Below are 60,948 nucleotides of genomic sequence, written 5' to 3'. Positions count from 1 at the left end.
CTAGAGAGAAGTGCATCACTCCACCAAATGACAATCTCCCACTTTTTAACATATCTGAGGTCACAGAATCCATAGGCCACCTTAAGATCTCAAAGGCTAAAGATGTTTTTGATTGTGACTGTGCATTTGTGAAGAAGTATAAATATATCCTCTCCACTCCAATAACACATCTGGTTAACCTGTCTTTTAATCATAGTTTTTTTGCTATGGCCTGGAAAACAGCAGCAATAACTCCTGTTTACAAGGCTGGTGATGTAACTGATGTTACCAACTACAGACCTATCAGTATACTCCCTGTCATTTCTAAAGTGAGTGAAAGGATAATGTGTGACCAGTTGATGGACCATTTAAATCAGGCCATTCTCCACTGCACCCTATGCAATTTGGTTTTAGAAAGAACCACTCAACTGAGACAGCAAACTGTTACTTTATTGAGCAAATTAAATCCAGCCTTGATAATGGGGGTGTTGTTGGTGCTGTTTTCCTTGATTTCAGAAAAGCTTTTGACACCGTAAATCATAATGTTCTGTTGTCAAAGTTATCTAAGTTTAATTTTTCCACTAAAGCTCTGACATGGATAGAGTCTTATTTAGATTCAAGGAAGCAGTGCACCAGAATTAATGATGTATGCTCTTCCTTTGCCAACAGTTCCATTGGAGTCCCACAGGGATCAATTTTAGGACCAATTTTATTTAGTTTATATATTAATGTCAATATCCAAATGTATGCGGACGATACAGTAATCTATACACATGCCAAAAATATAGAACAAGCTGCTTTAAAACTTACTGCAGTCCTAAATAAAGTGTCAGATTGGCTAACTAGTAGCTGCCTGACTCTCAATGTAAGTAAAACTGTTGCTATGTATGTCTCTAAAAAGGGAAATGCACAGCAACAACCTGACATCTTGGTCAAAGGAGAGGTGATCAAAATTGTTGACCACTTTAAATATCTGGGCATAATCATTGATTCCAATTTAAATTTCAGAAAGCATATTAAGAAGATATCTAGAAATGTTAGAGCGAGTTTGATTACTTTTAGACATATTAGACATCAATTACCCTTACATGCTGCTAAACTGTTTATGCACTCAATGATTTTCTGCCATTTGTCTTACTGTGCTACAAGCTGGTCCCAGGCAGGTGTGACCACTCTGAAACCCTTGTACTCTCTATACAAACAGGCTGTGAAAGTGCTTGATAAAAAAACAAGAAATTATCACCACTGTACTATTATAAAAAAAACATAGCCTGTTAACATTTGACAGTTTTATTTGGTTCTCTGACATGTGCCTGAAGTACAAATTGACCCATGATCTTGCATCACCACCACTTAAGCAATGTGTGTCATTCTGTAGAGACAATGTTAGGGCATCTAGGGCTGCAATGAGAGGAGACTGTTACACTACATTCAAAAAGACCACTTTTGGCCAATTAGCATTTTCATATCAAGCAATTAGAAAATGGAACTCAATCCCACTCCATATCAGAGACTCTAAGTTTTAAAAGTTTAAAAAGTCTTTGAAGACATGGCTGAAGGACAATCAAGCTTGTGATCATTGATCTTTGTTTTTCACTTAGTTTTTCTTCTATTTGTAATGTTTATCTTGTTGTCTTTTCATGTCTGTGTTTGTTTATGTTTTTACTCTGCTTGAACATCCTGCCCAGGGACTACAGGTGCAAATTAGCTATTTAGCTAGCCCTGGTATAGAAGCTATTCTATGCATGGTCCCTGTCAAACAAAACTAATAAACTAAACTAAACTAATGCCCATGGAGGCTAATGCCCATGAATGCTAATACCCATGAATGCTAATGCCCATGGATGCGAGCATGTCTTACTAGCATGTCTGAAGGAGTTGGGGTGAAGGTTTACTTACCGTACACTATCTGAGTTGATATGTTGCATGGTGTTGTTATGGTAACATGGACAGCTGCTTAGGCTGTTGACATGGGTGAGCTCAGATGGCTATTACACAGATATCACTGATAAGATTATTTATTAAATTCCTTAAATTCACACACGTTATACATTATAGACCTCTAATCTGATTAGAAGACCATTGTAAGTCAATTTAAACCCCTGATGCTAAGGACGCAGCCTGGGTGAACCCAGACAAACTTGTCAGAAAATCTGAATTTGCTTTGTAGAATATTTGCAAAACAGCAGGATCCATTGCTAGACCCTAGACAGCTGCCTAAAGCTAACATGACTGGACTCATGGATGGCTTTTACACTCACACTGATATCCGATGGGGATAGAGGCTAGTTTATTTACAAGGTATATTAAATTCATTCAATTCAACTGAAATACATTTACACATTACGGGGTTCTTGCCTGACTTGTAACTGTAGGTAAATAATAATAACAACATGTTCGGCCTTTGAACTCTAGTGCTGGAGATGAGCTTTGTTTTGATGGCCTTTTTAGCGGCTGGACAGTAGACAATAGCGTGACCATTTGTTGTCTTACATTATGCAATTGTCCTCTCCAATCACAATGTTTAATGCTATTAATGGTGTGTAAAAAGCTCATGTTGACACACACACACACACACACACACAAGAGTCTGGCCGGGGGTCACCCCAGTGGGCAGTAGGAGAGAAGCTAAAGTAATGTATAGCATTTGTGAATGTCAACTCTGCTGGTCACACGTGAAGGCTCAGACAGCATAACTGTTTTAATTCGTCTCTCTGCAGACGCCTTTCTTACAGGCCTCACAGTGAGAAGACTCGTGCGGTCCCTCAGACCAGTCGAGAGGTCGAAACCGCTTGCGGTTGCCTGTTTTTTCCTTGTAACACCTGATGCGGATCTTCTCCACCAGCTTCTCCAGCATCACCCCGATGTTTTCTGAGTCGAACTGGGGCTCCTCCATCTCGGTTTCCTCGCACGTTTTGCATTCCTGTCGGAAGCGACGCGCTTTGACTGTCCCACTCTTTGCCCCCCTCTGATAGTGGAACTCAAACACAACCAGCACTCTGCTGGAGCCCCACGTTCTGTTGCAGGCCGAGCATCTGAACCTGGAAGTACAGAGAGAGGAACTCACAAGACAGGCAGCCTTTAGGATGAGCCTGAGGAACTCACAAGACAGGCAGCCTTTAGGATGAGCCTGAGGATGATTCTGTCACAGAATACAGGCAGCCTTTAGGATGAGCCTGAGGAACTCACAAGACAGGCAGCCTTTAGGATGAGCCTGAGGATGATTCTGTCACAGAATACAATAGCAAGGACCATGCCATACACTATTTATTTTTTATAACATTCCCTGTGTAGCTTTTGTAAAGATTGATAGTTTTTTTGAAAAAATGCCCGGGCTCATTTCTCTCATGATGTTCTTGAACCCTACAGGCAAAAAAGGCTGATTTTGTGATGGACTTTTATTTAGATATGAAATTTTACAGATATAATTAGCCTCACTCTGATTGGCTGACATCTTTAGGAATCTTCCAGGTACCAGGTGTATCACTAGACTGCTGATTGCTATGGCTTTATCTTATTGATTCAGATTGCTATGGCTTCATCCTATTGATTCAGATCGCTATGGCCTGTCCAATGTTAACAGGGTTCTGATGTAGAAACTGTGCTTCACTAATTGGCCCATGTTCTGTGATAACTTCCCCTAGTCACATGTCTTATTTCTTATACCAACATATCTTATTTCAAAGCCAACAAGAAAAACTGGTTTCTTTTGGCATGACACCTTTAATCATGATTTACATTCAAATGTCTTACCCTACTGCACCTTTAAAATACAGCACATTAAACAAAAGTTACATAACATTCATAATATCCCTGCTGAAAAAACAGCTAGAAACCAGCTTATGCTGGTAGCTGGTTTTAGCTGGTCTTTGCTGGTTTTCTTCCAGCTCTTGCTGGTCTTTGCTTTGGTTGGGCCACCAGCTGGATATGCTGGCGTGACCATCTGAGGAAGCTGGTCATGCTGGTGTGACCAGCCTGTCTTGTGGGATACAGCTGGTGCAAGATTGTCAAGCTGGTCATGCTGGTTTGCTAGAATGACCAACATAAGCTGGCATGGCCAGTTAAACCAGCACTATAGACCAGCAACACCAGCTAAAATGACCAGCTTGAGGTGGTACGACAAGCAAAACCAGCTGAATTACCATCATAAGCTGGGAAAACCAGCTGAAGGTATGTTTTTTGCAAGAGTTTTGCTGGTCTAGCAGGTCAACCATCATAGGGTGGTCAAACAAGCTGGTTAACAAGCTGGTCAACCAACAAAACCACCTTTAGCTGGTCAGGCTGGTTTTTTCAACAGGGATGTGATATTGGCATAATACTACTACTACTACTACTACCACTGATAACAACAACAATAAAAATAATAACAATATGTCTTACTTTGCAAAAGCTCCCCGGATGTATTGAAACCATTCTCCAGCTGGTTTGTGTGGCACTATGGAGTCATCAAACATGATTGTCCAGTTGTGCCCATGCAGCTTCACAGCCTTCTGCTCAAACATCCTTTCCCACTTCTGAAGGGACATCGTTCCTTTTCAACAGAGTGGTAGGTTATAAAATCTTTTACAAATAACCTAGTATAATATAATATCTGTCACTGAGCAAAGAGTATGTGGTCACACCACTGGGGAGCTGCATCTGAAATGAAACTGAAGGAAATGAAACCTGTTAGACTGATGTGTTTACTTTCTATTTCCTGCTCTGGGGTTTGTTTCTTGAAAAGACACAACAGTCTATACCACCATTTTTTACAGCTTATCAGCACACTTGTCTTTGCAGCACTTCACTTTTTAAAATGTGACCATCTGCCACTGACAGATAAGATATGAGCAAATTCACCAACCACTTAAGACTGAATCATTATTTTGTGCCTGAAATCACTTTCATCTTTTTTTTGGCTGGTGCTAATTTCCATCCCTGCTTTGGCAGGCAAATTCAAGCACTCCCAGAACCTTACAATGGGGGCAGTGGCTGTCCCATGCAGATCAGGAGAACCTGGACACCAGGGGCGCAGGAGACATCATTTAAAGTGAGGGGGACCAAATTGTGAGAAAAAAAAAACAAGATAGTGAAATCAGGCTTCTAGATATCGTACCGCCACTGCTGACCCACTGTTGACCATCATCATATTTTAAATTTGCCAAAATGTTAGAGAAAAAACTATGCAGTTTTGGCAATTCCTTAGCTGTTTTCTCGCTTTTTGCTTCTTTTCGCAGGCTCTGTCATGACGAATGTCTGAGAAACTCCATCGCTACCTTGTTCTAGCCGGGGCCTGGCTTGTATGTGTTTTAAAAGCAATTTGTTACACTCGTTAAACTTCCTGAAACTAAGGCCGCCAGCCCGCAAGGGTGGTTTTTCCACTCACGCGCTAGGGGTAAGTGAGATGGCCACTATTCAACCCGAAAAAGTCATATAACCATTCCAATGACTCCGAAGCTGTTAAGTTAAAGTTAATTAAGCTACAAAACCTGCATAGTTCCCCTTTAAGATAATAACATTGATTGGTTTTAAAGTACTTTTTGATCAAAATTTTTTTTTCTTTTAAATGGCTTTACAAGTTACCTGAACACATGGTAAAGAGCACATTTCAATTAATAGATAATTACAATAATTTGCAACGTACTTTACCCGTATAATCAACTATTACTATCTCAAAAATATCTAAATACTTTGCATTGATTAATATATAAATATGTAAAATGTCTGTCAAATATTAAAACAAACATAATATGGCTACATTACTTCAGACAAAAAATCTAACTATCTCTTTCATTTAGACTAAATAATTTCCCCATTTAAAAAAAGGCTATAGCCATGCTGTCATGATATATAAGTAAAGTAAAGTATACTTTATTGTCCCCAAGGGGAAATTTGTCTTGGGCTTCACGATCACTGCATCACACATACACAGCTCATACATAGGCAATTAAAAAACAACAGTTACACATACAGCTCCACACCACCACAGTTACAAAAAAAAAAAAAAACTCAGTCAGAGCTGCACACTGGATAACATATAGGTAGCCAGCTACCTATCATTGGGCATCTTTATGGCAGTTGGGATAAAGGAGTTTTTGTATTTATTTAATCTGCAGTTTAGTACTCTAAAGCGTCTACCTGAGGGTAGGAGGGCAAACTCCTCGTACAGGATGTGTGTGGGGTCTTCTACAATTTTCAGTGCCTCCCTGAGGACTGACTTTTCATAGAGTGCCTGCATGTAGCCCTGGTCTGGATGACCTACAATCTTCAGGGCAGTTTTGACCAGACGCCCCAACTTGGACTTTAACTGAACTGTCAGATTGCCATACCAGGTCTGCATGCCATACAGTATCACGCTCTCTAAGATCATCTGTGACAGGCACAAGTAAGATAGCTAAATGTCCAGCTTGTTTAGGACCCCCTATCTGTATCTGATATCTGTAAATAATAAAATCAGATGATGAAGGCTATAGTAGCTAAGATAAAGTTGGGTAGCTCAAGAACTTACATCAATGTGTTGTGTCTTAACTCCCACCACTTTTATGACACTATAAATGCTGTTCTGTTGACCTTTAGTTTTGTTGCTACTGTGCTTGAAGGACAGGCCAATTATGAATTCTGGTGGTAGGTTTAGAACAAACTCAGCACATTTTAATCATATCGCAATAATATCGATAACCATGATCATTTTGGTCATGATATCAACATTTCAAATTGTCCTTTTCCCTGGGCCTGCAAGTTGTTAAACCTCCACCAATATCCCCCCCCCACCCCCCCGCCGCTAGGCCTTACTTTTGCAGCATTTTACAGATAACAGATAGATAGATTGTGAGGAGGATCTTCCCCCTCCTCACTGCCACGCTGTGAACTCTTGATAGAGTAGCGTTTTGCGAGGTTTCTCGCAGCAGGTACCCTTGTTACGTTGCGCAAGCAAAGCGCAACGCGGATTTCGGATTCACATTCATATTTACGCACACTCGCATACACTCACACACATACACGTACGAAACACACCAGGACTTTGATGGACAATGTAATGCTTGTGGACAATGTTTGTATGTTTGCTGGGAACTTGGGCAACATGCCAGGACTGGGGAAAAGTTTGTGGACTTGTAGGGGGGAAGCAGGGGAATGTTTGTCCGGGCGGCGCCATTGCAACAGCCTCGCATTTTTGACGTTTTCACGCACAGAGCTCCGCGACAGTAAAACACACTACTTTATAATTTCTCCCTTCTGCCACAAAGTAATTTACATACCATCTTTGACACGTAGTGAGGGCCCCACTGCCATGTCTCATTTTCCACACATTTTCCACCGTTAATTTCCCCATAGCCGCGAACACAAGCATACCCAACTTACCTGTCTGCCGCTTCAAGCTCAACTGCCCATGCGAAGCGCACTCGCTGGGAGTGGAGGGGTTTTCTCTCCAGCCTCGGAGCTGTGGGAGCGTGCATTGTGAACATTGGGGGGGGGGGGGATGGCGTGCATTTAGCCATGATATGAATGTTTATTCCCTTGTTGTTATGTTGTTATGAATGTATATTGGTGGTGGATAATCGCGATTATGTATATTTTGATTTAGAGGGATTTATTGTTTGTGTAAATACTTTTGTGTGATATACTTACCTGTACGGGGGAAATGGGGTGAGCCACTTGGCTCTGATTGATGTCAATTTGGAAGGGAGGGGTTTCCTTGTTAAAAAGGGAGCCTCATTTCTGTTTGGGAGAGCAATGGGGTAAGAGCTAAATGCTGATGTGCTGTAAGTACAAGGATCTGCTGACTTGTGTTTTTTTTTACTGGCTAAAAGATATAGTTGTTTTTGCTTGTGCCAAACAGGAAGCTACACGCTAATAGCTAACAGCCCAGTATTTTTTTGGACATTGACTTAATTTGCATCTTTGGTTATTTTTGGATTATTTTGGGATTACATTTGGCATTTCACCCCGTGTGGGTATTTATGGAACTGCACCTTTTGTAAGAATAAACCACAGCCTATGTTTGCACATCTTGCCTCGTGAGCCTCCTTCCACCTCCAAGTGTCCAGCCTTGCCTCACCCGAACCCAGGGTACCGCTAGCCCTTTCACATTTGGTGTCAGAAGTGTTGGGTGTTACGCCTTTTTAGAGAGGCTGGACAAGAGAGGCGGAAGACGTCGGGCAGACTGCCGAGGCGGAGGGAGCCGCAGGGTGAGCCGTGTCAGTGCCTGGCTGAGGATGGAGGGCCAGAGACTGACCCGTGACCTGGCTGGCGTGGAGGAGCTGTCCCCGGATGAGGGTGCAGAGGCCCTGACCACCGTGGGTGCAGCGTCTCAGCCAGAGGCATCGGAGATCGGGCTCCTGCGTCAACTGCTGGAGAGGGCTCTGCAGTCACAGGAGAAAGAGGCCTTCAAGCAGGAGAGGCGTTGGCAGAGTGTCCAGCTGCAGCTGAACCAGCTGAGGGAGGATGTGGAAGTGGACCGCAGACCATCACCAACGCCACGCCAAGACCCACAACCGGTAGTTCCAGCACCAGCTCCACTGGCCCCAACACCGACAGTTCCAGCAGTTCCAGGCCCTACCCCTGCACCAGCGCCCGCTCACCCGGGAGCACCAGCAGCACCAATGACGTGGACCAGAAGTGCCATTCCCAAGCTCGAGGACAGCGATGACATCGAGCAGTTCCTCACAACCTTCGAGCGCCTGGCCACGGCATATCGCTGGCCAAGGGAGGACTGGGCCGTGTTTCTGGTGCCCTACCTCTCCGGGAAAGCTCGTTGTGCCTATGTGGCAATGGACATGGACCAAGCGACGGACTACAATCGGGTGAAGGAGGCCATACTTCTGAAGTACGAGATCAGCGAGGTCTACCGGAGGCGCTTCCGGGAGCCTGATGTATGACCAGAAGAGACCCCCCGCGAGCTATACAACCGCCTCAAAGACCTGTTCCAAAAGTGGATTAGACCGTCTGGGAAGACGGTTGAAGAAGTGTCTGAGGTGCTCATCTTGGAACAGCTCCTTCGCACCCTGGCACCAGACATCCGCATCTGGGTGAAGGAGCGAAACCCCCAGGATGGCCAGGGAGCAGCAGACTTGGTGGAGAACTACATGGCGGCTCGTCGGGGAGTGAAGAACTTCCGTCAGGAAGCCTACACACGTCCAGCGCCGCGGGGTAAGTCTGAGGGGTTTGGTTATGGGGGTGGTCCAAAGACAGCTGTGCCCAGAACGATGCCTTTCCCTAGCTATGCCCCAGCCCAAAGCCCAAGCCCCAGCCCAAAGCCCCAGCCTCAGTTCAAGTCCAAATCTGACTCTGCACAAAGATCTGATGGCCCCATAGTGTGTTATTACTGTAAACAAGAAGGTCACATTAAGTATGACTGTCCCAATAGGAAGCCCAAATGGGTCAGTGACGTTTTAGATTTTCAAAACATCAAAAAAATAAAAATATAACAGCAAGTCAATTTCAAAATTTTTTGAATACTATAAGATGTTAACTTTTTGATTTAGTATGTGCCCACTGAAAAAAATGTAATTGTTTGTCTTTTTATTGCAATTAATTGTATTTACACCATAAAAATGTCATTCGGTAAAACAGATTGTTTGCCATATATATTAAAATCAGCATTAATGACCCAATCACAAATAATCCATAATGCAGATGTTGATTGATACTGAATTCATGGCTAGCCAAAAATATCCATATTATTAAAGCACTTATATAATATTTTGTCTTCTAAGGATAAAGCGCGCAATCCGTCAACATTTTTTTAACATTATTCCTATAAAAAGTAAAAAATGGAGCCAAATTATGTAAAACTTCATATTATATAACCATTCATACAGTAATTGTGTTATGTATTTGAATTATCACATTATGTTATACATTTTGTATTTAATTTTGAATAATTCCACTGTTTTACCATATGACGTATGACTTTGATTCAGTTTCCTACTTAATTTTTGAACCTGTGCACTGATGTAGGCTAATTCTGCATCTAGAGGGGTTCAAGAATGAGGAATGTGACTGTTTATTTTTATATCATAACTTGCATTATCATTTGTTTGCAAAGTTGTAAATTGTAAAATCTCCCTAACAATTGTCATTTGTTGCTCACATTTCCTAATCAGAGACTTGAATCAGTTATGGGATACTGCTTAGCAATGCAAAAGATACAAAGGCTTCTTAAGTGAACCTTTTATTGAGGAAAAAATACTGAATACCAGTTTTTGTCAACATACAGAAGAACAATATTATCAACACATAGCCTATTATCTTGCAAAAGATCAGAATAGAAGAACAATAATGTTGTTATCTTCCAGAACAAGCACATCTCATGGCATTTCATTTCTGATATTAAAATGTTAAAATATTTCAGGATTGCATACTGTATCACAATGCATTTGAGAATTTATAAAACTGATTCTGTGGCTTTTAATTTTAAAAAGATCCATTGCTACACCTGACAATTTGGACCAGGACTGCTTTTCTTTAGAACATTTGAATCCATCTTGAACACTAAACCACTGAGGGATTCCCCACACCCACAGTCTCAACCCAAAGACAAAACAACTGAAGGATGGGTTAGTGCTGTTTGTTTTTCAAACAGAAAGGAATTTGTCCCAGTCCTCATCTGACAATTTTGAGCTTCGACTTGTTGATGGCTCTGGTTCAGAGATGATTGCTTTGATATCTGATTGAAAGTAAAAGAGAACATCTGGGATTTGGGGCCATACAAAGTTATTCTTTGTCCCAATCTGCTGCATGCAGGACACCTCGACTTCTTCACCAACAACCTTCTGGACCTGCCCCACGAAAGGCTTTTTGTCATAGGACAGGATCACCATCTTCCCAGCAATCTCTTGCTCTTTTGTTGTGAGTGTGGATGCAGCTTTTCCAGAATTAAAATCAAGGATGGAGGGTGAGTCACATCCACAGGGAGATCCCAACCGGCGGCAAAAACAGGACACCTCCCTGTGAACAATTTTTCCAGGGGTGTCTGCGGTGATCTGGTGAATCCCCAAGGTGCCTTTAACAACTGGTAAGGCATCAGGCACTGCCTCATCCACTCGAGTGATGTCATCTTCTGATACCCACTGGAACTTCACATTTGAGTTGGATTTTTCCAGAAAGGAAAATAGTTCTTGTGGGTGCTGGATTTCTCCTCCTTGCAGTACAAATGCATCTGCACTTCTTTTAATGGACCCACCAACACCATCTGGTGCTCCCTTTCCATGGGACTTCTCTGAGAAGTTCCATGTGATTTCCTGAATGCCACGAAGGAAGGGCAAGGTGCACATGAGGTAGAAGTTTTTTCTGTTCCTATATTGGGTCAGTGGGCCATCACTCATGAAGTGTACAGTAGTAATTGTTTTGTTGGATAAGAGGTCATCCAACACCGGCTTCAGATGTGCCCATACTGCCCGTTCATCATGCCTGAGGGAGTCGGAAATGGTGGCATAAGCTTGGGACATTCCAGATGTGTAGACCATGCATGTGTGTATAGTTGCTTGTTTTCGACTACCCCCATAATGAAAAGACTGAACCTCAACATTCAACTTGCAGGCATAATTCTCCGAAAAGTCCATGTGGACTACAGCCTCATGGTCTTGGAGGCTGTTTTTGAGGGCTCTACACTGTTCCACTTGATATATCCATATGTATTGGTGCTTTGCCAGTGCATCGAGTTTTTCATTAAAGCTTTTCAGGAGATCCTCCCATTTTCCTGTCAAAGCTCTCTTCACAAATAATGAATAATGTATGTAGATGTAGCAGTAACATTATAATAGTAGAAATAATAATATAGGGCAATTCCACGGAAAATGGACTTTTTGTCACATCCATAACGCCAGTGACATGCCTTGGCATTTGTATGATGTGAATGAAAGCATTCATTTGTTGTGCATTTTTTCTCATTTACATTCTTCAGCCAAAAATAGCAAAAGCTCAAATTTCATGTAATCATTCACATCATACCATACCATCACATTTTACTGGCGTTATGGATGTTACCAAAAATGTAATTTTCCATGGAATTGCCCTATAGATATATGCAGTGTATTAACAGAATATAATAAAACAGAATAAATATGGATATTCAATATGACAAATATATAACAGATATGTACATAACATACAGCTATGTGCAGTGTGGAAACAGTGTCATTGTAGTGCAGAAACAACATTATAAGAGTAGTAAGAATAAGTCTATGTGCAGGATGAATAGTATAAAGATCAGTGGAATAACTATGTATAAATGTAATTACAGTAGGCCTATGTACATTTGTAAATAAATAGAAAACTATGGGTGAGAGGGATAAATTAATTTTATTTAATCATAAAAGTAAATTGCATTCAATTAAATTGCAATTAAAAAACGCAAAAAGTACAACCAAAGCTGAGCTTGATCAACTAGAACGTCTAAAGAACCAGAACTTGAGTGTAGTTTTTTGCTGGGTCCCAGGCCATGTTGGTCTGAGGGGAAATGAGAAAGCGGACAGTGCTGCTAAGCAAGCCCTCAATGAAGAAGTCACAGAATGTCAAATCCCTGCCCCAGACCTTAAACCTATACTGAACTCTTACATCACAGATAAGTGGCAATCTGAATGGGATTAATGTACCAACAAGCAAGGAATGTGAATTTTGGCACGTTTTCATGATCCACTGGGTCGTTATGGGCCACACAAAATACGGTGTTGCTAAAATTACTCCTATTGTGGCTATTAGAGACATGCGTTCATGAGTATCCAGCTACATTCAATGAGTTAAGTAAAATACATTCACACACACACAAAAAACATCACTAATGTTGTGGACATTCCTTTATTCTGAGATACATTAATAGGCTCTCAAAACAATCCCAAACAGACATAAGGTCTTTATAGAGCAAATCCATATCAGATTATTTGTGAAATAAACCAGTAAAACAGAATTAGGGGATGGAATATATAACATTCACACTCATAGCTCATATTTCTAAAATAAATCAGTGAAAAAGTATCCTGACAAACAAGCAGCATTTTAATGCCTTAGTCATATTTCATAATTTCCAATTTTTCTCTAGGTTACCTGATAGCCCAGTTTGAGAGGTGCAAGACGCGTAACATTATTTATTTTTGCAGCCAATCACTGCTGTTGTTTTATTTTATTGATTTGATTTTAGTCATAGAAGCTAAATTCAAAGGCAGGCCACAGGTAAAAGCCAACGAACCGCATTCACCCCGCAAGGCAATAGTTGAATAGAGCTTTTGAGGTATTGCCACTGCTCCAACACTGAAAGGCACTGTTAGAATGCTTGGATCAAGCCAGGTTCAGCATAACGTATGTCACTGTCTGCTCACATTGGTGACCGGACCAGGGCAAGCACACTTTCGCAGTTCCCGCCGGAAATGCAGTCTAGTTAGTCATTACTGCCCATCACCTTAGCTCCCTGATAGCAAAGGTTCATGGGTAATTCCTCAGGACAGTCAACATATTTCGTTACCAATACAGTCTTCACCACAGCAATATAATATCAGTATTTTAATTAGGACATCTTCACAAATTGATCACAAAATTGATCAAATTGATCATAAAAATCATAAAGATCAAAAAAAAAATGTTAAAAACTGAACTGGACATTCTTCATGATGGGGGCCGTGCCCATGGCTGTGCCAGCTGGTAGCATGCATGCAGATAGCATTAAATGTAGCTACTAGGGAACATAGGACCCGGGGGAACATAGGGATGACCCTGGGATGGAGGGGGCACCAAAATGTAGCCAAAAAATAGGAGTAGCTTCACTTCAAACTGCTTTTCACCCTCCCTAGACTAGCTTTACTTCAAACTGCTTTTCACCCTCCCTAGAGAACGTTTACGATGTCAAAATGCATCAACAGCATGTTACATGCAAAGATGATCTTCGGGTCCTCTCAACCTCCACTATGCAGCACATCTACTTAAACGTAATGCTACTCCACTTAATTGGGAACGTATATGCTACTCCACTTAATTGGGAACGCATCTTGAGCGTAATGCTACTCCACTTCATTGGGGACGCATCTTGAGCGTAATGCTACTCCACTTCATTGGGAACGCATCTTGAGCGTAATGCTACTCCACTTAATTGGGAATGCATATGCTACTGCACTTCATTGGGAACGCATCTTGAGCGCGCATGAATGGGAGATAGTGGCAGGTTCCAGCTGGTTTGTCATTGTTGATGAAGTTATCTCAAAAAAATCCCACGGATGCTACATTTTTTTCTACCTCGTCTCTTGGCCGTGGAGAGATTTATTTCATCTACATACTGCCCAGCTGCCGTTCCAGTTGGTCACCATCACACGCATCCCCCTAAACCTCACTCCCATCCGGGTCACGGCACCAATGTAACCACCTGGTGTTTGACTAACCACATGGCTCAGCCCTGCGCCTGCCTGGACTTGAACCCTCAATGGCACCACCGCATGCTCACAAGAGGGCTAATGCCCAAGGAGGCTAATGCCTATGAATGCTAATGCCCATGGATGCTAATGCTGTTAGGTCTGGGTTAGCCCATGATAGAAGAACCTTTCAACAATTGCGTAACAAAGTTGTAAAAGAACTTAGAAAATCAAAAGCAATTTTTTTATCAACATTATGAAGGACTCCAAAGGAAATAGCAGGCAAACTTGGAAAAACATTAATATGATCCTTAAAAAGGATCATAATAGGAACAGAGATAAGGGGCTTGAGCTACAAGTACAGGGCACATTAACACAAGATAAAGTCAAAATCTGTTCTGAGTTTAATACTTATTTCATTAATTCTGTGCAAGATTTAGCAAAAGGATTTGGACCTAGAGAGAAGTGCATCACTCCACCAAATGACAATCTCCCACTTTTTAACATATCTGAGGTCACAGAATCCATAGGCCACCTTAAGATCTCAAAGGCTAAAGATGTTTTTGATTGTGACTGTGCATTTGTGAAGAAGTATAAATATATCCTCTCCACTCCAATAACACATCTGGTTAACCTGTCTTTTAATCATAGTTTTTTTGCTATGGCCTGGAAAACAGCAGCAATAACTCCTGTTTACAAGGCTGGTGATGTAACTGATGTTACCAACTACAGACCTATCAGTATACTCCCTGTCATTTCTAAAGTGAGTGAAAGGATAATGTGTGACCAGTTGATGGACCATTTAAATCAGGCCATTCTCCACTGCACCCTATGCAATTTGGTTTTAGAAAGAACCACTCAACTGAGACAGCAAACTGTTACTTTATTGAGCAAATTAAATCCAGCCTTGATAATGGGGGTGTTGTTGGTGCTGTTTTCCTTGATTTCAGAAAAGCTTTTGACACCGTAAATCATAATGTTCTGTTGTCAAAGTTATCTAAGTTTAATTTTTCCACTAAAGCTCTGACATGGATAGAGTCTTATTTAGATTCAAGGAAGCAGTGCACCAGAATTAATGATGTATGCTCTTCCTTTGCCAACAGTTCCATTGGAGTCCCACAGGGATCAATTTTAGGACCAATTTTATTTAGTTTATATATTAATGTCAATATCCAAATGTATGCGGACGATACAGTAATCTATACACATGCCAAAAATATAGAACAAGCTGCTTTAAAACTTACTGCAGTCCTAAATAAAGTGTCAGATTGGCTAACTAGTAGCTGCCTGACTCTCAATGTAAGTAAAACTGTTGCTATGTATGTCTCTAAAAAGGGAAATGCACAGCAACAACCTGACATCTTGGTCAAAGGAGAGGTGATCAAAATTGTTGACCACTTTAAATATCTGGGCATAATCATTGATTCCAATTTAAATTTCAGAAAGCATATTAAGAAGATATCTAGAAATGTTAGAGCGAGTTTGATTACTTTTAGACATATTAGACATCAATTACCCTTACATGCTGCTAAACTGTTTATGCACTCAATGATTTTCTGCCATTTGTCTTACTGTGCTACAAGCTGGTCCCAGGCAGGTGTGACCACTCTGAAACCCTTGTACTCTCTATACAAACAGGCTGTGAAAGTGCTTGATAAAAAAACAAGAAATTATCACCACTGTACTATTATAAAAAAAACATAGCCTGTTAACATTTGACAGTTTTATTTGGTTCTCTGACATGTGCCTGAAGTACAAATTGACCCATGATCTTGCATCACCACCACTTAAGCAATGTGTGTCATTCTGTAGAGACAATGTTAGGGCATCTAGGGCTGCAATGAGAGGAGACTGTTACACTACATTCAAAAAGACCACTTTTGGCCAATTAGCATTTTCATATCAAGCAATTAGAAAATGGAACTCAATCCCACTCCATATCAGAGACTCTAAGTTTTAAAAGTTTAAAAAGTCTTTGAAGACATGGCTGAAGGACAATCAAGCTTGTGATCATTGATCTTTGTTTTTCACTTAGTTTTTCTTCTATTTGTAATGTTTATCTTGTTGTCTTTTCATGTCTGTGTTTGTTTATGTTTTTACTCTGCTTGAACATCCTGCCCAGGGACTACAGGTGCAAATTAGCTATTTAGCTAGCCCTGGTATAGAAGCTATTCTATGCATGGTCCCTGTCAAACAAAACTAATAAACTAAACTAAACTAATGCCCATGGAGGCTAATGCCCATGAATGCTAATACCCATGAATGCTAATGCCCATGGATGCGAGCATGTCTTACTAGCATGTCTGAAGGAGTTGGGGTGAAGGTTTACTTACCGTACACTATCTGAGTTGATATGTTGCATGGTGTTGTTATGGTAACATGGACAGCTGCTTAGGCTGTTGACATGGGTGAGCTCAGATGGCTATTACACAGATATCACTGATAAGATTATTTATTAAATTCCTTAAATTCACACACGTTATACATTATAGACCTCTAATCTGATTAGAAGACCATTGTAAGTCAATTTAAACCCCTGATGCTAAGGACGCAGCCTGGGTGAACCCAGACAAACTTGTCAGAAAATCTGAATTTGCTTTGTAGAATATTTGCAAAACAGCAGGATCCATTGCTAGACCCTAGACAGCTGCCTAAAGCTAACATGACTGGACTCATGGATGGCTTTTACACTCACACTGATATCCGATGGGGATAGAGGCTAGTTTATTTACAAGGTATATTAAATTCATTCAATTCAACTGAAATACATTTACACATTACGGGGTTCTTGCCTGACTTGTAACTGTAGGTAAATAATAATAACAACATGTTCGGCCTTTGAACTCTAGTGCTGGAGATGAGCTTTGTTTTGATGGCCTTTTTAGCGGCTGGACAGTAGACAATAGCGTGACCATTTGTTGTCTTACATTATGCAATTGTCCTCTCCAATCACAATGTTTAATGCTATTAATGGTGTGTAAAAAGCTCATGTTGACACACACACACACACACACACACAAGAGTCTGGCCGGGGGTCACCCCAGTGGGCAGTAGGAGAGAAGCTAAAGTAATGTATAGCATTTGTGAATGTCAACTCTGCTGGTCACACGTGAAGGCTCAGACAGCATAACTGTTTTAATTCGTCTCTCTGCAGACGCCTTTCTTACAGGCCTCACAGTGAGAAGACTCGTGCGGTCCCTCAGACCAGTCGAGAGGTCGAAACCGCTTGCGGTTGCCTGTTTTTTCCTTGTAACACCTGATGCGGATCTTCTCCACCAGCTTCTCCAGCATCACCCCGATGTTTTCTGAGTCGAACTGGGGCTCCTCCATCTCGGTTTCCTCGCACGTTTTGCATTCCTGTCGGAAGCGACGCGCTTTGACTGTCCCACTCTTTGCCCCCCTCTGATAGTGGAACTCAAACACAACCAGCACTCTGCTGGAGCCCCACGTTCTGTTGCAGGCCGAGCATCTGAACCTGGAAGTACAGAGAGAGGAACTCACAAGACAGGCAGCCTTTAGGATGAGCCTGAGGAACTCACAAGACAGGCAGCCTTTAGGATGAGCCTGAGGATGATTCTGTCACAGAATACAGGCAGCCTTTAGGATGAGCCTGAGGAACTCACAAGACAGGCAGCCTTTAGGATGAGCCTGAGGATGATTCTGTCACAGAATACAATAGCAAGGACCATGCCATACACTATTCATTTTTTATAACATTCCCTGTGTAGCTTTTGTAAAGATTGATAGTTTTTTTGAAAAAATGCCCGGGCTCATTTCTCTCATGATGTTCTTGAACCCTACAGGCAAAAAAGGCTGATTTTGTGATGGACTTTTATTTAGATATGAAATTTTACAGATATAATTAGCCTCACTCTGATTGGCTGACATCTTTAGGAATCTTCCAGGTACCAGGTGTATCACTAGACTGCTGATTGCTATGGCTTTATCTTATTGATTCAGATTGCTATGGCTTCATCCTATTGATTCAGATCGCTATGGCCTGTCCAATGTTAACAGGGTTCTGATGTAGAAACTGTGCTTCACTAATTGGCCCATGTTCTGTGATAAGTTCCCCTAGTCACATGTCTTATTTCTTATACCAACATATCTTATTTCAAAGCCAACAAGAAAAACTGGTTTCTTTTGGCATGACACCTTTAATCATGATTTACATTCAAATGTCTTACCCTACTGCACCTTTAAAATACAGCACATTAAACAAAAGTTACATAACATTCATAATATCCCTGCTGAAAAAACAGCTAGAAACCAGCTTATGCTGGTAGCTGGTTTTAGCTGGTCTTTGCTGGTTTTCTTCCAGCTCTTGCTGGTCTTTGCTTTGGTTGGGCCACCAGCTGGATATGCTGGCGTGACCATCTGAGGAAGCTGGTCATGCTGGTGTGACCAGCCTGTCTTGTGGGATACAGCTGGTGCAAGATTGTCAAGCTGGTCATGCTGGTTTGCTAGAATGACCAACATAAGCTGGCATGGCCAGTTAAACCAGCACTATAGACCAGCAACACCAGCTAAAATGACCAGCTTGAGGTGGTACGACAAGCAAAACCAGCTGAATTACCATCATAAGCTGGGAAAACCAGCTGAAGGTATGTTTTTTGCAAGAGTTTTGCTGGTCTAGCAGGTCAACCATCATAGGGTGGTCAAACAAGCTGGTTAACAAGCTGGTCAACCAACAAAACCACCTTTAGCTGGTCAGGCTGGTTTTTTCAACAGGGATGTGATATTGGCATAATACTACTACTACTACTACTACCACTGATAACAACAACAATAAAAATAATAACAATATGTCTTACTTTGCAAAAGCTCCCCGGATGTATTGAAACCATTCTCCAGCTGGTTTGTGTGGCACTATGGAGTCATCAAACATGATTGTCCAGTTGTGCCCATGCAGCTTCACAGCCTTCTGCTCAAACATCCTTTCCCACTTCTGAAGGGACATCGTTCCTTTTCAACAGAGTGGTAGGTTATAAAATCTTTTACAAAGAACCTAGTATAATATAATATCTGTCACTGAGCAAAGAGTATGTGGTCACACCACTGGGGAGCTGCATCTGAAATGAAACTGAAGGAAATGAAACCTGTTAGACTGATGTGTTTACTTTCTATTTCCTGCTCTGGGGTTTGTTTCTTGAAAAGACACAACAGTCTATACCACCATTTTTTACAGCTTATCAGCACACTTGTCTTTGCAGCACTTCACTTTTTAAAATGTGACCATCTGCCACTGACAGATAAGATATGAGCAAATTCACCAACCACTTAAGACTGAATCATTATTTTGTGCCTGAAATCACTTTCATCTTTTTTTTGGCTGGTGCTAATTTCCATCCCTGCTTTGGCAGGCAAATTCAAGCACTCCCAGAACCTTACAATGGGGGCAGTGGCTGTCCCATGCAGATCAGGAGAACCTGGACACCAGGGGCGCAGGAGACATCATTTAAAGTGAGGGGGACCAAATTGTGAGAAAAAAAAAACAAGATAGTGAAATCAGGCTTCTAGATATCGTACCGCCACTGCTGACCCACTGTTGACCATCATCATATTTTAAATTTGCCAAAATGTTAGAGAAAAAACTATGCAGTTTTGGCAATTCCTTAGCTGTTTTCTCGCTTTTTGCTTCTTTTCGCAGGCTCTGTCATGACGAATGTCTGAGAAACTCCATCGCTACCTTGTTCTAGCCGGGGCCTGGCTTGTATGTGTTTTAAAAGCAATTTGTTACACTCGTTAAACTTCCTGAAACTAAGGCCGCCAGCCCGCAAGGGTGGTTTTTCCACTCACGCGCTAGGGGTAAGTGAGATGGCCACTATTCAACCCGAAAAAGTCATATAACCATTCCAATGACTCCGAAGCTGTTAAGTTAAAGTTAATTAAGCTACAAAACCTGCATAGTTCCCCTTTAAGATAATAACATTGATTGGTTTTAAAGTACTTTTTGATCAAATTTTTTTTTTCTTTTAAATGGCTTTACAAGTTACCTGAACACATGGTAAAGAGCACATTTCAATTAATAGATAATTACAATAATTTGCAACGTACTTTACCCGTATAATCAACTATTACTATCTCAAAAATATCTAAATACTTTGCATTGATTAATATATAAATATGTAAAATGTCTGTCAAATATTAAAACAAACATAATATGGCTACATTACTTCAGACAAAAAATCTAACTATCTCTTTCATTTAGACTAAATAATTTCCCCATTTAAAAAAAGGCTATAGCCATGCTGTCATGATATATAAGTAAAGTAAAGTATACTTTATTGTCCCCAAGGGGAAATTTGTCTTGGGCTTCACGATCACTGCATCACACATACACAGCTCATACATAGGCAATTAAAAAACAACAGTTACACATACAGCTCCACACCACCACAGTTACAAAAAAAAAAAAAAAACTCAGTCAGAGCTGCACACTGGATAACATATAGGTAGCCAGCTACCTATCATTGGGCATCTTTATGGCAGTTGGGATAAAGGAGTTTTTGTATTTATTTAATCTGCAGTTTAGTACTCTAAAGCGTCTACCTGAGGGTAGGAGGGCAAACTCCTCGTACAGGATGTGTGTGGGGTCTTCTACAATTTTCAGTGCCTCCCTGAGGACTGACTTTTCATAGAGTGCCTGCATGTAGCCCTGGTCTGGATGACCTACAATCTTCAGGGCAGTTTTGACCAGACGCCCCAACTTGGACTTTAACTGAACTGTCAGATTGCCATACCAGGTCTGCATGCCATACAGTATCACGCTCTCTAAGATCATCTGTGACAGGCACAAGTAAGATAGCTAAATGTCCAGCTTGTTTAGGACCCCCTATCTGTATCTGATATCTGTAAATAATAAAATCAGATGATGAAGGCTATAGTAGCTAAGATAAAGTTGGGTAGCTCAAGAACTTACATCAATGTGTTGTGTCTTAACTCCCACCACTTTTATGACACTATAAATGCTGTTCTGTTGACCTTTAGTTTTGTTGCTACTGTGCTTGAAGGACAGGCCAATTATGAATTCTGGTGGTAGGTTTAGAACAAACTCAGCACATTTTAATCATATCGCAATAATATCGATAACCATGATCATTTTGGTCATGATATCAACATTTCAAATTGTCCTTTTCCCTGGGCCTGCAAGTTGTTAAACCTCCACCAATATCCCCCCCCCACCCCCCCGCCGCTAGGCCTTACTTTTGCAGCATTTTACAGATAACAGATAGATAGATTGTGAGGAGGATCTTCCCCCTCCTCACTGCCACGCTGTGAACTCTTGATAGAGTAGCGTTTTGCGAGGTTTCTCGCAGCAGGTACCCTTGTTACGTTGCGCAAGCAAAGCGCAACGCGGATTTCGGATTCACATTCATATTTACGCACACTCGCATACACTCACACACATACACGTACGAAACACACCAGGACTTTGATGGACAATGTAATGCTTGTGGACAATGTTTGTATGTTTGCTGGGAACTTGGGCAACATGCCAGGACTGGGGAAAAGTTTGTGGACTTGTAGGGGGGAAGCAGGGGAATGTTTGTCCGGGCGGCGCCATTGCAACAGCCTCGCATTTTTGACGTTTTCACGCACAGAGCTCCGCGACAGTAAAACACACTACTTTATAATTTCTCCCTTCTGCCACAAAGTAATTTACATACCATCTTTGACACGTAGTGAGGGCCCCACTGCCATGTCTCATTTTCCACACATTTTCCACCGTTAATTTCCCCATAGCCGCGAACACAAGCATACCCAACTTACCTGTCTGCCGCTTCAAGCTCAACTGCCCATGCGAAGCGCACTCGCTGGGAGTGGAGGGGTTTTCTCTCCAGCCTCGGAGCTGTGGGAGCGTGCATTGTGAACATTGGGGGGGGGGATGGCGTGCATTTAGCCATGATATGAATGTTTATTCCCTTGTTGTTATGTTGTTATGAATGTATATTGGTGGTGGATAATCGCGATTATGTATATTTTGATTTAGAGGGATTTATTGTTTGTGTAAATACTTTTGTGTGATATACTTACCTGTACGGGGGAAATGGGGTGAGCCACTTGGCTCTGATTGATGTCAATTTGGAAGGGAGGGGTTTCCTTGTTAAAAAGGGAGCCTCATTTCTGTTTGGGAGAGCAATGGGGTAAGAGCTAAATGCTGATGTGCTGTAAGTACAAGGATCTGCTGACTTGTGTTTTTTTTTACTGGCTAAAAGATATAGTTGTTTTTGCTTGTGCCAAACCGGAAGCTACACGCTAATAGCTAACAGCCCAGTATTTTTTTGGACATTGACTTAATTTGCATCTTTGGTTATTTTTGGATTATTTTGGGATTACATTTGGCATTTCACCCCGTGTGGGTATTTATGGAACTGCACCTTTTGTAAGAATAAACCACAGCCTATGTTTGCACATCTTGCCTCGTGAGCCTCCTTCCACCTCCAAGTGTCCAGCCTTGCCTCACCCGAACCCAGGGTACCGCTAGCCCTTTCACATTTGGTGTCAGAAGTGTTGGGTGTTACGCCTTTTTAGAGAGGCTGGACAAGAGAGGCGGAAGACGTCGGGCAGACTGCCGAGGCGGAGGGAGCCGCAGGGTGAGCCGTGTCAGTGCCTGGCTGAGGATGGAGGGCCAGAGACTGACCCGTGACCTGGCTGGCGTGGAGGAGCTGTCCCCGGATGAGGGTGCAGAGGCCCTGACCACCGTGGGTGCAGCGTCTCAGCCAGAGGCATCGGAGATCGGGCTCCTGCGTCAACTGCTGGAGAGGGCTCTGCAGTCACAGGAGAAAGAGGCCTTCAAGCAGGAGAGGCGTTGGCAGAGTGTCCAGCTGCAGCTGAACCAGCTGAGGGAGGATGTGGAAGTGGACCGCAGACCATCACCAACGCCACGCCAAGACCCACAACCGGTAGTTCCAGCACCAGCTCCACTGGCCCCAACACCGACAGTTCCAGCAGTTCCAGGCCCTACCCCTGCACCAGCGCCCGCTCACCCGGGAGCACCAGCAGCACCAATGACGTGGACCAGAAGTGCCATTCCCAAGCTCGAGGACATCGATGACATCGAGCAGTTCCTCACAACCTTCGAGCGCCTGGCCACGGCATATCGCTGGCCAAGGGAGGACTGGGCCGTGTTTCTGGTGCCCTACCTCTCCGGGAAAGCTCGTTGTGCCTATGTGGCAATGGACATGGACCAAGCGACGGACTACAATCGGGTGAAGGAGGCCATACTTCTGAAGTACGAGATCAGCGAGGTCTACCGGAGGCGCTTCCGGGAGCCTGATGTATGACCAGAAGAGACCCCCCGCGAGCTATACAACCGCCTCAAAGACCTGTTCCAAAAGTGGATTAGACCGTCTGGGAAGACGGTTGAAGAAGTGTCTGAGGTGCTCATCTTGGAACAGCTCCTTCGCACCCTGGCACCAGACATCCGCATCTGGGTGAAGGAGCGAAACCCCCAGGATGGCCAGGGAGCAGCAGACTTGGTGGAGAACTACATGGCGGCTCGTCGGGGAGTGAAGAACTTCCGTCAGGAAGCCTACACACGTCCAGCGCCGCGGGGTAAGTCTGAGGGGTTTGGTTATGGGGGTGGTCCAAAGACAGCTGTGCCCAGAACGATGCCTTTCCCTAGCTATGCCCCAGCCCAAAGCCCAAGCCCCAGCCCAAAGCCCCAGCCTCAGTTCAAGTCCAAATCTGACTCTGCACAAAGATCTGATGGCCCCATAGTGTGTTATTACTGTAAACAAGAAGGTCACATTAAGTATGACTGTCCCAATAGGAAGCCCAAATGGGTCAGTGACGTTTTAGATTTTCAAAACATCAAAAAAATAAAAATATAACAGCAAGTCAATTTCAAAATTTTTTGAATACTATAAGATGTTAACTTTTTGATTTAGTATGTGCCCACTGAAAAAAATGTAATTGTTTGTCTTTTTATTGCAATTAATTGTATTTACACCATAAAAATGTCATTCGGTAAAACAGATTGTTTGCCATATATATTAAAATCAGCATTAATGACCCAATCACAAATAATCCATAATGCAGATGTTGATTGATACTGAATTCATGGCTAGCCAAAAATATCCATATTATTAAAGCACTTATATAATATTTTGTCTTCTAAGGATAAAGCGCGCAATCCGTCAACATTTTTTTAACATTATTCCTATAAAAAGTAAAAAATGGAGCCAAATTATGTAAAACTTCATATTATATAACCATTCATACAGTAATTGTGTTATGTATTTGAATTATCACATTATGTTATACATTTTGTATTTAATTTTGAATAATTCCACTGTTTTACCATATGACGTATGACTTTGATTCAGTTTCCTACTTAATTTTTGAACCTGTGCACTGATGTAGGCTAATTCTGCATCTAGAGGGGTTCAAGAATGAGGAATGTGACTGTTTATTTTTATATCATAACTTGCATTATCATTTGTTTGCAAAGTTGTAAATTGTAAAATCTCCCTAACAATTGTCATTTGTTGCTCACATTTCCTAATCAGAGACTTGAATCAGTTATGGGATACTGCTTAGCAATGCAAAAGATACAAAGGCTTCTTAAGTGAACCTTTTATTGAGGAAAAAATACTGAATACCAGTTTTTGTCAACATACAGAAGAACAATATTATCAACACATAGCCTATTATCTTGCAAAAGATCAGAATAGAAGAACAATAATGTTGTTATCTTCCAGAACAAGCACATCTCATGGCATTTCATTTCTGATATTAAAATGTTAAAATATTTCAGGATTGCATACTGTATCACAATGCATTTGAGAATTTATAAAACTGATTCTGTGGCTTTTAATTTTAAAAAGATCCATTGCTACACCTGACAATTTGGACCAGGACTGCTTTTCTTTAGAACATTTGAATCCATCTTGAACACTAAACCACTGAGGGATTCCCCACACCCACAGTCTCAACCCAAAGACAAAACCACTGAAGGATGGGTTAGTGCTGTTTGTTTTTCAAACAGAAAGGAATTTGTCCCAGTCCTCATCTGACAATTTTGAGCTTCGACTTGTTGATGGCTCTGGTTCAGAGATGATTGCTTTGATATCTGATTGAAAGTAAAAGAGAACATCTGGGATTTGGGGCCATACAAAGTTATTCTTTGTCCCAATCTGCTGCATGCAGGACACCTCGACTTCTTCACCAACAACCTTCTGGACCTGCCCCACGAAAGGCTTTTTGTCATAGGACAGGATCACCATCTTCCCAGCAATCTCTTGCTCTTTTGTTGTGAGTGTGGATGCAGCTTTTCCAGAATTAAAATCAAGGATGGAGGGTGAGTCACATCCACAGGGAGATCCCAACTGGCGGCAAAAACAGGACACCTCCCTGTGAACAATTTTTCCAGGGGTGTCTGCGGTGATCTGGTGAATCCCCAAGGTGCCTTTAACAACTGGTAAGGCATCAGGCACTGCCTCATCCACTCGAGTGATGTCATCTTCTGATACCCACTGGAACTTCACATTTGAGTTGGATTTTTCCAGAAAGGAAAATAGTTCTTGTGGGTGCTGGATTTCTCCTCCTTGCAGTACAAATGCATCTGCACTTCTTTTAATGGACCCACCAACACCATCTGGTGCTCCCTTTCCATGGGACTTCTCTGAGAAGTTCCATGTGATTTCCTGAATGCCACGAAGGAAGGGCAAGGTGCACATGAGGTAGAAGTTTTTTCTGTTCCTATATTGGGTCAGTGGGCCATCACTCATGAAGTGTACAGTAGTAATTGTTTTGTTGGATAAGAGGTCATCCAACACCGGCTTCAGATGTGCCCATACTGCCCGTTCATCATGCCTGAGGGAGTCGGAAATGGTGGCATAAGCTTGGGACATTCCAGATGTGTAGACCATGCATGTGTGTATAGTTGCTTGTTTTCGACTACCCCCATAATGAAAAGACTGAACCTCAACATTCAACTTGCAGGCATAATTCTCCGAAAAGTCCATGTGGACTACAGCCTCATGGTCTTGGAGGCTGTTTTTGAGGGCTCTACACTGTTCCACTTGATATATCCATATGTATTGGTACTTTGCCAGTGCATCGAGTTTTTCATTAAAGCTTTTCAGGAGATCCTCCCATTTTCCTGTCAAAGCTCTCTTCACAAAATGGGAAAAGGTCTTTCCCTCTGAGCAGACCCTCTCCCTCTGCCACTGGTGCCATGTAACCAGTCCAGTATTTTGTGGGATGGCTAATTCTATCTCAGAATAGCAACACTTTGCACACTGCCTGAACATGCATTTTTTTTTTTAACATCACACACAATTTGGACGAGTGCATCGGAAATGCTTTTACTCCCTATAAATCCACTCTGATGAATTCTGTCCAGAAGAAGCTTCACATTCTCATGATCGAAGCAAGCACATGTGTTGCGGTCACTAGCTTTAGGCTCCGTGACATAAAATGGGAGAAGACGGACAAACTGCCTGTAGGATATAGTGTGTTCACTTCCTAAGTTTGACTTGTACTCTTTGTACAGCTCTTTGAGAGACTTGGTAAGAACACGACGCTGTTTCCTGACCTTATTCTGAGTGACGGTGTCCTTTTTACCTGGTAGGAGACGACTGTTTTCATCACGGGTGAGAAATTCCACAACACTTTGTCTTGTTGCTGCAGCTTTTCTGACACTCTTTAACTTGTTAATTTTACTTGTTGCTTTGGATTTTGGATTCCTCAGTCTTTGTAATGTTTTGCGGAATCTATCCGCCCTTCTTTTTTCTCTCAGAAGGCCTTTTTTCAGTCGTTCCATTTCCTCCTTCAGTTTCCGAATGCGATGGTCACTTCGGCGGCTGGAAGCTTGTTTCTTTGTTGCCTCTAAAACCTTATCAGGTGTTGAGGATGAGATTGGCCGTGGTGCAGGAGATGAGGAGCGCAGGGATGGCCCTGGTGCAGGAGGTGAGGAGCGCAGGGATGGCCCTGGTGCAGGAGGTGAGGAGCGCAGGGATGGCCCTTGTGCAGGAGGTGAAGAGCGCAGGGATGGCCCTGGTGCAGGAGATGAGGAGCGCAGGGATGGCCCTGGTGCAGGAGGTGAGGAGCGCAGGGATGGCCCTGGTGCAGGAGGTGAGGAGCGCAGATGTGGCTCAGGAAGGTCAGGCTGTGCAGGCTCCACCAGAGAGTCCTCAGATACTGGTGTGAGGTTCATCACAGCTTCCATTTGTCTTTGTCTTTCCCTACGTAGTCTCTGATTCAACCTCCATTGTTCTCTCCTTTTTGCTGCTGCAGATGCTGTCAATGCTTTGATGGACAGATAGTCATATTGCCCAGTTTGCTTCCGCTGATGATACCTGCAATACATTTGTTTATTTATTAATTGTACGTATTTATGCATGCATGTATAATATGCCCATACACTGTCACAGTTATACCTTTGCTTTCTCTTTTCTAGTCTCGCCTGTCTTGCAGCAGGATCTGCCTTTATCTTTGCACAGAAACGTGCACCCCTCTCTTTGTTGGAAAGAGGCATCTGTTAAAAAAAAATTGTATGTGTTACAACTAGCAATGCTGAGTTGGATCATTTTGAATAAACTGCAAGCAGCAGGGGTTGTGCAGCACAGTTAGTGCCCTCTGGTAGTTACATATAACCATACTTGTAAGCGTCCTCAGAAGGGGGTCCCTCATCTATTTACCAAGTTTCGAATTAATTTGTCAATGCATCACTAAGATACGAGCTATGTTATCAAATTATAGCGCCCCCCATAGGTCAAGTCAACCAATTTATTGTATCCCCTTCAGGATGACTTCTAAAGTCCAAGTATCAAGTTTGAAGTTGATGCATGGAAGCGTTGCTGAGATATAAGCTTACTTCCTGTTTACTTCCTGTTTGCAGGGAACACTTCCTGTTTTGTTGATTGTCTGCATTGGGTGAATACTTTGGAATTTGGAATTTGGAAGTACGAAATGTGGTTTAAATACATGAAAGAGTTGTTGAGATATAAGCAATCTAAGTTGTTAAGATATAAGCAAAGGTCAAAGGTCACCATTGATTGCGCACCCCTCCCCCCTCAGGATGGGGTCCCAAGTCTACTGGCCAACTTTGGAGTTGATGCGTCAAAGCAATGCAGAGATATGACGGCCAATGCTTGATTTCTAATTCAGTTAAATGCATTGTCATTCGGGAAAACGGCATGCCATTTCGTTTTGCCGAGTGACAGATTTATTGTTTTTTCATTGCTGACAGGCAGTAGATGGCCACCTATTATCAACATTGACTTTGACCTTGACTAAATAGTTTAATTTAGAAGAGTGATGTAGGATACATGCATTTAAACAAGATTCCACAATTATTTTGCAAAAATATGAAATTAATAGCTCCCGGAAGTAAAAATGTAGGCGTCACGTCACTGACCCAAATACTCCAGTCATAGCTGCATCCCGAGACCAGATGAGGGTGGTGCAGGCTTCATGGGAAAAGTTCAGACAATGCCGGTGACTGTAAATGGTAAACATGCTATGGCCCTCTTAGATTCTGGCAGCACGCAAACACTAGTACAGCACCACCTAGTGGAGAAACGGGATTACATAGGGGGGAGGTGCCTACGGGTTTTGTGCGTTAATGGGGATGAACATGAATATCCTGTTGCTGAGATCTACTTGGAAGTGCAGGGGCTGACCTATCAAGTTACTGTGGGTGTTGTTGAAGGACTTAGTCACCCAGTAGTTATTGGCCAGGACATTGTTGTGCTTCCTGATCTGCTGCTCACCACAAAGCCAGTGAATCTTGTTATGACTCGGGCCCGGCGTAAAAGGCAGGCCCAAGAAACCGATCAAGACGAGGACAGGAATGCTGAACACATGGACGAGTTAGCCTGTGCCGATGCTGAAATCAGCCCTCCAGTTCGAGTGAGGACCAGAAGGACTCGACGACAGCGTAGGCAGGCCAGACAGTATGGAGAAGAATGTGACTGACTGCTTTTCAGATATTGATGTGGGTGAGGTCCCGGAGAATTTTGAGCAGATGCAGAGAGAGGATGACTCACTGAAGATAGCATTTGAGCGAGTTGCAAAGGACAGTGACAGTACAGATGTTGTTACCAACTTTTCTGGGGAATACTATGTGGTAAGAGAGGGTCTGGTGTAGGGGTGAACGATTTTGGAAAAAAATCTAATTGCGATTTTTCTCACAAATATTGCGATTGCGATGCGATATGCGATTATTTTTAAGCTCTTTATCTTCTGTCTTATTTAACAAAGACAAGCAATATATTATTCTATAGTATGACTAACACAAAATTAGATAAGTTAAACATAAGCTGTTCTTTCCTGGAGCCCAGGCCTATGTTATGATGGCATTAGGTCATTGAATAAGATTGATGAATGAAATATTTTTTATTTAACTACTTTAATCACATTAGTAGACCTATATTTGTTGAACTTCCAGCCTTGTAAACATTTAATGATTCTGATTCGTTTCTATTTCATGTAAATATGACCTTTCGTTAGTTAACAAATAGGTCTACATGTAGTGGCACTGACACGGCTTCTCCTTGTCCTGTGCTCTCCATACACACACAGACCCGCTCCTCTCTTCTGTAGGCTACTTGCACGTGAATCGGAACAAACTACTGTAGATTGTTGTAGCGCAAATAAATGCGGCCGAATGACCGTTCGGCTCGGTGTTAACTAAAGGATAGCATCATCAAGACCGCAGCGCAATACGCATGCATGCAAATTAACTAGTTTGTTCATATCACAACAAAGCCAATCGCGGAGACAAAACTCTTTAAACAGGCAAAGTTAGCAGCAGTTAGCAGCATGTATGTAGCCTAGATCCTTAGCTGGTATAACATTATGCATCAATTCATTTACCTGTGAGATGAAATGTTTGTGCCGCCAACCCCCTTGGATATCGCAAATGCCCCCACTGTCACTGTACTCCAGTAAACAAAGTCCCCAGTGCACAGGTGAATGGCTGCTGTGCAGCCTAAACAGTCGTGGAGTTTTAATCGTCAGCTGGACAAGTGAACGAAGTTACCAGCCAGAGTAGCAGCACAGGGGAATTATGAACTAGAACCAGGGACATGGTAGGTTCGAGCAAAAGGTAATGAAGAGGTTTATTTTTAACCAAAGTAGCTCTACTGATCAGACCTTTCTTGACACTGTTAGCTGGTCCTCTTGTTTAAGTTTTTTGCTTCTTCAGTGGTCGGTGAGAAGAGTCGGTGGCACGTCGGCAAGCGCAAGTATAAATGCGTTTTGGTGACGTCACATATTACAAATCGCAGCCTTTGCGGTTTGAAAATCGTGTTTCATCATATCGCGATATTATCGCAAATGCAATAAATCGTTCAGGCCTAGTCTGGTGTATCACCAACCAGCAGAGGGCAGGCCAGAGCAGTTGGTGGTGCCTACAAAGCTCAGGGGGAGGGTGTTAGAAATGGGGCATGACATCCCGTGGTCTGGACACCTTAGCCTGACAAAGACCTACGATAGGATAGCGGCAAGGTTTTATTGGCCAGATTATCTACACCGATGTCCAGAAGTTCTGCAAGAGTTGCCCAACCTGTCAGATAACCTCTAACCACAAGACAACCCCATACCCCCTACAGCCCCTGCCTGTTATTGAGACCCCCTTCAGCCGCATAGCTATGGACCTTGTAGGCCCCCTAGAGAGGACCCAGAGTGGCCATAAATACATCTTAGTCATTTGTGACTACGCGACACGCTACCCAGAGGCTTTCCCTCTCTGCAAAATAGCTGCCCGTCCCATTGCCCAGGCCCTACTTCAGCTGTTTTCTAGAGTAGGTATCCCCCAGGAAGTGCTGACTGACCAGGGCACAGCCTTCCTGTCCCGTACCATGAGGCAGGTGTACCGCCTGCTTGGCATCAAGGGCATCAGGACCACCCCATACCACCCTCAGACAGATGGCCTTGTCGAGCGCTACAACCAGACTCTCAAGGCCATGCTGAGAAAGTTTGTAGCAGTGAATGGCAAGGATTGGGACCGTTGGTTGCCGTACCTTCTCTTTGCCTACAGGGAGGTGCCCTGGGCGAGGCCTCCACCGGCTTCTCACCGTTTGAGCTGCTTTATGGCAGGCAGGTGAGGGGGCCACTGGATGTCTTGAGAGAGACCTGGGAGGGACCAGCGACACCACAGACCCGCAGCGTCTTGGCCCACGTCCTTCAAATGAGGGACAAGATAGAGGAGATGGCGGAGGTGGTGCGGGAGAACATGGAGCAGGCCCAAACGCAGCAGAAGGCCTGGTACGACAAGGCTGCCCGGCAACGACAACTCAGGCCGGGCCAGAAAGTTCTGCTGCTTCTGCCCACCTCTGAGCAGAAGCTCCTGGCCAAGTGGCAGGGGCCGTATGAGGTGGTACGGCAGATGGGTCCAGCTACCTATGAGGTCAACCTCCCTGGGAAAAGAAAGCCAACCCAGGTGTTTCATGTCAACCTCCTAAAGGAATGGCATGACCGGGACATCAGTCTGCAGCTCCGGGTGCAGGCAGTGGCGGAAGAGGAAGAGACGCCGGAGCAATTCTTCCCAACTGGCTGTCGGCAACTGTTGACCTGTCCCACCTGTCCACTCGCCAGCAGGAGGAGCTGGCACGAGTCATCCCAGCTGACCTTTTTCAGGAGAGGCCAGGTTACACCACACTGGTAGAGCACCCCATTCCTCTGAAGGACACAACCCCGTTGCGTCAGAGGATGTACCGGGTCCCCGAACGCCTGCTGCCACACCTCAAGGCTGAGGTGGAGGAGATGTTGGCTATGGGGGTGATCGAGCGCTCAACCAGTGAGTGGAGTAACCCAATAGTGTTGGTGCCTAAGAAAGATGGCACTATGCGGTTTTGCATAGACTTTCGTGTCAATGCCCAGTCCAGGTTTGACGCTTACCCCATGCCACGACTGGAGGACTTAATCGAGCGACTGGGGAAAGCGACCTTCATCACCACCTTAGACCTGTGCAAGGGATACTGGCAGGTTCCCTTGACCCAGGAAGCCAGGCCTTGCACGGCCTTTCGCACACCCCAGGGACTCTTCCAGTTCCTGGTCATGCCCTTTGGACTGCAGGGGGCACCGGCCACGTTTCAACAGCTGATGGACAGTGTATTGGCCGGCACTGACCAGTACGCAGCGGCTTATCTGGACGATATCGTGGTCTTCAGCAACTCCTGGGAAGAACATTTGCGTCACCTTGGTGATGTGCTCCGGCGCATCCAGGAGGCGGGGCTAACCATCCACCCGCGCAAGTGCACCGTGGCCCGGGAGGAGGTGCAATACCTGGGCCACGTGATCGGCCGGGGGGTCATCCGGCCGCAGACAGACAAGGTCCAGGCGATACTGGACTGCCCCAGGCCCCGGACCCGGAAAGACATCCGGTCTTTTCTGGGCTTGGTGGGCTGGTATCGTCGGTTCGTGCCAAACTTTTCCCGGCGAGCGGCTCCTTTGTCTGACTTGACCCGGAAGTCAGGCACCAACGGGATTCCATGGGGGCCGGAACAGGAGAGGGCGTTTCAGGACCTGAAGGCGGCGCTGTATCACGATCCAGTACTCCAGAGCCCAGATTTTACACAGCCCTTCATGCTGCAGACGGACGCGTCTGGAGTGGGTCTGGGGGCGGTGCTTCTCCAGGGGGAGGGGGAGCACAAGAAACCTGTGGCCTACATCAGCCGCAAGCTGTTTCCCCGGGAGACACGGTATGCGGTCACAGAACTTGAGTGCCTGGCGGTCAAGTGGGCGCTTGATTCCCTGAAATATTATTTGCTGGGTAGAGACTTCGTCCTAGAGACGGATCACCGTGCCTTGCAGTGGCTGGGGCGCATGAAAGATTCCAATGCCCGCATCACGCGTTGGTTCCTGGCACTGCAGCCATATCGTTTCACGGTGCGGTACCGGGCGGGCAAGGAGAACGCCGTGGCCGACTTTTTGTCTCGCCACCCAGTTGTCGAGACTCCAGAAGGGGTGGGAAATGTGAGGAGGTGATCTTCCCCCTCCTCACTGCCACGCTGTGAACTCTTGATAGAGTAGCGTTTTGCGAGGTTTCTCGCAGCAGGTACCCTTGTTACGTTGCGCAAGCAAAGCGCAACGCGGATTTCGGATTCACATTCATATTTACGCACACTCGCATACACTCACACACATACACGTATGAAACACACCAGGACTTTGATGGACAATGTAATGCTTGTGGACAATGTTTGTATGTTTGCTGGGAACTTGGGCAACATGCCAGGACTGGGGAAAAGTTTGTGGACTTGTAGGGGGGAAGCGGGGGAATGTTTGTCCGGGCGTTTTTGACGTTTTCATGCACAGAGCTCCGCGACAGTAAAACACACTAATTTATCATTTCTCCCTTCTGCCACAAAGTAATTTACATACCATCTTTGACACGTAGTGAGGGCCCCACTGCCATGTCTCATTTTCCACACATTTTCCACCGTTAATTTCCCCATAGCCGCGAACACAAACATACCCAACTTACCTGTCTGCCGCTTCAAGCTCAACTGCCCATGCGTAGTGCACTCGCTGGGAGTGGAGGAGTTTTCTCTCCAGCCTCGGAGCTGTGGGAGCGTGCATTGTGAACATTGGGGGGGGGATGGTGTGCATTTAGCCATGATATGAATGTTTATTCCCTTGTTGTTATGTTGTTATGAATGTATATTGGTGGTGGATAATCGCGATTATGTATATTTTGATTTAGAGGGATTTATTGTACTTTTGTGTGATATACTTACCTGTACTGGGGAAATGGGGTGAGCCACTTATATTATATTATAAAATATTTCTCTGTGTATTTGTACTTTTACTTAAGTACTGAGATTCAGTACTTCCTCCACCACTGCATAGGGGGGGGGGGGGTTATGTATATGTGCTAATGTGCTAATATAGCACGCAAACAGTGAGGCATAAAGACAGTGGTACAAGTGGCTAGTGGACAGACAGTACCAAACATGGAGGGGGTGAAGAGGCAGACAGACTATGCAGAGAAGTCTATCTCTCCTCTTCCCTTAAGTGAGGCATTGAACAGTTCAATGGCCCTGGGGACAAATGACTTTCTCAGTCTGTCAGTTGTGCAAGGCAGTGAGCGAAGTCTCCAGCTGATCAGGCTCTTCTGCTTAACAATAGTGCTGTGGAGTGGGTGACACTCATTGTCCAAGATGTTGATCAGTTTGTTCAGGGTCCTTTTGTCAGATAGTGAAGTGATGCACTCCAGTTCAGCTCCCACTACAGAGCCAGCTTTCCTTACCAGCCTGTCAATTCGCCCCACATCCTTCTTCCTTGTGCTTCCTCCCCAACATACCACTGCATAGAAGAGGACGCTGGCAACAACAGACTGGTAGAACATCCTGAGGAGCTTACTGCACACATTGAAGGACCGCAGCCTCCTCAGGAAGTACAGCCTGATCTGCCCTTTCTTGTAGAGTGCATCAGTGTTGGCTGACCAGTCCAGTTTATTGTCCAGGTGGAGACCCAGATACTTGTAGGTGCTAACCACCTCCACATTGACCCCATCAATGTGGACTGGTAGCAGAGATCAGATCAGAACAGATTAGGGGGAGACACTGAAAGCAAAGGGCCATGATAAATTTCAGTTTCGCACAAGAGGAAAGAACAATTCTCTTTGTGATGGAGGGTGCAGGGTATTGAAATCCAGCTCTTCATAAAACTGACAGGCCAGCTGAGAGTGTGCATGCACTGAACATGAGATGGAGGCAACTAGGTACTTTTTGTTCAGGCTAGCTGCTAGGTGACATTGTTTGTGCACTCCAACAGTACTTTAAACCTTTACACGTACACATCCGATGCTAAGGATGTGGGCTATCCTTTAGTTTAGTAGGCTATGTTTAGCCCTCCTGTGCACTTGATGGCAGTAATGAGTTATATCCTAGTGCTACCTGAGTTGAAAGAGGAAAACCTAGGGTGCATCTCATTTCTCTAATTTCTCAATCCTTCCTTCTGTCCTAGCCCCTCCTCCTAATTAATGTTGTGAAGGAAACGAGGAAGGAATGATAGGAGGAAATGAGGAAGGAATGATAGGAGGAAACGAGGAAGGAATGATAGGAGGATGGAGGAATCAAGGAAACGAGGAAGGAATGATAGGAGGAAACGAGGAAAGAATGATAGGAGGAAACGAGGAAGGAATGATAGGAGGATGGAGGAATGAAGGAGAGACGGATATGAGAAATGAGATGTCCTGCTCACTCACACATCACGTTTAAGAGACGTTAATTACTGATGATGCGGCAGCACTAGAATAAACAGACCATTTTATGGGCAGCCATGGCCTACTGGTTAGCACTTCGGACCTGTAACCGGAGGGTTGCCGGTTTGAACCCCGACCAGTAGGCACGGCTGAAGTGCCCTTGAGCAAGGCACCTAACCCCTCACTGCTCCCCGAGCGCCGCTGTTGTTGCAGGCAGCTCACTGTGCCGGGATTAGTGTGTGCTTCACCTCACTGTGTGTACACTGTGTGCTGTGTGTGTTTCACTAATTCACGGATTGGGATAAATGCAGAGACCAAATTTCCCTCACGGGATTAAAGGAGTATATATACTTATACTTATATATACTTATACTTATACCATTACAAGTACTTATACTTATAATTATACCATTGTCACACAAATTGCAGAGAATATTGACCAAGGCTTGACCAAAGCCTACGAATATCATATGTAAACAGAGTATTCCCACTTTTTGACCCTGATAATGAGGTAATATTCGAGACATGAATGAATTCTTATTTAAACATGACATGTTAACAAAACAGGCATCAACTTTTTGTTAAAGTTGGCATAGTAGTTGATAATTCCAGCATATGCAGATCTTTTCTTGGTTTATCTAGTCATTTATTGTTGGTCATACTGTATATCGCTACAAACTTGTTTTATTCCCAAATTGCAGGAATTAGGGATGGGCGTAGCGATATAAACTAAAAAATAATAATTAGGGGTGTATGCATCACTTTCATCTGTTTTGATTCCTTACTAAACTTACTATGTGCCGGAACACCCCTGTACTGGCGGCGTATTGAGCTGGTCCATGTCACGTGACAGGAGACGAGCGAATGAGCGTCAACGTGAGACAGCAGACAACGACACAGCCAGAGCCCGCTCAGCACGAATGCGCGCCAGCCGGAGGAAAAAACAGGAAGCCACATGTCAGACAAAAAGCGAAGTGTGGTGTGGAGTTATTTCTCCCCAATAGACAAACTGACGGCAAGGTGTCAAGTTTGTGATAAAATAGTTTCCCACTGCAGTAACACAAGCAATTTATTTAAGGCGAGACACTACAGGTGAATAGGGTAAATTTTTTAACAAGCAGATATCACTATGAAACTTCCCCAGTTGATTACTTACATTAATATGAGAAAAAAATGTATTACAAGTTTGCTGTAATTTAATGTTTACATATGCAAATTAGGCATTATCTAATTAAATATGCGCTAATTTGCATACATTTTAAGGCACGAAACCTGAGCATTGGATACAGCCAGGTTCAAAATTATGTTTTCATTGTGTTCAGATATTAGATGGGAAAACATTTACAGAGGGATTTATGAATATCTACTTTTGTTATCCTGTAAATCAGAAAATTATGTCACTAGCCCTAAAAAATCGCTTTTTTCCATGTTTTTAGGCATAAAATGTCATGTAAGTCAGGCTAGGAATAATATATAGTAGACACAATGTAATGAAATAAACACCTAAATGTGTAAATCGGACTTTTTTGTTGTAGTAGTGTGATAGAATACATGCTAAGGTAACATACTAGCTCAAAATCTCGAAATTGACCAGTGCATGAAAAAACGATGTTTTCACCTGCCGTGTCTCGCCTTAAACATTTAAAGACGACACACACAGAGAGCCACACCGAACTTGGAAAAAGACAGGCTGCTGTCAGAGTCGAGTCTCCTTCGCCACCCGCAGTCCGGCAGAAGACCCTACACGAGAGTATGCACAACACCCAACCGTATCCAGGTACAGACCTTTGACAGTGGTGATAAAGTCTAAATATTCCGATCGCAGTCTAATTTTAACACACACTTTAGGTGAAGGGGATAATTATATCCAGTATTGTCCAGTTGTTGATTAGCCTACTTAAAACAGGCTTTGGTTTTTAGTCATGAACTAAACTGAATGTTTTGTTTTGTAATTATCCAAAATACAAATTAATTCCACACAATTGCTGGCTTAGAGTTGGCTATTAAAACAAGATAAGAAAATGAGATACAATTTTGGGGATTTTTTCATCTTTGCATGACAGTTTTATTTGTAAGTATCGGTATCGGTATCGATATTGATAAAAATGCAAGAAAAAAACGGTACGTTTTAAATGTTACAAATTTCAGGCCTAATGCTGGGGATGGTGCTCACGTGGACTGCAGCCTTCTAGCTTGTCCGTGCAAACTGATGCATACAGGGTTTCTAAATGTCACTACTTCGGCTAATACAGTTTTATTCTGCTTTTCGGCAGACGCCTTTCAGACAGGCCTCACAGTGGGAAGACTCATGTGGTCCCTCAGACCTCCCGACCGGCCGAAAGCCTCTTTTGATCCTGTCCAGGGTCTCTCTGTAGCATCTCATGCGGATTCTCTCCACCAGCTTCTCCAGCAGCACCTCAATGTTGTCCGAGTCGAACTGGGGCTCCTCCATCTTGGCTTCCTGGCACCTTCGGCACTTCTGTCGGAAGCGACGTGCTTCGACTGTCCCCTTCCTTTTCCTTTCATCCAGGCGAAAGTGAAACACAACCTGTGAAGGATGATGGCTAACACATAATATAAAATATCCATGACCTAAAAAGATCCTGTAGGAAAGCTGAGAGAACATGGAGAAAAACTAAGTTACAGGTTCACCTACGGGCCGCAACCCGTGACATTTCAGAATCCAACAAAGCACCGACGTGGTGCATTTGTAAAATGTACATATTTGATGTGTGTGCTATTTGTTTTTGCATGTTATTTTCTGGCACATTTACTTGCTTGGCCAGGTGGGGCAATATGCAAGGCAGGCCCATTGTGTGTCATCATAATCATAATATATATTAACCTGAGAAATTTCAGATTATTCATTTTAAGCAAAGAACATTTTTGATACACTTTTTGGCCAGATGGTGGCGCTATATTAGGCATGTGAATTACACATGTGAATATCATCACAATAATGATATCCAATATTTTGTAAAGTTTCAGATCAACCAATAAAGGCATTACCAATTTCTGGCACATTTTCCTGCTTGGCCAGGTGGTGGCGCTATGCCAGGCAGGCCCATAGGGTGTCTGGATATCATCATAATTATAATATCTATTAACCTGAGAAGTTTCAGACCATTCATTCAAAGCATAGAGCATTTCTGGCATATTTCCTGCTTGGCCAGATGGTGGCGCTATGCTAGGCCTGTGAATTACGCATGTGAATATCATCACAATAATGATATACAATATTTTATAAAGTTTCAGATCAATCACTTAAGGCATTTTCCATTTCTGGCACATTTCCTGCTTGGCCAGGTGGTGGCGCTATGCCAGGCAGGCCCATTGGGTGTCTGGATATCATCATAATCATGATATCTATTAACCTGAGAAGTTTCAGACCATTCATTCAATGCACTGTGATTTATGACACATTTCCTGTTTATGTGGTGAGATATTAAAATCATATCAAATATATTACAACATTCAAAAATACCTTCACAATTTAACATCAGCGACATCTTGGCATAATGTTTGCCAAATTTCAAATGAATCTGACAAACCGTCTAGGAGGAGTATGTTCAAATTGATCAAATGACATCAGCATAATTGCCATTCTTTCTGTTGCCAGTTGGTGGCGCTATGCCAAACATGCATTATGGGCATGTGAATATTATCATTAACATGGTCTTCCATGACCTGTAAAATTTAAAACATTTCAAGCCATGCATGGTGAATTATGAGACATTTATTGTTTATGTGGAAGGGTATTAAAATTAATAATTTCGCCATTTCGTCAAATTACAACATATCAAAAAAACGCTTCACAATTTATCATCAGGAACATCTCGGCGTCATGTATACCAACTTTGACATGAATCGGATCAACCGTCTAGGACAGTGGTTCTCAACCTTTTTTGAACAAACGCCCCCTGACGTCATCATGAATCTCCTGATGCCCCCCACCCAACACACGCACTTGCACTCACACACAAACAAACACAAACACACACAAAGATATAGACCACTGATATGCTCATAATTGCCTAATGATGGTGATAATTATTATTATTATTGTTATTATTATTATTAGCCTACTACTACTACTATACTACTACTAATAATAATAATAATAATAATAATAACAAATGGTTGTATAAGTGTTGGAATCAAAGTGGTCTATGAGTAGTCAAATTAAGGTTTTGTTTGAGATAAGACCTCGAGTGAGTAGCCAAGGCTTTGTGCTTGAATGCTGTTTGGTCAGATCTGTGGAACATGGTCAAATTCTTGATAATACTTCATTTATGTTTTGTGTGTGGTCTACTTGTTTCAGTTCATTAGTAATAAGGGGAAAACATTGCACAAGAATTGGGGAAGTTTGAAAGTATGTATTTGCACATTCAAAACGCAACACCAGAGATTAATGCAGGTCTCTGGTAACAGACATTTTAACATCAATCAATCACGTGAACAGCATGCCTCTTTGACCAATGACAATAGCGTTCGGTCACGCACTCAATTAAGCTGATTAGCAGCCCTATAAAATAAAATTTGAAATCGCCGTTATTTAACTGAAGGCGGGGGAAGACGACGGCAACAGCCTGTTGCCAATTTTAAACAAGAAAAATAGTAATTTGAGGCAAAGAACTTCGATGAAATGGACATTCAGCCACAGAAATTAACAAACTAGTAAAAATGAATTTAATTTAGTGTGAGCCCTGTGCTTGATGGCTAGCTGCCAGCTTTTTAACGTCAGGACACACAGACGTCAGCTTCAGCCTGAGCGCACCGGAGTTTACTAAATTCAGACGGTTGCGGTACTTGGTCTGCAAGTGGAGAGCTTGGCTGAATCCCTGCTCTACGAGGTAGGACGTGGGGAAAGCAAGAAGAAGAACACAAGTCTTCTCCCACAGCAGCGGAAAACGCAGACCATGTGTGGCCCACATGGCACGCCAGCCAGAGGTGCGGAACGTGGCCTTGGCCTCTTCATCATTCTGTAGGTCAATGAGGCTTTCCTGAAATGCGCCATCAATGCTGGACGCATCCACTTGGAATGGCTCCGTCACCCATTCTGGGACGTCTAATTCAATATTTTATAAAGTTTCAGATCAATCACTTAAGGCATTTTCCATTTCTGGCACATTTCCTGCTTGGCCAGGTGGTGGCGCTATGCCAGGCAGGCCCATTGGGTGTCTGGATATCATCATAATCATGATATCTATTAACCTGAGAAGTTTCAGACCATTCATTCAATGCAATGTGATTTATGACACATTTCCTGTTTATGTGTTGAGATATTAAAATCATATCAAATATATTACAACATTCAAAAATCCATTCACAATTTAACATCAGCGACATCTTGGCATAATGTTTGCCAAATTTCAAATGAATCTGCAAAACCGTCTAGGATGAGTATGTTCAAATTGATCAAGTGACATCAGTATAATTGTCATTCTTTCTGTTGCCAGTTGGTGGCGCTATGCCAAACATGCATTATGGGCATGTGAATATTATCATTAACATGGTCTTCAATGACCTATGAAATTTAAAACATTTCAAGCCATGCATGGTAAATTATGACACATTTATTGTTTATGTGGAAGGGTATTAAAATGAATAATTTCGCCATTTCGTCAAATTACAACTTATCAAAAAAAAGCTTCACAATTTATAATCAGGAACATCTCGGCGTCATGTATACCAACTTTGACATGAATCGGATCAACCGTCTAGGAGGAGTATGTTAAATTTGATCATGTCCACAACGCACAAAATCTCAATTACCTCACTTCCTGTGGGCGTGGCTAATGGCATGTTAATACAAAAGTTGTTTGTTTTTGGGAGTGACATACACCCACCAAATTTGGTGTGTGTATCTAAAACTATATGCCAACCACAAGTCACAGTGACATAAGGGGGCGCTAGCGAGTCTCTGGGCCATACCAGGGGCCAAGCTTTTTTACCTAGCTGCTTTGTGTGACACCTGATGTTTGTGTCAAATTTCAAGACTTTTCAACCATGTTAACCACCTCAAAATATATGTCAACCACAGGATCAGTCACGAGTTTTCGACCATGTTAACCACCTCAAAAACAGGAAAGCAAAAAAGTAGAATAACAATAATAATACTCAATAATAATAATAATAATAATAATAATAATAATCCTTACAAAAACAATAGGGCCTTGCGCCCTTCGGTGCTCGGGCCCTAATAATAATAATCCTTACAAAAACAATAGGGCCTTGCGCCCTTCGGTGCTCGGGCCCTAATAATAATCCTTACAAAAACAATAGACCCTAGATGTACCGCAGATTTTGTCCAGCACATTTTTTCCACAAAAATAAATCACGATGAAAGGCCTATATGATTCTAACTGTCTCACTAAATTGCATTAGCCACACTCAATTCTCACTGGTATCTGCTAGACAACAAGTACCAAAACATGATTAGTTCATAGATTTCACATGTAAAATTAATTTTATACAACCCCACCCCCATCTTGCCTGTTCATAATTCTGAGAAATTCTTGAATTGTGTGCATGTGTGTGTGTACACGTTTATGTTTATGTGTGTGGGTGTGTGTGTGTGTGTGTGTGTGTGTGTGTGTGTGTGCGTGCTTGTGTGTTTGCCTGCGTATGTGTGTTTGTGCATGTGCATCTTGCCTGTTCATAATTCTGAGAAATTCTTGAATTGTGTGCATGTGTGCGTGTACACGTTTATGTTTATGCGTGTGTGTGTGTGTGTGTGTGCGTGCTTGTGTGTTTGCCTGCGTATGTGTGTTTGTGCATGTGCATGCATGCGTACATATGTCTACTGTGTGAGTATGTGTCATACGTATGATTACTGTGAATGTATGTGTGTGCGTGTGTATCTGTTTATGCACATGTGTGCACATGGAATGGGTTAACATGACCCCTGGAGGCAAACATACGGAAAAAATTGGTCATCCTAGGCCCTACGGTTCTCAAGATATTCACAGAAAACTGTGTCTGCCCATGGAATGGGTTAACACAGGGGTGGGCAAACTTTTTGGCTCAAGGGCCACATTGGGTTTTGAAAATTGGCCGGCGGGCCACACAACCCCCCCCCCCCCCCCCGACGACACACGCCTAAAAAAATACATTTTTTATAGCCTATAATTTAGTATGAAAAGTATTTGTTTTAAAATAGTGCTAATTTGTTTGAAAAATACTGCTAATTTTATGCTGTTAAACAAATGTATAAATTGTACACTATCGCTTTAAGACAGTCGCTTTAATTCACGTTTATTTCTCAATGATCTTCTGCCTGCTCCACTATGGCTAGTGCTGTACCTACGGCTGGGCCCTCTCACAGTTTTTAAATGGTCAGTAGTGGGAACTACTGTTGCCTTCATGATTTCCTTTTAAAACGTTCTTATAAGGAGGAGATATCAATTATCAACAATCACAAGCCAGCTGGAACCTGCGGCTCTCTCTCCCTCTCGTGAGTGCAGATGCTTTCCCAATTAAATGGATTGCATATGTTCACGTTAGATCTGCTGCAAAGGACATAACTAAGAGTTAAATTAGTTTAACATGATGTTATCTCTATTTAACATGATGTTTTGACATTGACATTGTAAACGTTATCTAAGGAGAGTGAAAAGCAGTTTGCAGTAAAGCTAACCAACGTCTATCGCAGGAAAAAAATAGCGAGCAGCCTGATAACTAGCCTAAATGAAATGCTCGGCGGGCCGGATGAAAGTGCTTGGCGGGCCGGATCCGGCCCGCGGGCCGTAGTTTGCCCATCCCTGGGTTAACATGACCCCTGGAGGCAAACATACAGAAAAAATTGGTCATCCTAGGCCCTACGGTTCTCAAGATATTCACAGAAAACTGTGTCTGCCCATGGAATGGGTTAACATGACCCCTGGAGGCAAACATACGGAAAAAATTGGTCATCCTAGGCCCTACGGTTCTCAAGATATTCACAGAAAACTGTGTCTGCCCTACCCTCCTTTCGGGGGGTCCAGTACAGCGGGGGGGCTACAGATCAAAACGAAAAACGACGGTTCCATGCTATCCATGTGGGGTTACATGCCCACCAAGTTTCGTGTACCCCAGTCTTTCAGTGTCCCGGGAATCCTTGTTGGTGTACGGTCACTAAATGTACACATAAATTATTTTATTGTAAGGCCCCCCATGAACGAAAATTCACAAAACTTGGCATGCATTTGGAGGGTGTCATAATGATCCTATACTTTCAATTTCGTGCAGTTTTGACCATGTCAGCCAGAGATATTGTGATGAAAACACCTAATTTGTTGCTTTTTAATTTTTAACTAGGTGGCGCTATACATGAAATAACTGGTAATGGGATGGGTTGACATGCCCCCTTAAGACCAACATACAAAAAAAAGGTGGACCTCCTAGGCCCTACGGTTCTCGAGATATTCACAGAAAACTGTCTCCGGCCACCTACAGGCCAGTTGGTGTATAGTAACATAAATTAATTTATTGTGTGGCCCCCCATGAACGGAATTCCACGAAACTTGGCGTGCATTCAGAGGGTGTCATAATGATCCTACACTTCCAATTTCGTGCAGTTTTGACTATGTTAGGTCACAGATACCTGCGATTACAACACCTCATTTTTACTTTTTTGTGTTTAACTAGGTGGCGCTATACATGAAATGAGTGGTTATGGAATGGCTTGACATGGCCCCTTGAGATCAACATACAAAAAAAATGGTCCTCCTAAACCTTACGGTTCTCGAGATATTCACAGAAAACTGTGTCTGCCCTACCCTCCTTTCGGGGGGTGCAGTCCAGCGGGGGGGCTACAGATCAAAACGAAAAACGATGGTTCCATGCTATCCATATGGGGTTACATGCCCACCAAGTTTTGTGTACCCCGGTCTTTCAGTGTCCCGGGAATCATTGACGGAAATTTGGACATGCGAAAAAGAAGAAAAAAAAAAAAAAAAAAAAAATTCTGACTAAACCTGCGCGGCGGTCATAATAATAATAATCCTTACAAAAACAATAGGGCCTTGCGCCCTTCGGTGCTCGGGCCCTAATTATACCAGAAAGTTCCAGAATTATGACTTGAATAGAAGTTAGTTAGTTATTAACAATTAATTTATACATTTTTAGAATACATTGAGCACTGATGCAGTCAGCAGAGGCCTCTTACATTGTTTGCAGGTAGGCCTACTATACAGTTCATTCCGTTTTCGATGGCAAACGCAAAACAGCGCCAAAACAACCACCAGTGGACAAAAAGAGTATTACATGTGTACTGTTAAGACTCGCCATAGAGAATGAATGGGGGAAATTACGGAGGTTATAGTTTGACGATGTCGTACTCCTGTGCGGTCCGGATCCTATATACCACGGACATGTTTTGGGGGGCCACCTAAAATGAGGTGGCGGGCCGTAGTTTGGTGACCACTGGGTTAAACCATTGCGAGGGGGATTCTAAATCGGCGATTTCTGTTTGAGAGGAGTGTGGTACGGGTCTCATTGACCTTCAATGAACATAAAATATACTTTAAAAAAATATTATCTGATTTATAAATGGGGTGGCAACTGGGGTGGCAAGACTGTGTCCAAGGGGTGGCAGCTGCCACCCTTTGCCACCCTGTAGATCCGCGCATGCATGCAGTGTTGCTATTTACATCTGGCTTCTCCTTACTAGTCACACAAACACTCTCTCTCACTCACACACACACAATCATTGACTGGTTAGATTGTCTGTCTTTTTAAATACTACTGATTGGTTGATACAGACGGTAATTTTAGTTCCTGTTTATTAACAAGAGCATCTCAGGGACAGGTGTAATTCCTGTGTTATTCACAGCTAACAGAATGAAATTACCATTTAGCATTAGCATAATATACATTTCAGTCTTACAGCAGCTTTTAAATACAACACATTCTACTAGACTTTGGATCCGAACCTTTAAGCTATTTAACGTCTAATACTTTCTAACAAACTACCTTCTCTATGTTTTCAGGATGCTATGCATCAACAGTGCAAGTAGGCTAGTTTTGAATGTGTAAACACAATATTATTGGTGTTGGAGGATGAAGAATGTACAATGGGTGAATTGATGTTTCTAAATGAAATTCATATATTACCTTGCAAAAGCTCCCCGGATATACTGAAACCAGTCCTGGGCTGGGTTGTCTGGCTCGATGTTTTCGTCAAACTTTATCCGCCAGCTGTCTCCATAATCTTCCAGGAGTTCTTCAGTCCTCTCCTTAAAAGTAATCTCCCACTCCTGAAAGGACATCCTTTCTTTCAGTTGTCTTTCGAGTAAGACGTTCCCAGCCCTATATATCTGTCACATAGAGGCTTTATTAGCTCTCTATCTTAGCAGAGGTCAGGCTGTGTGGCCACACTGGGGCAGTACATCAGAAATGAAACTTAAAGAAATGAAACCAGCAAGTGTGTTTACTTTCCATATTCTAACTGCAGTCTGCAGGCAGTATGCTTGCCAATCATAAAGTAGCTTTAGCTTTGGCAAGAGGTACGAACTCTATGCTAAATTGCCACTGGACCACATGAAATCCACTATTATAATGCTTACAGTTTTTTCTGAATGCTTAAACACAACTGTGATTCTTATAGCACAATTTCTAAAACTATTAATACTTATAGCAAAACCACTCACTGAGTTCGCAAAACTAAAAGCACAAACACTGCTTTGCACTCCGTTTGCAATTTTGTAACACACACTTTGCACAACTGTAGGTACAATTCACTGCACAGCACCCTTTTTGCGAAACTGTAAACACAACTCACTGCTTTACACTCAATTTCCGAATTATCAACACACTCCTGGCAAATCATACACATGTATGGCTATTATTTACACTATTTTGCCAACTCTCTGGCACACTTTCTCATGTGAAAACTGTTTTAGATAATTAGTTCACTTTGAAATCAGCCTAAGCACTATATAAGCCACAGGTAATGTACAATGGGTACAATGGAGGGAGCAGGAAGAATGAGAAGAGAAAGAAATAGCCCTTTTACAGACAAAAAAAAACAGTCTACAGGTGGGGATATTGTCATGTCAGGCCTGGATACGTCATTCCAGAATATATTTTCCCCGGTGCCTTGGACTAGGACATTACATGTGATGTAGACGGAATTTTGAGAGAGACGACACAATGTAGACCGATTTGTTTTGTCTCAGTGAAATTGCTATTTTGTGTTTTGACTTGGAAAAAAACACACTTGTGTTTGTTTTGATGTGTGTAAATAAGTCAAAGTCTGCTTTATTGTCAATTTCTTCACATGTCAAGACATACAAAGAGATCAAAATTACGTTTCCCACTATCCCACGGTGGAGACAAGACATTTTACCAATTAGGTCCACAGACAAAAACATAACATTCAATTAAACAATATAAAAAGTAAATAAGAAGGCACATACAGTGAATAAATAAGAGCAGCAAAAAAAATGGGTTGAAATTGTGCAATTGTGCATACAGTAGACAGTCAATATAATAATAGTGCAAAAGTCAGGCCAATAAATGGCTGAGGTAGTTCTGTTTGACTTAAGTATGCAAGTGGCATAGTGGTGCAAGTTATGTAAGAGCAGCAGAAGTGTGTTCAGAAGTGTTTTCAGGACACAGGACAACAACAAGTTGCAAAGTGTGCAAGTGGAGTAGTGCAAGTGGAGTAGTGCAAGTGGAGTAGTGCAAGGCAGCCATTGTGGGTCCAAAAGTCCAGGATGTTATGTAGCTGAGGGTGGAGGGGGGAGAGGAGGGAGAGAGTTCAGCATCCTAACAGCCTGGTGTATGAAGCTGTTGGTGAGTCTGGTGGTGCGGGAGCGCAGGCTTCTGTACCTCTTCCCAGAGGGCAGTAGATCAAACAGATTGTGAGCGGGGTGACTTGCATCACTCACAATTGTGGTCGCCTTGCGGGTGAGGTGGGAGGTGTAAATGTCCTTCAGGGAGGGGAGTGAAGTGCCAATAATCCTTCCAGCTGTGTTCACTATGCGCTGCAGGGGTTTCCTGTTGTATTCAGTGCAGCTTCCGCCCCACACAGCGATACAGCTGGAGAGGATGCTCTCAATGGTTAGCTCCCGACTCAGCTCCCTCCAAGTATAAATACCAATACTTGAAGTTTGGATCCCTGTATGTTTACAGAACGACAAAAGTATGACCTCAAACTGACATAGTCTACCTTGTGCACAGAGAAAGCAAAAGCCAGATGTGTTTTTTATTCAGACCATCAGTGTGTAGTTGGCACATTGTGTGCTTACTATTGTGATGGCTTTACGAAGGTGTGAAGAGTTAAGCAAGGTGTGTTAGCTTTTGCAAGAGAACTACAGTGTTTTGCTGATTGGGTGAAAGGTTTTCCTATTTGTGTGTAGAGTTTTGCAAAAACAGCCAAAGTTACAAAAAATGTGCTTAAGCAATCAGAAAAAACTGTAATGCAGAGCAGACTTACTGTCACACACTCTGAAGTTGCTGCTGTTTTTTGTAACATCTTTTTTGCACAAAACTCTGGAATCTGAAGTTGCTGCTGTTTTTTGTATATAGCATTTTTTTTGCACTCCGACACATATTTTGCATTTTTGCTTTCTGCTGTATCACAACACACATTTTTGCTGCCTGTGACATTGTGTTTTTGCTTTTTTACTGTTGTGATAGGAAATGTCTTATCTGTTACGCATTTTCTTCTTCACTGTGGGACAGAGAGAAACGCACTTTCGATTCCTCTGCATGTCTAGTATATGTGAAGAATTTGACAATAAAGCTGACTTGACTTGACACGTGCTACTATATCTCGATATGATGGTTGTTTACTGCCACCTGGTGGACACTGGAGTTCCTGCAGTTGCAGACTTGTGGTTTCCTCTTCTGGGCTGCAAAAAAGGCTGACATTTTTTTACATGATGGGCTTAAAATGGCCAAAAGGAAACAATAAATGTCTTACGTGAGGTCAGTCGTATAGATAGCCTATGTATTCACAGAATAAAGTCAATGCATGGCACATGTCTAATCTTGTATAGGCCCAGGCCTATCTTGAAGAAAAAAAAGTTCAAATATAATATGCTGTAGTAATACAATTTGCAGGGTATGTGTTTGTAAACTCAAAAATGTTTACTTGCCTTTGGCTACACTAGGGTGACCAGATTTGAGTTTGTGAAAAAGAGGACACTTCAGGGGGCGGAGGGGGTGACTATGGTGGTGACTACGTATGATAATGAGCTTTATTGGCCGGCCTGCTAACAGAAAAACACTGCCTCAAAAGACTATTTTGAACACTTGAAAGTTTTAAATGTGCAAAAACAATAATTACAATAAAAGCAGGGCTGTTGAGCTCTATACACGCAAGATACATTTGGATGGCGACCCATCTTTAATGTTGCATATCTCTAAATTTGATCCAAGATGTTTCTGAAAATACAAACTGAATCTTTTACAGTAGCCAGCTCTATAATTTTGACAATCTGTTTTAGAGTTTAATAATCCTGACCTGTGAAAACAGTTGTGTTGATGGGGACTGATGTGGATGTTGTCCATTTTCTTATTCAATCATGCCTGGTCTATTAGGCCTGCCTCTTTTCAATCCATTATTATTAGATATTTCTTTTGTAAAGAAAAAGGCCTACATCTATCCCTCATGTTATGCCAACATATTTAATTCACCTGAATATAGGCTACAGTAGATAGAGAATTATTGACATCTGCTGTTGTCAGTGTGCAGGCTATCCTTTAAAGGCAGTTTAAAGGGATAACCAAAGTGCAGTTTCCTACCCGAAACTAGAAAGTTGCTAGGTCGGCAATCGTCTAGAGAAGGCCGCTCAGACAATGGCAGAAGTGCCGTTCGTCATTTTATATTTTCTACAGTCTAGTTATGAGGTTATGTGCCATCAAAATGATTTTGGAGACGTAATTTTAAGGTCGAAAAACTCTGTCACTTTAGCTGATGAGCTCTCACCCCTCGCTGCCGTTCGATGCTTTGCTGAACATTGTGTAGCCTACCTGAAGGTCGTTGACACCTTTATTTGCGACCGACAAGTAGACCAGTAAGTGCCTGCTTTGAAGGTCAGCACTCAGCTTCATGTTGATCTCGACCGAGACAAAAACATGGAAATGTACGTTTTAATTCGTCAGTGAACTTACACTAAACAAGGACGTTTGCGCTATTGAGGTGACTGACTGACCAATTAAATGTTTACAGAGATTACTATCGACCAATGACGGTAGCTAAGGTCAGGCTCATACACATTTTCCACTCAATGCAAAGCGAACTGTAGGGGGAGGGCGTGACTATGTGAATGAAAGACATGGCTATATCAAAGATCCTTAATATACAAAGATAAAGCAGCACAGGCTTCTACAATGGAATGGAATTGTACACAGTTCCTGCCTCCTAAAAAGGCGTGGTCAGAATGCGCTGACGCTACCTCGTTGATGAAAACGTCAAATATTTTTCATTTTCGCGCCTCTCTCTTGCTGTGACCAACTGGAGCTGGCCTGGGTGACTGAATTTGGTACATCGTCGTGGCAAGATGCGGTCTGATTTCCAGGTAAGTGGCAGTTTGAAATGTGGCAAGGTATTTGTGATTAGTCTGTGTCAGTGTAACGAGTTATCTATGTAGTAAAATGTCTGCGGAGTTTAGGTAATAACATTATTATTATTAGCTCATTGAGGAGTAACGTTAGTTGACGTTAGCTAGCTAACCATCTGATACCGATAGCAGAGCTAGCTGAGGCACTAGCTACCAGATTAATTTGGTAGTTAGGCTACAAAGATAATTTACGAACCTGATATTTGCTCTACCTAAATCGGCATCACTATAGCTTGTGGATCAGATCTACTGCAAGCGACATTGATTTAGCAGTTTTGAAATGTGTTTAGTTGCTAGTAAAAAATGAGTAGCTACCGTATGTACACAGTTGTTGGTGCACTGAATTTTATTATCCGCCTAGCGTAGCAGCTAGTGAAACATTTAGTTTTACGCCATATTCTCTGTCTGTCCTTGATGACGCGACGATTTTCTCTACTGATCTCTGCCCCGATCCTGCACATTACATATTTTTGTATTAAGTTTGTCTCTGATGGCAAATGTGTAGTCAGGGTGGCGCTCAACGATTGTGTTGAATAACGTTACATCAGTTGTGAGTAGTTTTTCTCGGATGGTCTTGCACACCCTTATCAAGCAGCACTAAAATGAACGTCATGTTTGCTAATTCTCTCCCCAGTTGTTGGACGAGCAGGACGCTATGGATGGTGAGGATGAACCCGCGATGACAGGGAGGAATGAACTTGAACCTGTGTTATTCAGAGGATAAGTCAATGCTATGTACTGTGTTCTGTAACTGTCCGCTCTTGTGGCCATTCAAATGTATAGGGCAATTCCACGCAAAACTGTAACATCCATAACACCAACACAATGCCATGGTATTTAGTTGGCATTATGGATGTGACAGTTTTGCGTGGAATTGCCCTATACAAGTTACAGACTTTCAAAGTTAAACATATCAAATATAATTTCATATAGGCTACTAACAATCAGACCTGAAGACTTCATGAAACACTACCAAAATAAAGTTGAAACTAATTCTACAAAAGGCACTCCAAAGGAAAAGCCTTTTTGGCTGCATTGGCCAACATGTTTCGACCAACAGCCTGTCACTATGAAACTCTGTAACTAGATTTAAACTTCCCTCTGTATGGAAAAAAAGATCTATTATTCAACATTAGTTAACACACTGAGAATGATTGCTGCACTATATGTATTGTTCTCTAGCAACCTGAAGGTCCAAGACTCAATCCACTGAAGGCTCTCCGTAAGATGGTGGATCTGATGTCTGCTTTGTGGTCCTATAGGACGACGCCATGGATTGGGGTCAGAGATGCGCCTGAGAAGTAAGTGTTTGTGTTTGTAATCAAGTGCTGTAATCACAATTTGACTGATGCTAAAACTGGAGTAGGGGATTTGAATGGACATTTATACCGTGAATTTAAGACATCAAAAAGCCTGTTCATGGCCTCAAAGAAGTCAGTCGTAGTATTTGCCTAACTTGGCAGCCTCTCCAGCTGTATCATAGTCTTCAGTCCTATTGTGTTATCACAGCATTTAGAGTATGAAGGATCATATTAAGCAAAGCAATGTGCAGGTGTAGTAACTTAATTTCAAGAACATAAGAACATAATTGTAATTCATGATGTTTTTTTTTTTGTTTTTACTTTGCGTGGTGTTGTCTCTGTTTTAGGTGCTGTAAATGCTGGCCATATGACTTCAACCTTCATCCAACCAAACGAAGAGATCCTGCTTTCCTATACTCCATTCAGGATGTTAGTTAATTCAAAGACAATAACAGTATTTAGTTTTGTAAATGCATAACTACCACTCAATGCAGGACACATCTACTGGCAGTTGATGGAGGGGGTTTAGGGCAGTTGTGCTATTCTTTTCCTTGTGGGTAGACTGCAGAATGTGGCTATGTATGCAGGTGTTAAATTGTGGGATTTGTTGAAAATGTGAATTTCAAATAAAACCATACCATTCAAAGTTAGCCTCACACACTTTATACCCTCCTTTCCTCAGGTTTACTTGTTTGGATCGGATGGACAAGTCGGCACTCCTTATATTAACAAGCTACCTCTTTCTTCTACTAGTTCAATAATATGGTATCTGAAAGAGAAATGCCAGTGTTCATCATATTTTTAGCCTTATGTCAATGAAAAAATAAGTGGTGTATTTCCATTGTAATTTGCGTGGGTAGTAGGCCTAAAGATATGGCCGTGTGGCGGCGCTGTGGGATACATCGATTGGCGCTACTTTATCAAACATCAGAGGTAAGGCTAATTGAGAAAGCAGACGTCTGGTTAGGTGTGCTAGTTAGCAACTTGTTAACCAGGGGCACGTTTCCCATAACTATAGTTGCTAACTAAGTTAGCTACTTTGTTGGTTACAATGCAAACTATGGTTTTGGGAAACGCACCCCTGGCTGTCCAGATTATTATGTGATATGACCTACTTGTTAAACAATAATATGCAATACTATAGTACAGTGGTTCTCAAATGGGGGTAGGCCTACGTGAGATTTTAAAATATACAAATAATTTGCAATAAATGTAGTCATGGATTACTATCCAAATGTTTGAATTTTGTATGTGTTTATTAGTTCCAAAGTTTAATAAATTAGACACTGATGGCACAGTGCTCTGTTTTAAATCTTTTTTTTCTCAACCAAAAATGCTTTGCGCTGGTTAGGGGGAAGGCTACTTGGCTGAAAAAATATTTCACAGGGGGGTACATCACTGAAAAAAGGTTGAGAAACCACTGCCCTAGTTTATGTGTATGGCCGTCTGCTATACAGCCTATTTGAACGCAATCCATTTTCGCGATTGAGTCATCAACATCGAAGTGGTAAGCAACGGTAACTTATTCCAGAGATCCTTCGGCTACTTAGTAGATCGCGTGCCAGTGGGTTACAGAAACAGACAGACAAGTGGCAAACAAAGTCGTTTTTCTCATTAACTGTTCATCTGAAAAACGCCATGTCGATGTCAGAATGTAAGGAACACATGTGAATTACAGAAAATGCATTAAAATGCCCAATCTCGAGCTGTATAATTAAGGGCTGGGGCATAATCCGAGAAAAAATGATTTCTTCCATAGGGCCACAGTGTAAAGAATCTCTCGCTAGTCTCCTAAAAAGGCGTGGCGCTAGTGAACCCTACGTCATAGGGGAACAGGAAGAACCCTTCTGTGAATCGTCTCGCTTTATCAACCGTCTCTGGCTATATGAATGAAAGAGAGAGCAATGCAAATTCGCTGTAAACACGTTTGAGGAATAAGAAAATCCCGGACAACTTTGAAATTCCGCCCGGACACATTTTTAGGTTTCAAAAAGAGGACATGTCCGGGCAAAAGAGGACGTCTGGTCACCCTAGCTACACATGTGAATGTAGCCTACTGTACAAATGGTTTGAGAAAAGTTCACGATCTGGTATGTTTACCACTCCCGTCCAGTTAGGGGCAGTAAAGCACAGTTGGGCTACTTGATCTGATGAGTGTACGAGAAAATGAGTTGTTATGGTAACATCAGTATCCTCAGAGAATGCCTTAGAAGGGCTCTGGTATCCTCTAACAGGCAAAGATCATCTGATTTGCAAGTGGGATGAAATGCGTTTACATCTGTTTAGTTGGTCGCTAGCGTCAACACAGTTGTATTAATTTTTAATTTGCAATGGAGGGAGCTGAGTCGGGAGCTAACACCTATCTCATCAGGCCAAATTACCAGCACAAGTAAGAGTCAGATCTAGGAAGCTAACGTTAACATTGCTTTCCCCTAGCAGCTAAAACAGCGTAAATAGAGCGATAATTATGCTAGCTCACTTATCTAGCACCTAGTTAACGTTACGGCTACGTATTTAGCTGTGCGAGCGATAACGTTAACGTTAGTGGTGACGTTAGTCAGCTAATGCTAGCTTGATGGCCAGTAACGTTACCAGTGTGTAACGATATGATAACAGTTCACGTAATCCCATCGCACTTGTTTACCTTCCTGCAGGTTCAAGGCAGGAGTTGTGAAGGAGTGCATTCGGGAGATCTTGAGGGATAATCTCACAGGTCTACAGTACGACCCGCAACAGAGTCCTATTTTATCCAAAACACTAGCAGACACTATTAAAGAGAAACTTAAGGGTGAGTGTGTTTCAGGTGTTATAGGTGAAGCACATATTCAATGCTCTTGAGCTATTCTGTTCACAGTTGAGTAACGTAGACACGAAGCTATAAATTGACACTCAGTTGGTTCCTTTCTTTAGAAGTGGGATTTGAACGTTACAAGATGGTTGTACAAGTCGTGCTTGGGGAGCAACGAGGAGAGGGCGTCAAGTGAGTAAAGCAACCTATTGTAGGTTATGCAACAACAATATTGGCGAAACTAAATGATTGAAATAAAACATATTGATATCAATGGTGCATTTTGCCCATGTTCAGGGTGGAAAGTAAAAAATAAAGATTTGCATAAGTCCAATTGGTGTTTTCAAAAAGAAGGGATCATGTAGAATAAATAACAAATATTAAACAAATCTTTGTATATTAATATTAAGTTGTTTGGGTGGTCTGAAAATGAGAACCAAAATTATTTTTCAGATTTGTGAGGTCTGCTGTTCAGACCCTTATGGAATTTATTTTCTGTTCATTGCTTGTTCAGAGTGTTTCTACTTATCTCAGTAAAGAAAATAAATCAAGAGCCTATGTTGAGTACAAATATGTCTTCTGAAGGCATAAACAGAGCCCAGCCAAAAACTCCAATACAATTTTGATCAACTTTGAGGGACAGTGTGACAGAGTGCATATGGAGTTACATTTGTTCCACTTTTATGAGCGAGCAATAGCACAATTTGAGCACAGACAAATATTTTGAGCTAGCACACAAATTATATTTTGAGGAAAAATGAAACTCGAGCACAAAAAAACTTGTAGTTGAGCAAACAGGAATCTATTTTGTGCTCCACAAATGTCTTTGCCTCTTTGCTAATATCAACATGTGCAACATCCAGTGTTGGGCAAGTTACTTCAAAATCGTAATGTACTATGCATTACTTATTACTGTCATTTCAAAGTAATTTGTTACATTATAATATTACTGTCTCTGAATTGTAAGGCATTACACTACTATTGCATTACTTTTAAGTTACTTTCACCAAAATATCTAGAAATATGGATTTGCCATTCTAAATGCAGTTTATTACGCTCAATGCAGCTTGCTCTTCCAATGGAGGGAGATGTGGTATAGCATAATGACTGAGCTAGGCTTAAGGCAACAGTAGAATGCAATAGGCGCAGTGCTCATAATGCAATACAAGGAACAATCATAGTCAGAATTTTGTTAAAAACCGACAAAAGGTCAAAGTCTGGTAAATTGTGATAGAAATACTGTAACTTTAAGGCCTAGGCCTACTCATTAAAATCAATAGAGAGCCTACTATATTGTAAATCAAAGCTTAAAGGAACCGTATGTAAGATTGTGGCCAAAACGGGTACTACAATCACTTTCAAATTACTGTAGAGCGGTGTATCCCCTTCCCCTCCCCTCTGACTGGCAGAGTTGGCAACCGGATGACGAAACACTACTTACTTTGTGATTAGTAGATAGGTGGAGGGTGGCGCATTAGGCCAAAACACAACATGACAACATCAACATCAGTTGAGGGCTGCAACTTCACTTTTTAAATGACAATATCCTGGCCAGACTACTGTTGTCAGTGATATAAGTATTTGAAATGAACATGATTTCTTAATATCTAGTGACATATCAGGGCAATTTTATGATTAATTGAAATACATTTTTTACATACGGTTCCTTTAATAAAGACATGTCAAGATGGTGGCCTGCTGGCCATTTCGGTGCCCTAAGTGAGTGGCTTTGAGTGAGTGACATTTAAATGATAACTCAAACACCTAAAGTAAAATAAAAGGCCTATTATTTACAGACCATTACTGTGTATTTTTAAACATTAATTTCTGAAGAAATGCTGTTTTACTTATAAATGGTGCACTGTCACTTTAAGAGCATTGATCTTTACGTTGTCATAATGCCCTTTTGCCAGCTCTTGTTTACAAGCCTTATTTGTTTGAGTTACATTGATAGCACAATATTAACAATAATATGCACAATGTTAAAGGAACACGCCACCCAAAATCAGTAGTGATATATGTTCTTACCGTAACTTTCACGAGTTGAGTCGTACCTCTCCCGCGTCGGTAGGTGCACTCAAACGCTCTGTCGCGCGATGCGAATGTGTTAGCATGTTGCTATGCTAGCGGGCTCTGCCGTGGCCGTAGAGAGAGGCACATAGCAGTATTCAAACACCTCCACGTTTTACCTACTTAAATACAGTTGCACGAGTAGTTGATGAAAAATGTTAGGGCACACAACATGAAACGTGACGATTTTCCAAGCGAATAAACATGAGAACTACAATGTGTGGGGCAATAGCACTTGGGAGTACTTCGACCTAGCGTGGTAATATTATTAACACCTAATTGTAGATCCTATCCACCACAGAGTTTAGAATCCATGCTGGATCGACCCTCAGCCTCTCCCTCCCCTCTGAGTGAGAGAGGCACACACACTAGAGATGCGCTGATGGGCTATTATTTCAACCATAACTGCATAGCAAAACTTATCATCCATCAGCCATCCATCAGCACCAAAGTTTGTTGACCAATTTTCAAAACTGCACCTGCCCACCATCCGCTGGTTGTTTTAATGTAGGCTATATGGGTAATGCAGCGCTGCTGACGTGAGGCTAGAAAGCCCTTGCCTGTTCTAGAAAGACTGATCTAATGCAGCAAATATATTAAAAGGCAAAAGTCGTACATTGGCTAGGCCTATCCCCAGAATATCAGCAGCAAACTCAGTCTCTGTCGCGCAAAACAGTCTCCAAATAAAACGCACATCGGCCTGTTGCCTATTCTGCCAGCTTGTGACAATATATCGTCCAAAATGCTTGATTGCATTGCATTCTCCACATTTTTAGCTACATTTTCATGTACCACATCAGCATTTTTGTTCAGTGAATCTTTTGTAAATTGCTTTACAATTACCGTCAGGCCCTTGTCAGCAGACTTCGGCTTGCCTCTTGCCATATTCACTCCTTGTCTTCCGATGTCATTTCTGAGTCATCTACAGATGTTCACCTCCCTAAATAGAACCAACTTCAACCTGTGTTATATCCTAGATGAGACTGCCTGGGTTATTTTGTTTAGATATTAGCCTATATATAAAACACATAATTGTAGCCTACCATTCAGGGAATAGGCATTTAAAAGAGAGACAGAGAGTGATATGACTAAGAAATGACATCGGGCGATGGCAGTGCGAGATGTTCAGAACGTAAGAGCTAAAACTTCTACAAACTCACTAACATCCACAGCGGAAAAAGAAGGTAAGAAAAATAGTCGGAAAACTTAGATGTGTAAGGCAAGCAAGCAAGTTTGGCGGTTGTTACTAAAAATGTGAACATGCACGTTGCATTGTTGTGTGGTGGACTTTCAGAATGAATGGAGTCGGAGTTTCTTTAATATCGAGGCGTCATATTTGTCCGATGGCCTGCTATAAAATGAATTGCGATGTCTGTCTGAAAAAGACACTGAAAAACAGTGTGTAAAGTAGCCTATAATGTGAATTACTTGTTATTTTATCAAGGATTTCTTTCTTTTTGCAAAAAATAAAGTACAATAGGCATTAATTAGTAGGCCAGGAGCATGCTGAAATTATGTGGCAAATTGCGTTTTTTATTACAATAAGCGCTTTCAGATATAACCTCCGGAGTATATGAGGAGGTTTGTCAAACGGAGGTCCTACCCTTCGGATGATTCAGATATGATGCTAAACTGCGGACCTAATACTGACCTTACACGGACGTATGTGTGAACGACATACACGCACATTACAGAATCTCCGTGTGGTTGTCGAGTGAGGGGTGGGGGCTTGTAGAGTTCACAAGATGCTGAGACATGACTCAGATTATATGCGGCCGCTGCCTGTCACAGCTGCTTCTTGTTTACAAAATATAGCCTATCATTATGTAGGCTAAAGAAGAAGAAATCTATTGTGCAAAGGCTAATACTTGAAGTAGGCTAGTCACGTAAGTGGGCACTTGAAATTGACCTAGCCTACAGTATTTGTATGTGTGCTTCAAATAAACACATTTATCTGTTTTCAACGTTATGTACCAGAATTAGCTAGGCTATAGAACCCCAAATCTGGTTTGCGTTGGAGAGAGAGAGCATGCACCAACTTTATGGTAGGCTACCAGCCAATTCAGTAGGCTAACTCAAGACTTCAAGATCATACAACGTTTTTAAGCAACAAACAAAATACTAACATTAATAACAGTGAAGTTGTTCGTTTTTTCATGGTTTATTTTTTCCAAAAGCATCCTCTCCCCATGTGTAGCATTTACGTAAGGAGCTTGGAACAAAGTTGGGTTTTCTTCGTTTTCATTTTCTCTAGGCATATATGCTCAGCAAATATCAGCGAGCTCAGCAGGTCATGAAGGCTATCAATGAACAGAAAACCGTGTTGGCTAACAATTTATTAAATACTCCTGTTATTGTCGTCAACGACGTCGCTATAGGCTACTGCATTTTCAGCGCCTTCTGCTTATGATGATTCAGTCTTCTGAATTCGTTTCTCCTTGCCATGCAGTTGTAGCCTAACGTGTCTCTAACGTTCCCTTCAGGTGTTCTATCAAAATGTTGTATGCCCTCATGGACAGTAGCTCCGTGATGTCTGCATCTTTCCAGGTTGGAGATTTTCTGGACAGCACTATGCCACTCCATCATAACACTGGCATTTAAGTCAGATCTAACCACATGGACGCATGAAAGAAACGTCACCAACACGCCCTCTCACTAGGTGTGATTTTAACCGAATGTTCTACTCCTCGTTCAGACACAGCACATTTACATAATGTCCGGAGGAAATACTAGGTCGGGGGTAGTATAAACACCGGGTGAATTCGGACTTCCATATGACCGGTTATGTCGTTCAGATATACGGCCCCACCGTTTAACATCGGCAGAACCTCCGGTCTTACATGTATGTCTGAAAGCGCTTAATGATAAAATTGTAAAAGGACGTGACCGAAGCTGAGGCAAGCCAGGCAATAGGCCTATAGGCCCGACGGTAATTGTAAAGCAATTAACAAAAGATTCACTGAACAAAAATGCTGATGTGGTACATGAAAATGTAGCTAAAATGTGGAGAATGCAATGCAATCAAGCATTTTGGACGATATATTGTCACAAGCTGGCAGAATAGGCAACAGGCCGATGTGCGTTTTATTTGGAGACTGTTTTGCGCGACAGAGACTGAGTTTGCTGCTGATATTCTGGGGATAGGCCTAGCCAATGTACGACTTTTGCCTTTTAATATATTTGCTGCATTAGATCAGTCTTTCTAGAACAGGCAAGGGCTTTCTAGCCTCACGTCAGCAGCGCTGCATCACCCATATAGCCTACATTAAAACAACCAGCGGATGGTGGGCTAACCTGACTCCGCCAGATGGATTTGCTCCGCATATCCATCTGGGAACTTTTCATTGAAGAACTTTTGGGAAGGGGCGGACATACTGGTTAGCTGATTGGATAAACCATCTGTCTATCACCACCTTTGTTGGTTATCGACGAGCCAAATCAACCAATTAGATGAACAAAGTATTATTCTAATGCCGTTTAACATACAATTAAGTTAGGTAACGTGACAAACGTTAAGATGTTTTAACTTACCATTTATGAACCTAATCAACGACAATTCCCATCAAGTTTTCACGGTAGGCCCTACACTTCTGAAGAAAGTATATTCCTCCATTATGAACTGGAATCAGCCGTGGAGGATGTCTGTGTCGTTCATTCCTCCCAGCTGCATGGCTAAGACTCATAGCTTCACAGTTTACCCAGGAATACTTTCTAATTTGAATAAAACTTCTCTGTGGATGCCGTCATGTTGTTCGTTGCGTCACACCTCAACCCGCCTCAAAGCCAACGCTGATTGGACGTTCGTTTGGTGAACTGCTCCAAATTTTCTTTAACTGAAAGTATCCAGACTGATCTGCGAGTGAAACCCTGAAGCTCGCGAGATCAGGATGGTCTCACGAGGCTAATGGTGGGCAGGTGCAGTTTTGAAAATTGGTCAACAAACTTTGGTGCTGATGGATGATAAGTTTTGATATGCAGTTATGGTTGAAATAATAGCCCATCAGCGCATCTCTAGTGTGTGTGCCTCTCTCGCTCAGAGGGGAGGGAGAGGCTGAGGGTCGATCCAGCATGGATTCTAAACTCTGTGGTGGATAGGATCTACAATTAGGTGTTAATAATATTACCACGCTAGGTCGAAGTACTCCCAAGTGCTATTGCGCCACACATTGTAGTTCTCATGTTTATTCGCTTGGAAAATCGTCACGTTTCATGTTGTGTGCCCTAACATTTTTCATCAACTACTCGTGCAACTGTATTTAAGTAGGTAAAACGTGGAGGTGTTTGAATACTGCTATGTGCCTCTCTCTACGGCCACGGCAGAGCCCGCTAGCATAGCAACATGCTAACACATTCGCGCCGCGCGACAGAGCGTTTGAGTGCACCTACCGACGCGGGAGAGGTACGACTCAACTCGTGAAAGTTACGGTAAGAACATATATCACTACTGATTTTGGGTGGCGTGTTCCTTTAAATTGTTTTAAGCAACCTTCTTTGCTTTGGAAATGGAAGTATGCAATGACATGTTGCTTCAGATTTCGTTTTGCGAATAGCCTACAAGTGAATTATGAGCCTGGTATCCACCTAGCTATCTGAATGGAATGCGTTTCAGTCGACTCAGCATATCATGTGCTTCATGTAGCCTAAATGCTTGGAAAACGAATGATTGAAGACCCACCAATTCTAGTACTACGTGGTGATTGAGAGAACCCAAAAGGTATCAAACTTGCATGTAACATCGTGTTAGTGCATTTAGACATTGTAAACATTATTAATGAAGAGTGAA

At 42.4% G+C, this 60,948-nt stretch overlaps 3 protein-coding genes and 1 long non-coding RNA gene across 9 annotated transcripts in view; 2 read left to right on the top strand and 2 right to left on the bottom strand.

Annotated features, from left to right (window-relative positions):
* Nucleotides 1–1,981: 1,981 nt before the first annotated feature.
* Nucleotides 1,982–4,541, bottom strand: LOC143117466 (receptor-transporting protein 3-like). The gene is made up of 2 exons (XM_076279210.1): nucleotides 4,360–4,541; nucleotides 1,982–3,020 (listed from the first exon to the last, which is right to left on the bottom strand). Exons 1-2 carry the CDS (start codon nucleotides 4,503–4,505, stop codon nucleotides 2,681–2,683), a joined length of 486 nt encoding a protein of 161 aa, XP_076135325.1. The 5' UTR covers nucleotides 4,506–4,541; the 3' UTR covers nucleotides 1,982–2,680.
* Nucleotides 4,542–16,727: 12,186 nt separating this feature from the next.
* On the bottom strand, nucleotides 16,728–19,441 carry LOC143117465 (receptor-transporting protein 3-like). The gene is made up of 2 exons (XM_076279209.1): nucleotides 19,106–19,441; nucleotides 16,728–17,766 (listed from the first exon to the last, which is right to left on the bottom strand). The coding sequence occupies exons 1-2, from the start codon at nucleotides 19,249–19,251 to the stop codon at nucleotides 17,427–17,429; spliced, it is 486 nt and encodes a 161-aa protein (XP_076135324.1). The 5' UTR covers nucleotides 19,252–19,441; the 3' UTR covers nucleotides 16,728–17,426.
* A 30,296-nt stretch (nucleotides 19,442–49,737) lies between these two features.
* On the top strand, nucleotides 49,738–51,957 carry LOC143116545 (uncharacterized). Of its 6 annotated transcripts, none has more exons than XR_012985836.1 (4): nucleotides 49,738–49,964; nucleotides 50,641–50,668; nucleotides 51,189–51,307; nucleotides 51,655–51,957. It is a non-coding gene; the product is annotated as an uncharacterized LOC143116545 (long non-coding RNA). The 6 variants fall into 6 exon arrangements; XR_012985834.1 differs by having other exon boundaries at nucleotides 49,738–50,556; XR_012985835.1 differs by having other exon boundaries at nucleotides 50,641–51,307.
* Nucleotides 51,958–53,473: 1,516 nt separating this feature from the next.
* The window catches only part of dynlt2b (dynein light chain Tctex-type 2B), a 14,054-nt gene continuing 6,579 nt past the window's right edge, over nucleotides 53,474–60,948 (top strand). Inside the window, exons 1-3 of the mRNA XM_076279208.1 lie at nucleotides 53,474–53,696; nucleotides 53,962–54,095; nucleotides 54,218–54,287. Of these exons, the coding sequence (XP_076135323.1) occupies nucleotides 53,638–53,696; nucleotides 53,962–54,095; nucleotides 54,218–54,287 (263 nt within the window). The 5' untranslated portion in view covers nucleotides 53,474–53,637. The remainder of the gene's footprint in view (nucleotides 53,697–53,961; nucleotides 54,096–54,217; nucleotides 54,288–60,948) is intronic.

Source organism: Alosa pseudoharengus, unplaced genomic scaffold (genome assembly GCF_046254945.1).
Source record: "Alosa pseudoharengus isolate Yale_2024_CS ecotype anadromous, Long Island Sound unplaced genomic scaffold, YU_APseudo_1.1 YU_APseudo_1.1_scf_11, whole genome shotgun sequence".
NCBI lineage: Eukaryota > Metazoa > Chordata > Actinopteri > Clupeiformes > Clupeidae > Alosa > Alosa pseudoharengus.
Note: the sequence above shows the minus strand (reverse complement) of the source record. Positions and strands in the feature narration are given on the sequence as shown.

What these genes read in the sequence shown, in the direction of transcription:
- LOC143117466 (XM_076279210.1), bottom strand. Translation starts at nt 4,505, where the DNA reads ATGTCCCTTCAGAAGTGGGAAAGGATGTTTGAGCAGAAGGCTGTGAAG. An exon ending in ATCCGGGGAGCTTTTGCAAA is followed by an intron (nt 3,021 to 4,359) that starts GTAAGACATATT and finishes CTGTACTTCCAG; the next exon opens with GTTCAGATGCTCGGCCTGCA.
- LOC143117465 (XM_076279209.1), bottom strand. Translation starts at nt 19,251, where the DNA reads ATGTCCCTTCAGAAGTGGGAAAGGATGTTTGAGCAGAAGGCTGTGAAG. An exon ending in ATCCGGGGAGCTTTTGCAAA is followed by an intron (nt 17,767 to 19,105) that starts GTAAGACATATT and finishes CTGTACTTCCAG; the next exon opens with GTTCAGATGCTCGGCCTGCA.